Below are 72089 nucleotides of genomic sequence, written 5' to 3' on the forward strand. Positions count from 1 at the left end.
GTCACTTAAGGAAATGATGTTATCATAGGCAGCTGGAGCATGCCTGCTGCACACTGGCCCGGGAGGTTTTTTGTCTCCCCATCTCATTCTCCAGTGCTCCCCTCTCACCAGCTAGTGAGTGGTGAGGGTAAGAGGCTAGGAGTAGGAGATCCCTTGCCCCCTCCAGGGACCTGGAGCCCTAATTTGTATACCCCAGGACATTGTACCACTCTGCCCCGTGGCGCAGAGTGGTAAGCTGCAGTATTGCAGTCCAAGCTCTGCTCATGACCTGAGTTCGATCCCAGCGGAAGCTGGGTTCAGGCAGCTGGCTCAAGGTTGACTCAGCCTTCCATCCTTCTGAGGTCAGTAAAAGTACCCAGTTTCCTGGGGTAAACGTAGATGACTGGGGAAGGCAATTGCAAACCACCCCAAAAAAGTCTGCAAGAAAATATCGGATGCGATGTCCCCCCATGGGTCAGTAATGACTTCGTGCTTGCACAGGGGACTACCTTTACCTTTGTTTATTGAATGTCGCAGCTGTTGGTCATATTGATATACACTGTGTAATCTGCATAGAGTGTCAGTGAGAAAGGTGGAGTATAAGAAACATAAATAAAATAAAAACATTGTATTGACCCAAATTGGTAGATGACTATTGCAAATATTTTCATACCCCTCAAAATACTTCTTAAACCCATTTCCTTGCATGATGAAAGGGGTGATACTGGAAAAGCACGGAAATATTTGGAGGGGGGCAGAGTTTTCAAACGCCTAATGCATTCAGGTGCATTAGAGCAATGACCTTCTTTATAAAAGACTCTTAATTCTGCAAGCATTTCTAAAGCCAACCTTTTATGTACATCAGTACACAGCAAGGGGTTTCTTAAAGAGCTCTTTTTATGGCCATTAGCATGTGCATCAGCTCACAACAACAGGGCCGAAAAACATGTGTGCACACTGCCCTTTCAAGATGAAAAAAATGGCATTAAACCAACAGCCGATTAAGGGAACAATGGCTATGAACAGAAGTGGGGGCGGGGGTGGGATACGAAACAAACATGGACACCCTTCCACACGGCAGTTGAAAATCACGAAAATTCAGCACAGCCCTAAACCGTGCGGCCTGCCCAGCTCTGACCCTTCTGCACCACAGGTTCGGGGCATTTTCCATCACTAAGGCTCCGCTCCAGCAGCCATGAAGGAATACCTTGAAATTGAATTATCATTAGTGCAGAATCAGTGCAGGTATTTTATGTGCCTAATGAAAAGAAAAATCAATGGCCAGCTATTGTGACTGTTTCTCCCTGCTAAATCTTTATTGATTAGAAGGGAAAGGCAACTCTAAAAGTACAGTTTCATTTCCTCCATTATTTAAGTGCTGTTCCTCTAAGAAAAGAAGCAACTGCTGTCTGGACAGGGTCATGGCTTCTAGGGGGTTGCTCCTATGGTTGCCAACCTCCAGGTGGCGGCTGGAGATCTCCTGGAATTACAGCTGATCTCTAGGCCACAAAGATCAGTTCCTCTGGAGACAATGGCGAGTTTGGGGGGGGGGCTGTATGGCATTATATCACGATGAGCTTCCTCCCCAAACCCCATCTTCTCCAGGCTCCACCCTTCCAAATCTCCAGAACTTTCCCAACCTGGAGCTGCAACCGCAGTTGTTCCCCCTACCCAAGTCTTGAATCAGTGCCTTTAAAACTTCCCTGACATGCAGAAATTCAAGTTTTGCTAGGATAGCAATTAGTCTTCACTTTTCTTCCATGTCAAGAAATGCTTGCTTAAATTAGCTCCTTTTCAAGCACAAAATCTGAACACATGTACTCTTTTACTGTATGTTAATAGGGAGAGAGAGAAAGACAAAACACGGGGCTGCTGTTTTCAGCAACAGCCAGGAGTCTGCTTTGAGGTGCAACTGATAATGCAACTCCAGACAATGCATCCACCTGGACTGAATCAAGACCTAGGCTTCCAGTCGCATTGCCAATGCAGATTTCTCCACTCCCACTCCCACTCCCCCTCTGCATACCCCACCCTTTACAATCACACCTGCTATTGTCATTCACCGTCTATTGTCATTCAGCTTCTGAAATCACTCCATTCTCCAAGATATAAGGACAGATGGACTCACATTCTAGGTGTATCTGAAGAAGTAACTAACTCACAAAAGCTCATACCCTACCACAAATTTTGTTAGTCTTATAGGTAAGTGCTAGTGGACTCTTGTTCTTTTCTACTGCTACAGACAGACTAACAAGGCTACCTGTCTTGATTACACCCTGCAATTTATCTCACATCTAAGATGTCATATTTTTCCTTTGCTGATTCCAGAGGCGTAGCCATGTTGGTCTGCTACTAGCCTGTCCAGTTGACCTCCCATCCTGCAGAGTGGCAGGAGAAAAATGGGGGGAACAGATATCACACCGATACTGCAAGCCATTTCTGGTGCAAACTTGAAACTAACATCAACGCAACACTCTTACCTGCCTTTCCCCTAAAAACATTAAAGGCTGAACTCACACGGTTTTAATGTTTAAAAATTATTTGTATTAACTCTTGGCACCCATACTAGTGACTCATAGGGCCAAGCTACAAGTGACGAATGACACTTGAACAGCAAGTGAACAGACTCACGTGTGTTCCTCCCTGTTCACTTGGGATCCACCTGATCACTACGTTCAAGTGTCATTCGTCACTTGTAGCTTGGCCCAGAGTAAGAATAGCCTCACGTTATCTTCAGAGACTGCAAACAATAAAATAAAATTGGTTAGTCTTAAAGGTGCTACTGGACTCTTTTTTATTTTGCTACTACAGACTAACACGGCTAACTCCTCTGGATCTGCAAACCTACAAACTCTCAGAATTTGTATTTTAGCCAATATATCTGAACTCCTCTAAGGGCCAAGCTACACATGACGAATGACACTTGAACGGCAAGTGGATTGAGTGGAGGGCAAGTGAACAGGGAGAAATACACTTGCCGTTCAAGTGTCATTCGTCATGTGTAGCTTGGCCCATAGTCTCTCGTGTGGAAGTTAGCAATACGGTCTTAGGGCTGAACTAGGTGAGGCAATTTTTTGAGTGTCAGGTCTGGCTTCCCCGTTTTCTTGACCTGAAACAACCCCCTCGTGGAGCTGCACCAAGTCTTGGTGGGCTAAAAGTGCAATTCCTTCCTCAGTGGGGCAAGTAGAGCTACCTGGGGCCATTTCAGGCGAGGAAAAGAGCCTGGGGAGAGACAGCATCTCCTTCTCTCCTCATATCATTACGTGTTAGTTCTTAGCAATGTGACATGTGTGACAGCCAGTTTGGTGTAGTGGTTAAAAGCAGCGGGACTCTAACCTGGAGAACTGCATTTGATTCCCCACTCCTCTGCTTGAAGCCAGCTGAGTGACCTTGGGTCAGTCACAGCTCTTTCGGAGCTCTCTCATCCCCACCTACCTCCCCGGGTGATTGTTGCAGGGATAATAATAACATACTTTGTAAACCACTCTGAGTGGTTGTGTTGTTGTCATCGTCATTGTCATCGTGTGGCTAAGGGACCCAACTCTTTAAAAAAAACCATTCTCTAATTTCATCCTTCAAATCCTAGAGTTTTGTGCCAATGCTAGGTTCAAAACTCCTATTGCTTGACTGTGCTTGTCTGGCAACACTATCTGCTACGAAAATAAAAAGGAGTTTTGTGGTTCCTTCGAGGCTAATCAATTGACCGCTTTTTAACTGGCCTGGCTGCTATTCTTTTACTCAACGTCTGCATTCTTTGCATCGGCATTATTTGCTAGAGAGGATGCTGAAAAAAATGCCTCTGCCTGAGCTAAAGTTTTTCCCCGGGCTGAGCATCTAAAGTCGAGGAATAGAAGTGATTGAAGATTAAGTTCTAGGGCTAATTGATAAATTAAAAATTAACAAGCCACCAGCTCTGGAGAGGTAGTAGAGGGAGAGTTGTTAAAGAACACAAAATAACACTTTGGCTTTGAAACAAAACTCTGCAACATCATTCAGACCGGTCATTTTTCCAGAAGATTTGGAACATAACGCCGCTTTTTAAAGAGAGATCCTGAGCCGATCTGAACAATCACGAGCCTTTTGTCTCTTATCAACCTGGTGAGAAGCAGCATTTCAGGTCATTTCAGGCTGGAGTTGGAGAGGACATGCTCCATAGCTGGAAATAGTGTTCCAATGCGCAAAAGAATAAATGGACACAAAACATAAAAAATGGCAATATCCAGAAACCAGTAGGAGAACACTTCAATGTACCAGGATACTCCATCAAGGACTTAAAGATCACCATAGTTCAACAGAAACGTTTCAAAAGCAGAATCCAATGGGAAGATGCTGAATTGGAATTCATATGTAAATTTGACTCAATCAGACTTGGATTGAATAGAGACTCTGGATGGTTATCTCATTATCACAAGTAACTGCCTTTCTGGCACTCCATCCAGATTCAGCTATGGAGGGGAGGGGTCACACCCAGCCTGAATTGTGCACTCCACCTCTTTCATGACTTTTGCAACTGATTTGCATCCACTCCTCTCTCCCCTCACCACCTATATATCTCTGGCCAGTTTCTTCATACCCTCCATGCATCTGACAAAAAGAACTGTGGTTCTTGAAAGCTTATGCTATAATAAAGTTGGTTAGTCTTAAAAGTGCTACTGGACTCTTTACTATATTTTGGCATGCCAGAGGCGGTGGAGGGCTGTGAGAGAATCCGTCCCTTCTGGAGCAATCTCCATCGGCTTTGTCTTTCAAAACTACACTTCCCCGCTAACATTGCATCACCCAACACTTGACGAACACACGCCCAGGCATCTTGTCTAGAGAGACTCACAGTATGTAAGCTGTTGAGTTATCAAGACCTTTTCTTCAGACTGAATGCTAAAACGAAGCAAAAAAGGAGGAGAACAGGAGAAAAAACAGATCTCAGATCATATTCTTATGAGCTTGTTTCCTCAATTTCCTCTGCAAAATGTTGAATAAGCATGCCGGTTTAAAATGGAACCTGGCCTTCTTGAAGGAAATAGTAAAGAAGAAGCAGAAGAAGAAGCAAAAGAAGCAAAAGCAGAAGAAGCAGAAGCAGAAGAAGAAGAAGCAAAAGAAGCAGAAGCAGCAGAAGAAGAAGCAAAAGAAGCAGAAGAAGAAGAAGAAGAAGCAAAAGAAGCAGAAGAAGGAGGAGGAGGAGGAGAAGCAAAAGAAGCAGAAGCAGAAGCTGAAGAAGCAAAAGAAGCAGAAGCAGAAGAAGCAACAGAAGCAGAAGCAGAAGAAGCAGAAGAAGAAGCAGAAGTCGTCGTCCTCCCACTGCAAATACAAAAAACAGAATTTGGGCAAATGTCTCTTGGGGAAACTCTAGATGGTAGATTAAACATGCAAAGCCTATTTCCTCCCCTCCCCATCCACACATTCACGTCCCCCCACATGTGAGGGTTCAGGTTGTATGTAAACAAGTCCTCTGACAACAAAGTCATTGAAAATGTTTTCTAGCCGTATGGCCGACTTTGCAAAATTCTCTTATCTTAGCAAGGCTGCGGAATGTTTCACACATTCCACCTTCTGTGGGACCAACGTAACACCCCGATACAGCAGGAATTGTCTTTCGCTCTAAAAGATTGAGATATTGAGAAAGTATCCTCCACTAATTAGGAGGGAATGAAAAAAAATTCAGCTTTAAGAAAGCCAGCCAGCTGGCAGTATCCCTTTGCCCTAGAAAAAGCTCTTCCAACACATGGTAATATATTGCTACAGGCAAAGCAGTTGCATTATAATACTTAATTATCACTTCTGACAAGATGCATCAAGCACAGATTTTAATTTCACATAAGACAATGAGATGGCCTATTTCGTCTCCCTTTCATGGGCCGTAATGAAAAGGCCACCACCATAATTGCTGACCGAGGCCGTTCTCAGCTTTTAAGTTTGTAAAAGGATAGGGGACAACAACACATGTCCTCCAATCCAGAAGCAGCAAGAACAGGAAGGAAATATTCTGCCAACATTAAGAGGTGCGTCAGCTAGTAAACTGTCTGAGTTAATGTACTATCTAGCCAAGACAAAACAGGAGTCCAGTGGCGCCTTAAAGATGAACAATTTATTCCAGCATACCCTGCCATGAGTCAGGAATAATTTCATCAACTGCATCTGTTGTTAATATTATTATATGTCATTTATAGTCCGCCTTTCTCACTGAGACTCAAGGCGGATTAGATAGTGTAAGATTAGCACAGTCAGTATCAAGGACATTTCAATAAACAATGTCATAGGGCAAATAAATGCAAGTTCACAAAGACATCACATTAGCAGAAATCCAATACAGAGATGAAGAAATGCTGAAGCAGAGCATAAGCAATTCTAGGACTGAAATTAGACAACATCAAACTATCTAGTACGGTCATGTATAAAGCAACAGATAGTGCATAAGGCAACATAGTGGTGAAGTCTATGGTCCCTAACTCATTAGTGAAGCATGATAATATAAATGCATCAGTCCTAACGGATGTACACTTCATGTATCTGATGAAGTGAGCTCTGACTCGCAAAAAACTTATTCTGGGAGTACATTTCACTAGTCTTTAAAAATGTATCTGGGCTCTTGCTTTATTTTGCTGCTCCTAGATATTTGGCATTAGACTGTACCAACCAGTTGCCCATTTAAGGACACTTCCCAAATTAGGCACCTTCCATTTTGATTGCACCCACCCACTTCTATAGAGGGCCAGTAAAATAAATATTGTTGAAGAAGCACATGCTGTCAAGTTGCAACCAACCCACGGTGACCCCGTCCACAGGGCATTCCAGGCAAGGAAACAGCAGAGGTGGCTTGCCTTGCCTGCCTCCACACAGTGACTTCAGACTTCCTTGGGGGTCTCCAAACCAAGCATTAATCATGGCTTATCCTGCTTAGCTTCCAACATTAGTCTAAAGCTAGAGGGACTCCACCGGGAAGGACAGCCAAATTACAAAAGAAACTCCGGTGTAAAGGAACTCAATGGTCCTACAAAAGTACTATTATAATTTTTAAATTTTATATTATTTAAAGTGCAAGTGCTAATATAGTGCAAAACTCAACATACAGTATACATTATGTCAACATTCAGTAGTAACCATCTAAGGATCATTGAACATTTGTCAAAGTCCAACTGGTGATTATTACATTGATCAATATTTCAATATTCCATTTTTACAAAAAGAAGTATCAACGGTGACCTCCAAGTCCAAAACTGCTGAAGCTGAAAGTGTCTTCAAGCTGTCAGCCTACGGGTTTTAGCGAGCATCTTTCCAATTCCCATTTCATGTTTTAACTTCCTCACAGGCAACAATATCTATTGGATGATCACAGAATTCACATCAGCTCATCATCAAGTTGTACACAGATGGAACAATGCACTATATTAGCACTTGCACTTTAAAAAATATAAAATTTAAAAATTTTAATAGTACTTTTGTAGAGCCCCGTGGTGCAGAGTGGTAAGTGGCAGTACTACAGCTCAAGTTCTGCTCACGACCTGAGTTCGATCCTGACAGAAGCCGGGTTCAGGTAGCCAGCTCAAGGTTGACTCAGCCTTCCATCCTTCCAAGGTCGGTAAAATGAGTACCCAGTTTCCTGGGGGTAAAGTGTAGATGACTGGGGAAGGCAATGGCAAGCCACCCCATTAAAAGTCTGCCAAGAAAACGTTGTGATGTGACGTCCCCCTATGGGTCAGTAATGACTCGGTGCTTGCACAGGGGGCTACCTTTAACTTTACCTAGGACCATTGAGTTCCTTTACACCTGAGTTTCTTTTGTAATTTGGCTAGCTTCCAACATTGACAAGATCAGACTAAGGGCCAAGCTACAAGTGACGAATGACACTTGAACGACAAGTGTATTTCTCCCTGTTCACTTGCCCTCCACTCAATCCACTTGCCGTTCAAGTGTCATTCATCACTTGTAGCTTGGCCCTAAGCCTGCACAAAAATTCCACCTGCTTTAGGAGTTTTATGCTTTGAGGGGGACCTGTAGATCCATTGCAGAGAATTAAGTCTGTGTACAGAAGTTTTGATCATGAGAACTCTCCATTTGAAGAACCTCTTAGGTATCAGGCAACTCTGATACAAATGGAATTGCCCATTGCATCATTAGACTTCAGATCCAACCCAAAGACTTTTTAATTAAACACCAGTTACTTTTTAACAGACCTGAACAAAACCTACTTTCATTTAGCTCGACTTTTCATCTCTCAGCAAAGCCAAATACTCGGGAGTAAAAATGGCCAGGTGACAATAGAACCAAGCATTGATCACTCCTAACTTGCCTTATTAATCATTTATATACTTTTTTAAGAAGAGAAGTTCAGGAGATATTGATTTGCCACGAAGGACCACCTGTAACACCTCCCCTCCCCCAAGGTGCATGGCTTCTTCCCCAGAGAAAAAAATTTACATTTGGCTTTATTGAACAAATGAAGACGTCTATAAATCAACACTTAGTTATAGGAATGCTTGCAGCAGTGAGAAGGAATCTTCGGGAAGAGCAAATATGGGAGGGGGAAAGATCTTTGTGCTGTCACAGGGATAAGATGAATTAGAGCTCAGTCCATGCTAATGATAACTGGTTAATGGGTGCCAGTGGTTGGTTAACCTACTTCTTTCTCAGGGCACCCACATAGCATCTAAATCATCTCCCCCACATATCCTAGGTTTGGATAAGATCAATGACCCCAGATGAGGCTGCCCACAATGGGAACTGGAAAGGGATAGCATGTTAAAAACACAGGAAATATAATTAGCCAGAAATACATGTTTTCCAACCTTGGCCCAAGTTCTATGCCAAAGTCATAATTTTAATTACTAGAAAATCTCAGTCTTATTAAGCAGTTTTACTGAGGGCCAAGCTACACGTGACGAATGACACTTGAACAGCAAGTGTATTTCTCCCTGTTCACTTGCCCTCCACTCAATCCACTTGCCGTTCAAGTGTCATTCGTCATGTGTAGCTTGGCCCTGAGAACCGGCTTTTGACTTACTGTGTAAGGTATGCGGTCAAGCCCTGGACTAGGGTCTCTGAAAGACTCAAGGTGGTATATAAAACCCCCTTTTTTAAAAAAAAAATTAAAATTAAAATCCAGCATGGTTGAAATCCTGTATCCTGTAAAGTTCAATAATATAGCCGACATAAAAAAGTCATAACGTTCGCAAATTTTCATGACTCAGGAAAAACTAGGACCCAAATTATGTAGCTGTAGGGAGGGACTAAGAACTATGCAAGGGCTTGACCCCCCCCCCCCAAAAAACAACAAATAGAAATTTCACTTGGCCATCCCAGCTGCTTCCAATAGGTCAGCTGGTATTGCCTGCACACTTTCAAATATTTATTCGCAAGCATAATATAAGATACATGTAGAAAAGAGCAAGAGTCCAATAGCACCTATAAGATGAACAAAATATGTGGTAGGGTATGAGCTTTTGTGAGTCGCAGCTCACTTCTTCAGAATAACATGGCTACCCATCTTGATCTATAAGATACATGATTCATTTTGGTTTGAAATGAAAGCCAAGATTCTCCAGAACTCGCTTCTAATGCACATTTTCTGGACTCTTGCAGAATTACGACACACCCTCTCTCTGGATTCTGTACCCCAAGCAGGCAAATGTCTAAACCTAGACCATTCAGAGTTTTGTTTATATTGGCAACTGTGGTTATTAGTCCATGCTGAAGATAAGCATTCAGCCACATGATGCAGATTTTTTCTTCTTCTCCCAGGTCCAAAGTTATGCAGCAAACTACCATGGGAGAGTTGAGATTCAAACCTGGGTTTCTCCAACACAAACCACTCCACACCCCGTCCCTCCCGCATCGGGAGAGCGGCGCTGCCGGGCTGCTGCACCCAGTGCGAGAGCGTCAGGGAGAATCTCCCCCCTATGAGCAGCTGATTCCGGGGTTTAAATACCCCTTTCAGTGTCACTGCACAGGCGTTTAAACGGGCATTTAAACTCCTTGACCCAAAGCTTCCCAAAGCTATACAAATAACTTCGGATATCTTTTATACAGGTTTTCCGAAACGGACCCATCATGCTAGGGCCGCTTTGGAAATCCCAATTCTTTGCGAATCGGGTCCGATTCAGGTATTTTTACCAAATCGGAAACCCGAATCGCACATCCCTAGTGGGATTTCAATACAGTCCACTACCTTCAAGGTTGCTGTCTATATACAACTCCTTTAAGAACCATTCCAACTAAAGAGCCATTGATCAGAAAGGAATCAAAGCTTGCTATCCCTTGGTCCCAGGGTCTTTAAAAGTTTTGGCCAAAGTCAATTTAGAAGCAACAGACCCCATTCTCTGTTTTCTTTAAAAAGGGGGAAATGCTTAGAATGAACAGGAAACATAGCATTTTCTAAACTATTGATCACCTCCAGGTTAAAGGTTCTTGGTTATAACACAACTCATTTATCTCCTCAGAGACTAGGAAACAAGGCACTGAAAATTAGTTAAAATCAACTCCACTGTAATTGGGGAACTAAAGTCACATTTGACTTGCAAAGACTCAATCGAAGGAAATAAATATTTGAAGTGTCCTAAGAGGGAGGCACTCAGGCGTGGGGCGGGGGGGGAGATATAAAACAGCTTGAAGGAGCAATAAGTCCACTGCCGTTGTATTGACAACGCAATTTGCAGCAAGGAGCTCAGATTGCTGCAAACTGGCATCTGTCTTTCCCTACATTCCCTTGGCACCAAATACAGTCTGCAGGAACATGTTGTCATTTCCATAGAGTGAACAGAAGTTTCCATTTGCACAGGTAGGTTTGCTACTAGCATTTAGAACAAATGCGCTAGCGCTGCTTGTTCCAGACAGCTAATTTAAGTTTCTTCATGCGGGAATGTCTTTTTAAAAACAGTTTTGAAGTCTCAGGACCAATTTTCTGGCTCCTGCCAGTTACCAAAACGCAAAGATAGCATCTACATAGCCCTTTGAGAGTACTGGGAGCACATAACTCTACTTTCTCAGTCATAACAACAGCACTGTACGGTAGCTCAATATTTCCTTCTGCCCTTTGTAGGTGGCTACTATACTGCTGGCCCTAACCTGGATAACCCAGGTGAGCCTGATCTCGTCAAATCTCAGAAGCTAAACAGTGTCGGCCTCGGTTAGTAATTGGATGGGAGACCTCCAAGGAAGACCAGGGTTGTAGCAGCAGGCAATGGCAAACCACCTCTGTAGTCTCTTGCCATGAAAACCCCACCAGCGGGTGCCATTAAGTCATCTCTGAATTGAGGGCACTCTCCACCACACTATATTGCTGAAGACCAGCTGGCCCAAGATCAGCTAGGAAGCTTATGGCAGATTTGAAACAGGAAAAACATGACTTAAGACCGTCTCAATCCCTGTGCTACATATAATATCTAATTCTGATCCAGGCCATAAAGCATGGATCAAAAAAATCAAATGGACATGTTGTATTTCTCTGTAAGCCTGGGGGAAGCACCAAGTTTGTGAGAAAATATGTTAAATTAAAATATCAATGGTTAGAGGGGGAAAAACCAAAATCTTCAAGAAAAGTGTGCCACTAAGGGCCAAGCTACACATGACGAATGACACTTGAACAGCAAGTGTATTTCTCCCTGTTCACTTGCCCTCCACTCAATCCACTTGCCGTTCAAGTGTCATTCGTCATGTGTAGCTTGGCCCTAAGATCTCACAAGACTGCACTGGGATATCTTAGTAGCTATTTTGGGGGTTGCTAAACAACCTCTAACAAACAGTGTTGAGAAATACAAGCTTCAGTATCAATGGCAGCGAGGGGGGGGGCTAAAAAAACCAAGAGGAAAGAAAAGTAAAAGTGGGATGGAGAGGGGAACAAAAAAGGTAAAAATGGGAGGGGGGACATAAAAAGTGGGGGAGGTATGTAAGGAGGGGGCAAAGGCAGCTATGGGGAGAAACAGGAAAAAGGGAGAGAAGAAAAGCTGTTACCAGGGGGAGGGCAAAAAAGGAAAAGCAAGAGGGAACAGGGAAATGAAATCCCCTCTGTAAATCCTCATGGGTGCTCTACTTAATTAAAACTAAATACATTAAAGTGTTTTTTTTTCTTCTGAGCTGCATTGCTGTGTACTGTTGTTCAATTTATTAGTTAAATTACAATCAAGAGGAACATGGGATCTTGATTTTTTAAAGCAGGCTTATTGCAGATGTTATAGCAACAATTATTCCACCTTGGGTCTGCAAGCATTAGCCGTCTAGAAGGAGCAGAAGCCTTAAAAACAATGGCCCTTACAATTCAACAACCTAGTCCTCAAAGTTTTGAGCAAGTACAGGTATGCCTGCTCTTTCCAAGCATGTATCCGAGATCAGGTTTCCTTATCAGGACTCAGTATTTTGGGTCCTTTTCTCATCAATAACTACGTGAATTCTTTACCGAAATCCAAATTCATTCCTTAGTAATAGACAAACACTTTCAAAATTTGGTGCTGGATTAGCATCAACTAGAATCTATTCTGGCTCACTGGTACAGCCTCTGCTTTGCATCCCTGGTTTAATCTTTAGGATCTTAAAAAGATGATTCTATGACTCAATATGAATGTATGCAGATCGGGAGAGGGAGTGCATGAAGGAATGGACCAGTGCTATGCTCCATGGGCCTTTCTTAATGCACAGGGTAATGCCGATTGCCACTTTGGGCTCAGGAAGGAATTCTTCTCCAGGCCTGATTGGCCAGGGATTCTGGAGTTTTTTTGCCTTCCTCGGGGCATAGAGCAGGGGTCACCGGGGGAGGTGAGGGGAGGAGATAGTTGTAAATTTCCTGTTTTGTGAAGGGAGCAGGACTAGATGACCCTTACAGCCCCTTACAGCTCTATGTTTCCATAGGTAGTAGGTGATGTCATCTACCTCAGAACCTGAAGAGCCAATCAGAGCATACAGTACTGACCTTGCTAGACCAACAGTCTGACTCAGGGCCAAGCTACAAATGACGAATGACACAGGTTGGACACTTGTCAGCTTCCCTCAAGTTTTGATGGGAAATGTAGGCATCCTGGTCTTTCAGCTTGGCTCTCTGACTGCTGTCCAATGGACTTTTCAACTATCACTTGTCCAACATTCCACCAAGCTGCCTACATTTCCCATCAGAACTTGAGGGAAGCTGACAAGTGTCCAACCTGTGAAATTTGGCCCTCTGTATAAGGCAGATTTATGTGTCTTAATTCAAAGTCTCTCATGAAAACCAGTTTGGTGTCGTGGTTAAGAGCGGCAGGACTCTGATCTGGAGAGCCAGGTTTGATTCCCCACTCCTCCACTCGAAGCCAGCTGGGTGATCTTGGGCTAGTCACAGCTCTCTGGAGCTCTCTCAGCCCCACTCACCTCCCAGGGTGATTGTTGATGTGGGGATGATAATAACATACTTTGTAAACAGCTCTGAGTGGGCATTAAGTTGTGCTGAAGGGAGGTATATAATAATAATAATAATGACAACAACAACAACAACAACATTCGATTTATATACTGCCCTTCAGGACAACTTAGTGCCCACTCAGAGCAGTTTACAAAGTATGTTATTATTATCCCCACAACAAAACACCCTGTGAGGTGGGTGGGGCTGAGAGAGCTCCAGAGAGCCATGTGGCCAGCCCAAGGTCACCCAGCTGGCTTCAAGTGGAGGAGTGGGGAATCAAACCCGGCTCTCCAGATTAGAGTCCCGCGCTCCTAACCACTACACCAAACTGGCTCTAAAAGGATATAAATCAAGTGTTGTTGTTGCTGTTGCTGCTGCTGCTTCAACCACAGGGGCTGGAAACACTTTAAATATTACCCATCACAACATCCACCAGGAAAACAAGATCAGGAAATCATCTTTTTTAAAACAAAAATTAAGGACTGCAAATTTACTCTTTTAGTCTGAGCAACTTGCTTCAAGATTGCACATCATTTAAATCTATATCCAATGTATATAACAAAGAAAGAAAATATCTGTTTTCCTAAATGTTTTATTTAAACAGTTGAAAGTAGTATAACAACCACTATACAGAAAGCACACACAAACCCTTGAGTTGGGGTTGAGAGATAAAACAGATCAAGATATCATAATTGGCCCACGCTCCCCTTGCATTAATTCCTAGGTCTTTATTGTATTTTAAAAGAGGGGATGATATATTAGAGATAAATACTATAATAAAATAAGTGATGCACCAAACAAAGGAGAAAGAGCTTATCAAAGAATTCCCATGGAATTAAATTTGTTGCTGTTGTTCTAGAGTGATGGGTTCTAAACCCACTGTCAGGAGCACAGGTTTCACCTGTGCAAGGGGTGTGTGGTTAAAAACCAAATGTACGCACTGAAGCAAGAAACGCACAAAATAAACGGATGGGAAGGGTGCTGGGATTGTTTTAAGTACTTTGGAATAAGACAGTCTCTCACAGCTATTTCAAGGCCATTCGCAGAAGTCAATAAAGAAACGTTCCAAAGCTGCCTTTCCCGTTTCGTCTGAAATGGTTGCCCACGATAGACACAAACATTTCCTGAGACATCAAGTCATCATCCGCCTCCGTGATGCCCAGGTTACTCAACCTTTTCTTGCACAACTGCTTCTTTTTCAGAGATGCGGCCGAAAGTTCGTTCGCAATTTCGCAATTGCCCTCTACATGCTTGGAGGTGTCTACTCTTCCGTAGGGATCTAATTCTTCACTTGCCCGTTCATGTAATTCTTCCCCCGCCATGCTGACGGCTTCACCAGAGGACTGGACATCCTTGGTCTTTCCTAAGTTGGAAACAAATAACGTTAAATGCATACGGATCTAAGCTGCCTGGCCCACATTTCATCGATCCAAGACTAGCAACAGCTCTGCCAAGCCCAGATATGTGAAGCAGGACAATTACTTTTTACTAAGGCTGATTAAACACACACAAGAGACAAGTACATTGGTGACAACTAGCCAGAAGGCACAACCATCACTTTCTTTTAGCTCCCATGAAGATAGTTTCAGGTGGGTAACCATGTTGGTCTGCAGTTGAAGAGCAAGATCTGGGCTCAACAGTACCTTAAAAACTAGATTTCCAGGGCAAAGGGAGATTTGACTCTCAAAAGCTTATATCTTGGAAATCTTGTTGATCTTTAGTGGTTCCTGGTCCCAAGGAAGCCCGTCCAGCCATGACGAGATCCAGGGCTTTAATAATAATATAATAACATTCGATTTATATACCGCCCTTCAGGACAACTTAATGCCCACTCAGAGCGGTTTACAAAGGTCCTGGCTCCTACCTGGTGGAACGCTCTGTCTACTGAGACCAGGTCCCGGAGGGATTTATTGTCTTTCCACCGGGCGTGCAAGACAGAGTTGTTCCGCCAGGCTCATGGCTAAGGTTGGGCATCCGCTGGCCGGGGGGGGCGGGGAGGAAATTTAAACACCTCCCCCTGTGAAAAACTGTCCACCACAATATGCATGCAAAATATTATAAGTATTCCTGATGCTGCCGCCACACAATAAAAAATGTCGCTGTTTTAAATGGTGTTTTAATATTTAATACTTATACAGTTGTAATGTTTTAAATTGTTTTTAAATGTTGTTAGCCGCCCTGAGCCCACTTCTGGGGAGGGCGGGATATAAATATGAAATAATAAAATAATAAATAAATTTAAGGTGCTGCTGGACCCAGATCTTGCTCTTCTGGCTACCAGATGCCAAGAGCCAACAAAGGCCCTGCTTCCTTGTTGCATTGTAATGGATGGCCCTTGGCTAAGCCAGTGTGGTGTAATGGTTATTGAACCATGGGACTATAACCGGGGAGGACTATAACCAGGGAGACCCAAGTACTGTCTGTTGATATAGATATGCTCCTTCTGGATAATTTCCATGTTGTTTAATATATCCTGTCAAACCACTTATGTTTTGTTTCAGCAAGGGCCATCTCTGTATTCCTCGATCTGAATTTATGCTTCTGCATATCCTAGTGTATCGTGTTTTTTTTAATGTTCCACATGTTGATCTTATTGACTTACACTGTATAATCCACCTTGAGTCTCAGTGAGAAAGGTGGACTATAAATAATGTAAATAAATCAATTAGTTCATTCACTGGGTGACGGTGGCCCGGGCACTCTTTCTCAGCCCAACCTACCTCACAGGTTTGTGGTGAAGGTAAACTGGGGAAGGAGAACCATGTACACATAGACCCTGAGGTCTTTGAAGAAAGAGTGAGTAAAAGTATGCTGAGATATAAAGACACCTCCGAACTACACGGACCAAATAGCCCACCGAAGCAACCCCCGTGTTGTAAGACAGTCCAGTATGTCTGCCATCGTTATCCTTTGACATAAACGTTCCGTATAGATCAACCGCCCATCACTATCATGACATGGTAGGTCAAACATACAAGACAGGGAACAGATCTCTTCTCTCACACGGGCATATTTCCAAGAGTTTTTAAAAGCAAATTCTAGCCCTATTGCACATACTTCCAGAAGGTTTCAGGTGACATTCTACTCGACTTCCCACAACGCGTATCTTGTTGATTCATACCTTCTGAAGTGCCGTCTGTTGCATCAGACGAGGCCGTAGGTTTCACCAAGACGACTCCATATCCTTCATTATTATGAATTACATTGTTCACTAAGGTGATCTTGGGAATTTCATAATGCTCCTCCAGGAAGTCCTAAAATCCAAGATTAAAAAAAAAAATCAGACAACCACCCCACAAACATGCGAAGCCGCCTATATAGAATGTGGCCATTGGTTCATCTAGCTCAGTATTGTATATTCTGATTGGTTGATTGTATATTCAGGATTGGTTGAAGAAACTTTATTCAGAGATCCATACAGTTCAGGTATGCACTCAAAGGTAGCAGTTGGCAGAAGTGATTATTCAAACATGAGTACTACTAATTATAGGACCGTTCTCCTGCCCTTTCGGCCCATTGACATTCTGGTGCGAAAACCCCCTAAAGTTATATGAGAACAGGTTAGTTTAGTCTAGACAAGGTACACAGTGAAATCATCCCATCCTGTGAGAAGGATACATTCAACACGGACGAAATGCAGCTGCAGCTCATATCCAAGGACGTTCAAAAGTGAAAGCACATATTTTCCCCTAGATAACAAAGAGGCCACTTGCTCTTCTGCAATTAATATTAGCAGTTAAGACACTCTCAGGTGATTCATACAGAATACATAGAATACAACATATAACTGCGACAATCAGTATAAAATGCATAATGCAAAAATGGCATAGATGCTGGCATCCATGACACCCTTCTAGGTCTCAGGTAGAGGAAAGTGTCTCTTACCTGCTACCTCATCCTTTTAACATGAGACGGACATATTTTAAAGTTGGGAATTTCTCTGTGCAAAAATGTGCTTCAACGGTGAGCTACAGCCCCTCCTCCAACCCTGACTCAACATCCCTTTGGTTGTCCTTGTTCCCAGTTTTACATAAAACATCTGCTGGTGATCCCAAGGAGGTTTGCCTTGCCTCAACCAGGGCCAAAAATTTTTCAGCCCTGGCACCAACTTGGTGGAACTCTCTGGGAAAACCTGGACTCAGTTGGATTTGCTATCCTTCTGCCAGGCCTGCAAGACAGAGATGTTCCACCAGGCATATGGTGGCTGAGGCAGGCAGGCCATCAGACCAGCCTCTGGCCATGGGGGGGGGCATGTGTCCCCCTGATAACATCTAGCCCTTTACAAATCAGCATACAAGTCAAGCATACAAGTCCATCAAGGACTTAAACGTCACCATAGTTCAACAGAAACCTTTCAAAACCAAAATCCAAAAGGGAAGCTGTTGAATTGGAATTCATATGTAAATTTGACTCAGTCAGACTTGGCTTGAATAGAGACTATGAATGGTTATCTCATTACCAGAAGTAATTGCCTTTCTGGCATTCTATTCAGATTCAGCTATGGAGGGGAGGGGTCACACCCAGCCTGGATTGAGCACTCCACCTCTCTCATGTCTTTTGCAACTGATTTGCATCTACTCCGCCCTCCCCTCTCCACCTATATATATCTGGCCAGTTTCTTCATACCCTCCATGCATTTGACGAAGAGAACTGTGGTTCTCAAAAGCTGATGCTACAGAAATGCTGATTCTGTGAACCTAGGCAGATCATGAGAGGGAGGACAGGAAGGGTTACATCAGTGCTTAGTTCTCCTGTACCCTTCTTATATGCCCAGGATAATGCCAATCACCACTGGGGCCAGGAAGCAGTTTTCTCCAGGCCAGTTTGGCTAGGGATCCTAGAAGGTGTTTTGCCATCTTGTAGGCAGGGAGCAGGGGTCACTGGGGTGGGGAGATAGTTGTGAATTTCCTGCATTGTGCTGGGGGTTGGACTAGATGACCCTAGAGGTACCTTCCAACCCTATGATTCTATGATACACCTCTAGAGACTGTGGCCATCCTTCCAGGGCAGTACCTAACACATCTCTGGCTTGATTCTCCATGTCAATAGAGGCACCGGCGAGGTCATTTCCTACTGCTTCAGCACACAAGTCATGCATTTCCTGACAACGGACTCAAGTAAAGGGCTGGGGAAATCTCGACTGTTTGGGGATGGAGATGAAAGGATAATCCAAACTCTGCAAGTGTCATGACAATGTTAGTTTGAAGTTGGGCTGTGGATTTTAACCCAGGCAGTATTCGACCCATGAGATCCTGCGCAATAAACCAGGACAGCCTGGTTCAAATCCCTCCTTAACCATGAAGTTCACTGAGTGGCGAGTTGACCGATCCTGTTCACTGCGAGGATAAAAGTCCAGCCCCACCCTTTCCACCACAGACCTTAGAAGACAACCAGAGAGAAATCTAGCAACACAGCTACCTCCCATTTGAGGGAACCAACCAAACACCCCTCCTATTTATTGGGTACCACTTAAAGCTTATCTCTCAATATTCAGTCCAAAGCCCAACGTCTTTATTTGGGATGCTTAGTGTTGCAGCTAGAACTCACTTTTATGAGGATTCCCTCTTTGCAATGGTGTATGCCGTTCACCATCAAAGTACACGTGCTCCCTGGATAAATTTCTACACCAGCACCCTAAAATTAAGAAAGGGAAAGACAGTTGATAATAAGCACTTTCCAACATAGGTCAGGATGGGAAAAGAAAGTATTGGGTCCAATGACCCCCTTCCAAGGAGGAGCCTTCCAAAGATCGGGGAAGGATCCTTCCATCCGAGGTGTCATGTCTGTAGCCCCTACATCCATGTCATTATTCTAGGAGATGCTAATTGCTAATACTGTGTTACTGTGCTTTGATTTCATATTGAAAATGCTATGTGCATCACTTTCATTTCTCCCTCTCCCAGCCTGAAAACACAGCTGGGTAATCTATTTCTTTGAAGCTCGCCAAAATGAATTTACGGTGTCTGAAATGTTACCGTTTCTCTCTGTCTTGTCTAGCTGATGTATAAATTCCAGCAAAAGTTTCCTAGACTTCTTCCCGCTCAAAACTGGTGGGTTAGGGAGGAGGGAAATGTTTGAGTATTTAGACCTGTACTTTCCTCAAGCCTCTATTCCTCTCAGGGAAGCTGTACTGCTTAGAAGCTTTCTCGTTTCTAAGTAAGCTGTGGATCTGTATATGGAAATGGTCTGATTTCTGAATCAAAAGTCATTTAACCAGGAACCTGTGTCTTGATGCAATGGCCCAGAGATCTGTCTGCTGTATCCTGTCATCCATAGCCCGACACGAGGAAGCATTTTCACTTAGCAGAAAGGGGTTGCTGGAAGAACCAGCCCTGGTGAAGGCCACTTCCCATTTGCTTCTTCCCAACTGTTCATAATATGACAACAGAGGGAGAATCAGCTCACTTACAAGTAGCAAAAATGTTTACTGGGCTAACAGAAGTCCTTTGAATCCATGTCCCATTTTGCAACTGGTTACCAAGGACATGGACAGTAAACAAGTTCCCCATGTTGTCCTTTACCCCCTCCTAACAGGAAACATTTTAAAAAACTGTAATAAAGTGCGCACTGGCTTAACATACTCCCTTTTAGATGCAACTCATACACAGTACCAGGACCATCTGTCGAAAAACACCAGGCTATTAGGGATACCAGCGTTTACCTTAGCACCGTATAAATCCGAATTTTTCATTAAAAGCTCAGCCGATGTTCGGACAGCAACTCCCATTGTCTCACACTGCAAGACACAGTTCTCGAGTGTGGTCTTCCCTTGGTGAATACCTGGAAAAGAGTACAACATTCTGGACTGGTTGACACCATTGAGATTCAGATGTCACCACAATAACTCCAGTGAACATCAACAAAGAATTCTTAGATGTTTCAACTACTCACATCTTTCCAAGATCCGGGTCCGATAGCACCTTAAAGACCAACTGGATTTCTGAGGTATGAGCTTCCGAGAGTCAAAGCTCTCTTTGATATAAGGAGTAGAAAAGGGAAGGGGTCTTTATAATCCAGGCAGACACTCGGGCCCGCCAAGATCTTGTATTTTTTCAGTGGGCCTGTAAGACGGAGATGTTCCGCCAGGCATATGGTTGAGGCCAGCACTGGATCCATCTAATTAGCTTCCCTGCCGGTCTCCTGCCAGTGTGTGTGGGGGGGAGCATATGGTCCATCTGCCCCCCATGCTTGAGGAGTTAGAGGTTCACCAACCCACACCTCCACCCTTTTCTTCCCTTGTGTATGGTGGGCAGGGAAAGGGGGAAGGGTGCACCACTTGGAATGTTGAAATCCATGTTGGTACTGAGATATATTTTACTGGTTTTATTTGTTGTAATTTATCTATAATTGTAACCCGCCCTGAGCCTGCTTGCGAGGAGGGAGGGCTAGAAATCCAATCAATCAATCAATCAGATGGTGGGAGGGGAATAAGATCCCTTCTTTTTTCCACTCTTTCTGATGAAGAGAGCTTTGACTCTCGAAAGCTTGTAACCTGGAAATCTAGTTGACCTTTATGGGTGCTTTCGGACCCAGAACTTGCTTTTTGACTGTGGACAAACACAGCTACCCACCTGAAAACATCTTTCCGAGTATTTCAAATATCAAACAAGCATGCATATCACATGATCCTTCAATAATTGATTCAGCTGGGTGGACAAACTGCTTTCCGTTGACAAAAGGGATCATGTTCGATCCGTTCCTGGGTGGTGTGAAAGTTCGGCAGGAGAGAACGAGCCACTGTATGTTCGAGTCACAACTGGATGTTACAGTAAATCAGTAATGAGTATTCTTGTATCAACGAAGCATTGCCAATGGAGAAGTCAATTCAACCCTTTCGGAGAGGACAGTCATATTTGGTGTAGTGGTTAACCGAGTTTGATTCCCCACTCCCCCACTTGAAGCCGGCTGGGTGACCTTGGGTCAGCCACAGGTCTCTCAGAGCCCTCTCAGCCCCTCAGAGGGTGTTTTGTTGTGGGGATAATAATAACATACTTTGTAAACCACTCTGAGTGGGTGTTAAGTCATCCTGAAGGGCGATATATAAATCGAATGTTGTTGCTGTTGCTGCTGCTTCTTACAGGGGGCTGGATCCCAAGGATTCATTCCACTAACAACGGAGCTTCCCGTTGATCAGAAGAGCTTCCCGTTGACCGGAAGAGCTTCTCGTTGACCGGAAGCAGAGGATCTGCTGGGAATCTGACCAAAGGTCACTCTTACCGGGAGTTGCTTACTTTCCGTTTTGCTCCAGAACTTCATGTGCCGCATATCCTTGTACACAAATACAAAGTTGGCACAAGCTTGTGGAGTGAAATACCACCAATCCTTACACTGGGATCTGCAAACAGCTTACAAGAAATATCAGCTGTAGCCCGAATGCTACTTAAACAGGCCTAAATAGGTTACACAACAATACACTCCGTAGCGTTTAAGCATGGATCCTACCAACTTTTCCACCAGTACAGGAGGGGAAAAAACAACGTCATCTTATTCCCCTCCTCCCCGTAGCCCTGCGTGGTTTTTTGTCCATGAAGATCACATGATTCTCCGGCATCGCCTTTCCAGGGTTCTAAAACATCCCTCCTCTCTCTTGCATCAGCAGAAAACCTGGTAGGGTCAAACTCTTCGCTCCTTAAAAGCAATTTCTTTGCTAGAAACTTTTATAGACGTTTCTTACTCCCAATGGCCAATGACCGTTTTGATAAAAGGGGGAAAGTTCTCAGCTCAGGACAGCCGCAAAGGGCACCATTTGATATAACAGGCTTTCCAGCATTGTCACCAAGTTCAGACCTCCTTCGGCGCGAAGACGTGACTTGGCGGTTCATCATCTGCACAAGCCATCTCCATGGAGGACAAAAGGAAGCAGGGCATTTTCAGTGGTGCCCCCCCTTGTGTTCGCCTTGCCTTCATTTCAGCACCAAGAAGTCTCTCTCAATCCATGGACCGTAAAAATAAGTTTGGCTGGAGATTTGCAAAGTAGCTCCATTTGCTTGTGGAGGCTTTGATGCTCGAAACAAATCCATTCTTTATGGCTGATACTCATTTATTTTGATGGCATTTTATTATGCTGCACATCACTAGTGGAGCAGTGCAGAAAATGAGACTGATAGGTTTCATGAATAAATCAAAACCCAAAAGTGAAAAGAAAACTGATTTAACAGCATCTGTGTTTTATGATGAATCCAAGTTCACTCGGTATGTAACTATGGGGCATAATTCTCAAATCTGTGACTGGCGACCAGTTTTTTTAACTTTGCACAAAGTCGGAGGGACTGACAGCACTGGTCCTGCTTACCCACTCTGTTCCCCGAAAGGCAAAGGGCTCTTCCATAATGTGAACAGCAAAAGAGGCCTTGGCCAAACCTTTGCTTTAAGCATTTCAGCTGCATGCTCCCATGTCGCTTGGCTCATGCATGGCAACAGTGTAAGGAGAAGGCGCTGGCCGCTTCTGCCACAGAAGATGGGGTGAAAGTGCCCTTTGCCTGTTAAGGAGCCCTTGGGAGAAAATGCCTGAAGGACACAATGGTGCGCATGGCAGGGAAAGTCCTTGGGGTAATAGAATAATGCTGGGGATTAAATGAGAAGCCTTCACAGCTGTTTTGTTTATTACTGTTTGGTTTCTTAATGTTTGGCTAATTGAGGTTTGTATTGCAATAGAGTGTTTGTTTGTTAGCCACCTTGGGTGTTGCCTGAACAAAAAGGTAAGATATAAATAAATAAAAATAAAAATAAATAATGGGCCAGATTCCCACCCCACTCCAAACCTCCAATTGTTCCTTCCTTTCTTCTGGAAAGGAAATTTAGAAAAAATAACGAAGTTACTCCTTTAAAAGAATCATTTTAAGAGACCTGCAATTAAAGTAACTTCTCTCTGACAATGGCCCAAGACCCTCGATTTAAAAAAAAATGGTGCGTGAATATATTTTCACATACAAGGTGCTGAAATAGTCCTGCTAACCCATCTAATGTTTGTTATTCAAATCCACCTCTCAACGGTGAAGTGTTAATTATCACCTGCTCCAGAAGAAAAAAGGGCACAGCTGAGAAGAATGTTGTCAAATTCAAGGAAAGGAAGGAGGGAGAAGAGGAGGAGGACGGTCCTCCATTAGGCAAGAGAACAAACTTTTGAGACCGAATCCCAGAAAAGTATGTGCTCGGCCACCTTGGGAGCCCAGAAAACTGGGCAAGTAGCAGCAGTAACTCTTAGGACCAAAAACTGTGTGTGCTTCTGAACGTGTGGAGGCCCCACAGAATCTATCCAGGGGTCTGTGGTGGCTTTCGGCAGCCCTGTAGGGTCACACCATGTGAGCCTCTCTTTGCTGAGAAACAATAGCCTCATCTTTCTAGAAAGTAAGTTTTAAGTATAGCCATTGCAGCCTCGTCATAAGGGCCATAAGGGTCATAATTTCTCTTATAATTTCCCACCACGTCACTGGGAGTAATGTGAACATCATGGCGGACGTGCAGAAGTTAATAACTGCTTGCCCAAATATGGGCCATCAGCCATGTGTTGTGGTCCGTTGTATGTTGGGCATCCCCGCACCCCAGTTCTGCAATCCTGGCAGACTGCAAGGACAGGACTTTGGTTGACCGCCAATGGGTCACCATACTTGGCAGGGGGCAGCCCTGTCCCAAGGCAAACTGACCATTCCAGGAAGCATATTTTTAGCACAGTTTCAGGTGGGTAGCCATGTTGGTCTGTAGTAGAACAGCAAGATTCAGGTCCAGTAGCACCTTAAAGACCAACCAGATTTCCAGAGTATGGAGCTTTCATGAGTCAGAACTCCCTTAGTCACAGCATAGTTACTGGTGACAGCTCTAAGCTGTCTAAGTGTCAATGTGATCTCCTGAGCAAGCCATGCTGAAACAAACATTCAAGTAATAACAACAACAACAACAACAACAATAATAATAGAAACAACAACAACAACAACAACAACAACATTTATATACTGCCCTTCAGGACAACTTAACGCCACACTGAGAGCAGTTTACAAAGTGTGTCGTTATTATCCTCACAACAAAACACCCTGTGAGGTGAGTGGGGCTGAGAGAGCTCTGAGAGAGCTGTGACTGACCCAAGGTCATCCAGCTGGCTTCAAACAGAGGAGTGGGGAATCAAACCCAGCTCTCCAGATTAGAGTCCCACGCTCTTAACCACTACACCTAACTGGCTCTCAAGTAGGACTGGTACGGGAGATCCTCCCCAATAGATAGTGTCCCTTACTGGAAATCCTGCTTGGCTTCTTCACCTTGGGTTCCCACAAGCCATCTCATGTAATTGGGTGCCATTTGACTCAGTAATTCAGAAGTTCAGCTTCAAGTACTTACTTAAGATGCCTTCTACCGCATCATGCTGGATGAGCTTCAAGCTGGAGATCTTCACGTCGGCTCCCGTGCATTCGACAAAAGCGTCTCCTTTCCCTCGCTTTTCTATCACCACATCATCTGGGAGGCCATAACCTTTAAAAGAAGTTTAAGGGGAAAAAAACTAATTTGGGTGGGTTGCTACAGCTTGGGAGTTAAGACAGCCCCCTGCCCGAGCTCTGTTAATTTAATATCACCCTATCCGGTGGCCTCCAGAATTCTTAGCTAAGCCTGGCTCTAGGGCAGCTACTGATTATTCCCTGTTATCAGGAGTCATTAATCTCTCAGCTGTGCCAGAGAAAACACCTTTGCCAAGGATGGTACCACTGTCTGAATTTAGAGGCAATTAACCCCAACAAATGTTTTATTCTTTTCCTGTTGCTGTTCTTGGCAAATACATTTTCCCTGAAAAATGGTTCTGAAGCCCCAAATGCATCGGGGACATTGAACATTTGTTTCCTAAATCTTCCACGCGTCTTCTAAAATTCTCCAAGTAACAATAATGCTGGGCTTATCTAATTTATGTCATCATTATAAGGGTTTCAGAAATAAGGCGCGTAAAGGAATTTGGACACTCAATAAATGCATTTTCCAAATGTTCTAAGCTCTTGACATAAACTACCTCAGCAATCTTCTAACAACCCATGTTTAGGATTCCAAGATCCAATTCGGATTGCCATATTTTTAATAATAATATTAATAATAACAACAACAACAACATTCAATTTATATACCGCTCTCCAGGACAACTTAATGCCACACTCAGAGTGGTTTACAAAGTGTGCTATTATTATCCTCACGTGAATCACCCTGTGAGGTGGGTGGGGCTGAGAGAGCTCTGAGAGAGCTGGGACTAACCCAAGGTCACCCAGCTGGCTTCAAGCAGAGGAGTGGGGAATCAAACCTGGCTCTCCAGATTACAGTCCTGCTATTCTTAACCACTACACTAAACTGACCACAATATATCATCCCACATACGTACGGAGCAGCTTATGATAAGCTCTTCTTCCCAGTTCTAATCTCCCCTTTAAAACCACCCCATGTTTAAGTTAATCACATACCAACTTATATTTCACCGTGCCAAGAATGTCACTTCACTGTGGCCGAGTCACCAGTCACGGTCCATCTTTCTTGCCAATTGCTGCATTAAACGTTCTTTAAAAGGTAAATAGCTGTTCTCGTTTCTGTGGCATTTGGCTCAATCTCCCCCCCCATATCCATTTTAACAACCCCAAAAGTGCTACCATACTAACTAAGCTATCCCGCAATTGTTTACATCAAACCACTTAGAGAAATTTACAAGGGTGTAAAGCCTTTATGGCTTGTCTCAGGGAAGGTGATAATGCAGATACCGTCAAGACAAACAAGAGCTGAGCTTTTCTGGCGTAACAATGAGCACCCATCAATCTTGGCCAGAGAGAGGGATCCAGTGAGAAACTTCTCCTGAAAAATTAGTTAAGAGGAAAGCATTCCTAAAAACAAGACCAGTTTTGCACGACAAATACACATACAGGGTCACTGCACATAGAAAGGAGGGAGCAGAATTCAGAGCACTGGACCAACCTACCCCACTCTACACACATTTGTCCGTCAGGCAGAGCCTATGCGCAGTTGGAAGCACTGCTTTTCTATGGCTGCATCATCACATTGCTGGACATTGTGCCACCCATTGCACTTCAGCGATTACCTGCAATTGGGTTTTTCTGTGTAGACACCTGGTTTCCTCTGTCCTATTTTATCTTCACAACAACCCTGTAAGGCAAGGCAAAGAGAAAGTGCGACTGGCCCGTGGTCAGCCAGCAAGCTTTACACAATCGAGTGAGCATTTGAACTTGGATCTCCCAAATCAGTCCGGCACTCTAACCACTATACCACAACGGCAGCCAGAACTGAACACAAAGTTGATATCCTTCCTCTGCCACTGGTATTCAGAGGTACTCTGCCTCCAAACATGGAGGTTCCACTAATCGCCACTGACACATTCATAGTGGGGTACATCTCGTATCATAAGCTACTTTGCTAATTTAAAGCAAAGAACAGGATAGAAGCTTTTAAACAAACTTTAAAAAACTAAACTAGCACCCATCACCACATCTGGTGGCAGCAAGATCTGTAAATTAATTTAATTGCACATTATATTAGGAACAGAACTTTTCTTTTTGCGTAAGCTTATGCCACAACACATCTATCAGCCACGTGACAACTCCTCCCTGCAGCCAAGCTGCGCAGCTGCAGGTGGCCTAGTTAACAACCCGGATCAAGCTTGTCAATATGACATTTCGCTCCTCGACAAGGAGTCCCTCCGTCCTAATCATTCTCTTCATACACCCCCTCCTGTATCATTAACACTCTTCCAGCATCGTTAATACCCTGCATCGTTAAAATGTCACCCAATGCTTTTTATTATTGGCTTCATCTTTCACTACTTTCTAAAGAAAAGAAACGTCTTTCAAAACGACAAGCGATAACACTTCCCAGCACTTGTTCAAACACCGAGCTGACTCTGAATGGACGAGATGCACTTTTTTTGTTCCTTAAAAAGCATGCGGCTCTGTCTCGTCTAGCCCCCTTTCATTTGCTTGCGAACGGCCGCCTGACCTCCACGAGGGGATGCGATTTGTCATAAATACCACCCCGAGTTCCCAAACCATCTCATTCTCGACTCCGACAGATAAAGAACTTGATTGAGACCTCTGTCTCCTGCACACCGGTGCGCATTATCTCTAGAAATCGAATGTTCAAGAAGGGAAGGCGAGAAGAACTCCCTCCCCTCCAAAACCCTACACACATATACACACACAGAAGAAAAGAGAGGAGGAAGCGGAAATCGAACTGAAACAGCAGGAAATTAAACCCTCTGCTTTCTCACCATTAAGGAGTTTCGAAGAGATAGAGATCGAGGTTACTGCACTTGCCGGCTCCGAACATCTATGCCCGCCCTGCTGTGACACACAACCTGTTATATTAACAGGTGTAAACGAAGACCTGAAGTTTTGAGTAAAAACTCCACAGGCATCGTACGGCCTGCATGGTCCACTGTAATACACTGCAAAAACCTTGCTAAAGGCAAGTGGGCCTGAGTCTTGCTGGGGCTCGGATGGAAGACCTCGTGGGTCCCCTACTTACACCAGCTTTGGAACCAGCAACGCACAAGCAGGAAATAAATGGACTTAGCACAGTTCTGCTTGCACAAGATCTTGTGCAACACCTGGCACTTTCTTCCTTGCACATCTGGTTGCACAATACCTCGTGTAAGCAGAAACGCAAGCGGGGATACTACATGTCTGACTTAGCACAAGCAGGTACCGTGGTCTTTTTCTTGTGCTTCTGCTTGCACAAGAGCTCTAGCGGAAAGTTTGCGCAGGATCCAACCCTTCACACTGGTGGAAAACATACATATATAAATAAATAAACAAGCATTTCCAGGAGAGCACCACATTGCTGGTCATTAAAAGGTTTGCGGCAGCTTTTGAGAAATGGCAACAGCATCTTGTTGTGCAGTTAATGGATAATTTCAGGAGTGTCACCATGTTATTGGGCATGGCAAAGGCTAACAGAACTAATTCCAGCTATGGATAACTAACAGGTACGCTCCGATGAATCCAACTCATGGAAGCTTATGCCGGAATAAATTTTGTTATTGAAAATATTTGTCATCTTGCCTTATCTCCTTAGACTCAAGAGAGCTAACAAAGCAACAGCATAAGAAGAATATAAAAGTCCATAAACAAACACAACACACAAGTCCTTAAGGTGCCGCTGGACTCCTGTTTAATTTCGCTATGTAAAGAAATGGGCTGCGGAGATAAGTTTCATACCCTTTAGCCGCTGCCTAAGAAATATTAGTACATTTGTAATTTCATTGTCTGCCTCCCTCTAAAAGTTTATTCTTAAGGGGCTAATTTTCACCTCCTTCTGTCCCATCTCCCTTCTGTGCAGATTGTGCATAAATACATGGTGTTTTCTTATACAGAGTCCAGCAAAGTCAATATTGTCTATTCTAAATGGCAGCTGTTCTCCCAGATCTCAGACTCTGGTATTATTTTTGAATTGTAAACCCACCTTGAGAACAAAGGCAAGAAGGCAGCATACAAACGTAAATGCCAACGGTACATTCCTGAAAGTAGGGCAGTTCTGTTACAGAAGCTTTAAAATTTAAGAATTCAAGCCGTAAGACATTGATCTCAATGGAGAGAGAGTGGGGCTGATGAACAGAATTGCGGAACTTTGAGTGATTCCACACACGTTGGATAATGCACTTCCAATCCTCTTTATAGATCATTCGGAATGGATTTTTTCGTGTGCAGAACAAAAAATCCACCTCAAACGATTGATAAAGTGCATTGAAAGTGCATTATCCAACGTGTGCGGAATCATTCTTTACCAAAAAAAAACCTCCAAAAGAAACCCTTTTGGTTCCTGTAGTTGAAGACACCAATTCAGAAGCCGGCCTGTAATAGTGCCACAATTTAGCAGCCTTTCCCTGGGATTAATTCCTGCCTGGATTAATGATATTCCCAAACTCACCTCTCTGTTTTATTACCACTGGCAACATTAAACAGGAGGGGAGGAAAATTAACTAGCCCTTTCTGATCGGAAACGTTCCTGCTCTCCTGGCTTTCCGCAAACCGGGCAAAACTGAATTATTCAAAAGAGCTTTTTGACTCCGATAGGAGGGCTGTAATATAAGGAAGCTGACTCAAAGAGACGCATAAATAAAGAGAGAGGGAGCGACTATAGACTTCTACTATTGCTGTAAGTATGATAGACTGCAGACTTTACTCCTATCGCTGTAAATATTGAGGCACCATAGACTTTACTACTGTTGCTATAAGTGCAACCCTACTGGGTAGATTCTACGTTGTTTAATATGTCAGTTTTAGAATTACTTATGCTCTGTTGCAGCATTTCTTCAACTCTGTATTGGATTTCTGCTGGCTGTTGCAAATTTGCATGTATATATCCTATTACGCATGTATTGAAATGTCTTTGAAACTGACTATACTGACCCACACTGCGTCATCCATCTTGAGTTTCAGTGAGAAAGGTGGACTATAAATAACGTAAATCAACCCAAAAAGGCTCTTACCTTCCAGTTCAATGGAGTCTGCAATGTACAGTGTTCCCTCGACTAAATAATGACCAGGGCAAACGATAATCCTGTCCCCTTCGTAGCAAGCATTCATGGCAGACAGCGGATCACTGTGGAACTGGGGAGAGAACAGATACCGAAGAAATCAGGTGCAGAATGGGGGAAGAAGATGAATGGAGAGGGGCCGTGGCTCAGTGGCAGGGCACCTGGCGTTGCATACCAAAGGTCTCAGGTTCAATCCTTGGCAACTCCAGCTAAGAGAATCCTGCAGATGGCGATGAGAAAGAACTGAGACCTTAGGCAGTGGCTGCCAGTCAAAGTAGACTATATTGACAGTGACCGATTGATCGTCTCACCCAGTAGAGGTAGCTTCATGTGTTCAAGGTGTTTTTCAGATTACATTAAAATATTTAAAAATGAACACATGAAATGGTATAGACTTCAGCACTATGTTGCCTAATGTCCAATCTGTTTCTTTAAGTAGCGGCTCCTACGTACTACCTGTTGCTTTAAGTATGACCCTCCAGGATAGTTCTATGTTGTCTAATGTCAGATTCACAATTGCTTGTGCTCCCTTTCAGCATTTCTTCAACTCTGTATTGGATTTTTGCTAATGTTATGTCTTTGTAAACTTGTATTTATTTACCCCATGGCATCGTTTATTGCAATGTCCTTGACAGGGACTGTACTAAGCTCACACTATGTGACAGTTTGGTTTAGTGGCTAAGAGCAGCAGGACTCTAATCTGGAGAGCCAGGTTTGATTCTCCACTCCTCCTCTTGAAACCAGCTGGGTGACCTTGGGTCAGTCACAGCTCTCTCAGAGCTCTTTCAGCCCCACCCACCTCACAGGGTGATTGTCATGGGGATAATAAAACACTTTGTAAACCGCTCTGAGGCATTAAGTTGTCTTGAAGGGCGATATATAAATCAAATGTTATTATTGTTGTATGTTATCTGCCTTGAGTCTCAGTGAGAGAGGCAGACTATAAATGACATCAATGAAATATATTGTCAGATCATTAGACCATCCTACCAAGTTATTATCTAGTCCAGCCGGGGCCAGGCAGAGAGTATACTCAACAGGTGCTGTTGAGTATACTCTGTTGGGAATCAAACCCTGTTCTCCAGATTAGAGTCCCACGCTCTTAACCACTACACCAAACTGGCTATGGACCAGGCATCTATATATTACATTTCCATCTTGCCCTTCTTCAAAAGGAGCTCAAGGCAAGGGTACACAATTCTCCCCTCCTTCCCTTTATCCTCACAACCATCCAGTGTGATAAAGTTAGGTGGAGAAAGAGAGAGGGACTGGCCCAGAATGAATCAATCAGGATTTGTATCTGTATCTCCCTAGTCCAGTATTCTAACTGCTATGCTATATGGGCTCAGGAATCTGCCAGAGAACTGAAACTGGGACCTCTAGGAAGCTACAGCTGCCTTCCCTTGTAGTTTTCCAAACAGGCAACAGCAATGTTTCACAACAGGTACAGCTGTGGACGCAGTACTTCAACATGATTATGCTTCTTGTGGGCCATCCCCACAGAGCCTTGCCATTTCTGATTATTGCACAAAGCCTTGCTGCATGTTAGCCAGTGTCCATTCCTGTTTTACTTGCCCAAATGGCAAGAGTGTGTGGGAGGGGAAAGTTTTTCTAGCCGGAAGACCATTGGGCAGAAGATGGCCACTGTGAAATGAAATGTTTTGCTTTCCGTTAGTATACCTGTATTTCTATTTCTTCGTTACAAGACGCTGGAGAAAGCTTGTCCCTGAGCAGACACGCCAAGAGGCTGGACATCATGGTAGCAGATACGACATGGGTGATCGTGGTGCCGGATGGCCGGATTCCCTTGGCTTGAAGACCAGAGTGCTTTTGATATCCAAACACGTACCTTCAGCAAGATCAACACAACCCATCAATTTCAATCTGCCTTCACAAAGCACAATTCCTTCAATGGTGCCACTTACAGCTTGCTCAAAGCCAACCAGGGTTACCCCCAACATTGACCTTAAGTCAGGGCCTTTCACATCCAAGGGTGTCCCTTTCTCACTCAACCTCACTATTTTATTTTTGCCATTTTTTTTAAAATCGGCCTCTCCTCTCCCTAGTAAAAGAATTGAGGTGGAGGGTCAGCTTAGCCTAGCGGTTACTTCGCTCCTTCTTGCAGAATTGAGGTGGATAACAACCTTCTTACATCGTCATTCTTATTTCTTAAAACATTTTTCATCTCACTCTCCCACCCTGGATAGGACCCCCCCCAAGGCAATGCACCGCAAAAAAAAGTGAATTAAAACCAGCATAAAAGTGCTACAATAAAAACAATCAGCATAAAAGCCAGTCAGAGATAATAGTCCGCAACCAAACATTAAGAACTCCAGATGTCTGGAGGATTTTCACCAGCTGGTTAACGTCTGGCAATGAGGGGGCGTTAATCAGGCAGGCATTCTCCAACGACAAGGTCACACTGCACAGGAAATCTACTTTTTATGGCTGCCCAATGAACCTTTGAAAGTCAATAGAGAACCTTTACAGGTGGCTTTTGGGTCCAGGTAAGACTACAGAAAAGAAGGCCATCCCTTCTAGCCCGAGCCTGTTTAAGGGCCAAGCTACACATGACGAATGACACTTGAACGGCAAGTGGATTGAGTGGAGGGCAAGTGAACAGGGAGAAATACACTTGCCATTCAAGTGTCATTTGTCATGTGTAGCTTGGCCCTGAGTCTTCAAAAGGTCAAACGAACAGCACTTTGAAGCGGGCACAGAAGCGAACTGGGCAGACAGCATCGTTGGTCTAAAACAGAAGAGACGTTCTTTCAGAACTTTACCTCAAGAGAGGATTTTCAATTATCTTCAGCTTTTGTTTCAAGTGTTCTATCCTGTCGTAGAGCTTCACCCCTTCCACCACAGAGACATTTTCTGCTTCACAGTCGGAGTCGCTGCCGGAGATGCTGTTCCGGACGTCTAGGAACATGCGATAAAGCTCCTCACACTGGGACAGGAGGCTGTGGTAGTCTGCAACGAGCGCCGAAGGGACACGGTCTTCCAAGATGTCGTAGTACCTAAAATTCAGAGTCGCAAAGCTGTTGGCTGAGCAGTTCCCGTCTCCAAAGAGGTCTGAACTCTATTTCACGGCATCCTGAATTAAGAACATTTGCACCGTTTGTTCAATGGCTATCAGTGGCTTCTGAATTCTGCAAGACGAAAATATTTTGGCATATTGTACCGCTACAACAGAGATCAGCACAGTAGTAGCAAGTGCCAGGAGAGGGAAGCATCATCAACGGCCAAAAGTTCATGGTTATTTATAGACAGAATGGCTAGGTATTATGCCCAAGGGAAGTTGGGGAAGCTACAAAATGACCTCAGTGAACCGTGCCATATTCCATTTCTGAAAGCCACTGTGATATAGTAGTTAGAGGCTCAGGAATAGTCTGGGAGATCTGGGTTTGAAAGCCCACCCAACCTAAGGTGATTTTAAGCCTCTCTCTCTCACACACACACTCACACACACACACACACACAGTCTGCTTGATCTGCTCACAGGACTATTGCGAAAATAAAATAGGGGAAGGAAGAATCAAGTATACTGCACTGAACTTCATGGTGAAAGGATGGAATAAAAACACGACACAGACAGATAGCTCTTGGACCAAGAACAAGAGGCTGCAAGCATCTAAATGTATTCTAGGGAAGCATGAATTCCTTGAATTAAAAATACGCCTCAAAAAACTGCAACAACCAGTTCTGCAGTGCCATCTAGCGGTCAACTGAGGCCATGCCTCAAACAGAATTAACAGTATCCCAACGCCATCTATGAAGTGTCCACAGCCAAAGAACAGGAAAAAATTAAATCTGTCATTTTAATACAGAGGGCCAGCACGGTGTAGTGGTTTGAGTGTCTGACTCTGACCATTATACCGCACTGGCCATTGCCTACTCTATACCCTTCCTTCTTTCCCTAGTTTTTGGACTCGCTCTTCATTAGCATCCATTATCCCAGTTCTCAGACCTCACCTGGAGGAGTTTTTAAACCCCAGCCACACTGACAGCTTTCCCTATCCTCACAGAACCAAACTGTTAGAACTGAACATGTCCATATGGCACACCAGCTTAGCACCGCAGCCACATCAGGGGCTTAACTGCCATAAATACAACGTAACACTTGGAGTTTGGAGCAGAAGTTATTCAGGAGTAGTCAACAACACTATGGCTCAACATTTTAAGAGGCACTTACAGCCGGAGGCGAGGTTCGACACATCTAACAAAGTAATCGAAGTCATCATCGTCCTCTTCGTCCCAGCTCCTCCAAATGTGCTTGTAGAAAAACCTTCAAAACAAGAGCGGAAGTTAAGTAGCTCATTTACCACCTGCTCAGGGAGGCCAAGATTTATAGCAGGATAAAAGACAAAACATACGCTCTCCTTTCAATCTTCCGTATTAGACCACAGACCTCCTTTGAACTTTGCATTCTCGCCTTCCCATCCTTATTGATTTATGGTAATTATTACAACAGCCCTGTCCGGTAGACCAGTAGATCATCCTCTATATTGCAGATGGGGGAACAGAGATTTTTTTAAAAACCAAATGTAAGCAAGAAGGCTCATAACCCAGTGGCTGAGCACAAGATCTGCATGGTTAAAGTGTTGGGCCAAGAGCTAGGAAAGCCAAGTTCAAATCTCCATTCCGCCCTGAATGCTTGTGACTTTTGGCCAGTCACACTCTCAGCCTAGCCTACCTCCTAGGGTTGTCGTGAGGATAAAAAGGAGAAGGCAGTTGTATGCTTCTTTGATCCCCCTTTGGGGGATCAATGAAGCAAATAACAATAAGTAAATAATGCAGGACACCCCCAAGCGGGCGCCTCCAGTAAGAACATCTCAGGCGGGACGACTGGAAACAACCTCCACTTACATCCTTGGAGAGCCATTGCCGGTCATCACAAGAAAGAATGCCAGAAAAGATTGACCCACCTGACGTGTTCGATAGCAAGGGCCGTCTGGTCAAACTCTCCCGATTCATCAAACACAACCCACAGCTCCTGCAACGGCAGTTGATGCTCCTTCAGGGATAGCAACTCCTGCACGCACTCCGAAGTGAAAGTGTCCCCTCTGGTCTCACACAAGAAAGAATCACTGAGGCGCACCACAGCCTTCAGAGTGGAGCACTCCACGTCAACAACCTGGGGAGAGAAGCAGCCGCCGATTTCTTTTCTGCATGGAGTCATCTTTGGGTAGAATTACAGCTGTTTGAAAAAGCCTGGGCGTGCCTTGTTTCTAAGAGCTTGCTGTAGGTTTCCAGCGGGGTTAAAACAACACTAGATTCAAGCACTAAAATTCAGGGGCACTCGATGCAACTGGCAATAGATTCAGGAGGGGGGGGGGAGGAAGCACTTAAACATACACACTGGCTTGTGGGACTCACTGCTACAAGATGTGGAGATGCCCACTGGCTTAGAGAGCAAGAGAGTGGACAAATTCTGGGAATGCTGATAGCTAAACACAACCTCCAGGTGGTAGCAGAAGTAAAGGACTTGTCTTCTCACTGTTTGTGGACTTCTCAGAAACAGGGCTCATTTCGAGAGGGAACACGCAGGAACGCAGTTCCGGCAGGTCCCCAAAGAGGTCACATGTCAGGTGGCCCTGCCCACCTGACTCTTGGCCATTTTGGGCCCGTTTCAGCCTGGATTGGGGCCGAAATGGCCCGGATCGGGCCTCTGACGGGTGGTGGATCACTCTCCCACTCAGCAGTGGCCCGATCCTGATCATTTTGGGCCCCTTTTCGGCCATTTTCAGCCCCTTTTTGCCATTTTGGGCCCAATTTAGGCCCTGAATGGCCAGGATTGGGTCCAAAAGAGCCAGGATAGGCGATGTCAGGGGATGTGGCATATGCAAATCAGTTGTGCTAATGACACACTTCTGGTGATGTCGAGGGGAGTGGCATATGCTAATGAGTCATGCTAATGAGTTCCTCCAGCTCTTTTTCTACCAAATGACTCCTGCTCAGAAACATCCAACTAGTTACTCCTGGAACCATCTGGACTAGATAAACTATTGGTCCGATATAGGAGGACTCTACACCTTCTTATGCATAGCAGAGCCCAACTCAGAGAACCTGTAAACAGCATTTGTAATACCAGCATTATTAAAATTTATCTCCTCTTGCACTGGGGAATACAATATCAGTTTTGGCTATAACACTGCTTTTGGAAACCAGGCAGGCAGGATGAGATCCTGACATGTCTCGACAGAAAGACCACCAATCCAGGAACTTCTTGCCGTCAAGGAACCGAACCATTCAGGTGTAGACTCACAAATGTAATCGAAACCCAAACAATCACATTTTACAGAGTTCAGCAATCAGCAGTTCATATGACTCCTGAGAGCCAGTTCGGTGTAGTGGTTAAGAGCAGCAGGACTCTAATCCGGAGAGCCAGGTTTGATTCTCCACTCCTCCGCTTGAAGCCAGCTGGGTGACCTTGGGTCAGTCACAGCTCTCTCGGAGCTCTTTCAACTCCGTCCACTTTACACGGCGATTGTCATGAGGATAATAATAGCACACTTTGTAAACCGCTTTGATTGGGCATTAAGTTGTCCTGAAGGGCAGCATAAAAATCGAATTTTGTTATTATTGTTATTATCATCATTTTGATTCGGTTACTGAGTCCAGTAAATATAACTGCAGAATAGCTATAGTAACCACACAGGGAGAGAGCCCCATGGCGCAGAGTGGTAAGCTGCAGTACTGCAGCCCAAGCTCTGCTCACGACCTGAGTTCAATCCTGGCGGAAGCCGAGTTAAAATTGCCAACTCAAGGTTGACTCAGCCATCCTTCCAAGGTCAGTAAAATGAGTACCCAGTTTCCTGGGGGTAAAGTGTAGATGACTGGGGAAGGCAATGGCAAACCACCCCATAACAAAAAGTCTTCCAAGAAAATGTGATGCAACGTCTCCCCATGGGTCAGTAATGACTTGGTGCTAGCACAGGGGACTACCTTTACCACACAGGGACACAGTGTAATAAAAAGCAAAATACAACTTGCTAATAAAGCACCACACTGTAAACAAATAAAGAGTACTCTTAAATACATAATAAATCCATTCCAGCAAAAGCGAACTCTGAAATGCAACTAACATAACAATGTGCAATTCCGAGTAACATGTATCGGCACAGGTTATAACACAAATTACAGAGACATATGTTGTACATACACATCTGAAGTCATCACAGGACCAGCTGCAGTGTGAAGAAGTTTCAGTGCTGGTTTAAATGTAAAGCAAGAGACTTTATTCTATGGGAATGAGTTGTTCAACTTAACAGCAGAGGTTTTCTTACAATAAAAAACAGTAATTTCACCATTTCTGATGCTGCATCCATCTGAAGGAAGTTATCAAAACAAGATGGATTCCTGTAATGTCTTCAGAAGTATATCTGCAACATATGTCTATGTAATTTGCGTTATAGCACGCGCTATAGTAAGTGTTTCTTGTAATCACACACTATGTCTTCTGAGTTGGTTTTTGGAGTTTGCTTTTGATGGAACGAGTTTATATACTTTGAGTATTTGTTTACAGTGGTGTGCTTTATTAGCAATTTGCAATTTTTACTCTAGAACAGCTGCCAGCGGCAGGGAAACGGGCATTTAAACACGAAGCTTCCCGAAGCATTACAATTGCATTCGGGAAGCTTTGCTTCGGGATTTCCGGATCGGGTCTGATTCGGGTATTTTACCCAAATCAGATTCCCGAAGCACACACCCCTACTGCCAACATTGCTGAATTGAACAGTTACACGTTTGCAAGGGTTTCGATGTTTTCAGCCTACAAGGCCGCATCAATTCAGACAATCTAGTATAGTGGTCAGAGCGTCGGACAAGTATTTGGGAGACCCAGTTTTGAATCCCCATTCTGCTATGGAAGTTCACTGGGTGACCTTAGGAAAGCCACACATTCTCAACCTGACCTACCTCTCAGGTTGTTGAGAGGAGAAAGTGGTGAAGAAGAGAATGACGTAAGCCACTTTGGTTCCCCATCGGGAAGAAAGGTGGTGAGAAGGTAAAACAAAATAAGTAAAATTCAAGCAAAGAAAATGATACATTCTGAAATAAGAAGCGCTCAGCCGAGAGGACACTTGAAACCACTTGGGACTGATCTTCACAGCATCACAGAGAAAAATCACTGGAGGAATGCTGGATTGCACAGGGGAAAGCAGCCATGAGGAAGGGGTCGTGTGTTCTCTCCTACTCATTACTGTTCTGCGACAAATTGCACCCATTACACTTTGAGGTTCCTCGCCACTTGAGGTTCCTTGCCAGCCCACCCCAGGTTCTGCCACTCCATGTCTACCCCAGCCCTAGCTTATCTAAAATGAAACCGCTCGTTCGGTGAGATTTAGCACAGACTCAACCACCTAGCAAACCCGATTGCTCAATGGAGTTAAGCACAGAGCCAACCGTCTAGAGAACCCAGGGGCATTTACCTCCAGGAGAACTTCAAACACATTGGTGCGCCAGACGGCCTGCCACCCAGATGGCTCAAGGACCTTTTCCAAGTACTCTGCTGTGAATTCTTTCACCTCTGAGGCTTTACAGTCAGCTAAAAAGGAAAAAAACGCAAACACAAACTGAAACACATTTCACACAGTTAAACAGCGAAGCCTGCCAGTTTCCACAAGGAAAGTAAATGAGAAAGCATTTGCTTACAGTTAGCACCTTCTGTGTCTCCAACAGTACTATTTATTTACACTATTTATACTTCTCCAGGCTTCCCCACTACGTCCTCTCTGTTGCTTTAAGTATAACCGTACTGGGTAGTTCTGTGTTGTCTAATATCAGTCCTCAAATTGCTTATGCTCTGTTTCAGCATTTCTCCAACCCTGTATTGGATTTCTTGCTACTGTTATGTCTTTGTAAACTTGCATTTATTCACCCTATGGCATTGTTTATTGAAATGTCCTTGCTATTGACTGTGCTAATCTCACTCTATGTAATCTGCCTTGAGTCTCAGTGAGAAAGGCGGACTATAAATGAATAAATAAATAAATCACTGAGATGCAAGGAGGATTACACAATGTAATTCAATACGATCAACAGCAAAGGCATTCAACGAGCAATGCAAATCAACAGCTGCCCCTACACACGCATTCTCGGTGGTGGCCCCCGCTTTAATGAATGGTCTACCTGAGAAGGTTAGGAAAGCTCTCACTCTCCTGGCCTTCCACAAACAATGCAAAACTGAATTATCCAACAGGGCTTTTTACTCAGAAAGGAGAACTGTACTATAAGGAAGTGGTCTCAAAGAGATCCATCAGTAAAGGGATAGGAAGGGACCGCAGACTTTACTTCTATTGCTGTAAATATTGAGGGATCATAGACTCCACTACTACTTCTGTAACTGTGATCCTACTGGGTAGCTACATGTTGTTTAATATGTCAGTCATAGAATTATGCTCCGTTTCAGCATTTCTTCAGCTCTGTACATAAGAACATAAGAGAAGTCATGTTGGATCAGGCCAATGGCCCATCTAGTCCAACACTCTTGTGTCACACAGTGGCCAAAAAACCAGGTGTCCTCAGGAGGTCTGCCAGTGGGGGACACTAGAAGCCCTCCCACTGATTGTCCCCCCCACAAACACCAAGAATACAGAGCCTCACTGCCCTAGACAGAGAGTTCCATCTATTCCTTGTGGCTAATAGCCACTGATGGACCTCTGCTCCATATGTTTATGCAATCCCCTCTTGAAGCTGTCTGTGCTTGAAGCTACCACCACCTCCTGTGGCAGTGAATTCCATGTGTTAATCACTCTTTGGGTGAAGAAGTATTTCCTTTTATCCATTCTAACCCGACTGCTCAGCAATTTCATTGAGTACCCACGAGTTCTTGTATCATGAGAAAGGGAGAAAAAATACTTCTTTCTCTACCTTCTCTATCCCATGCATAATCTTGTAAACCTCGATCATGTCACCTCTCATCATTTCTCCAAGCTAAAGAGCCCCAAGTGCTTTAATCTGATTTGGATTTCTGCTGGTTTCTAAATCTTTGCAAACTTATATGTATATACCCATCACACGTTTTTTGGAATGTCTTTGATATTGACTATCCTGGACTCATACTGCGTAATCTGCCTTGAGTCTCAGTGAGAAAGGCGAGCTATAAATAATAAATAAATGCAAATATGCAGAAATCTGATACAGAGCTGGGACAATGCTAAAACAGATCATAAGCAGTTCTACACTTGGCTTATTAAACAACACAGAAACTATCCAGCAGCATACTTAGAGGAAATGGAAGCACCAGGAGTACAACAGACAACCCCCTACAGATTATCACCAGCTGCCTGCTCACCTATGGCGAGCACAAACGGCCTCCAGGAGAGCGGGAAGGAAACTTTGCAGAAATTGGTTGCCGTTTACTTTTAGGTCATAGAAGTTATGCATGGGTGGACAGACTACAAAAACATGTAACATGAAGCTAGTAACTTCAGAGGCTTTCTTTGTAAGGCTGGGTCAAGAACTCCGGAACGTAATCCTGTGCAAAGTTACTTCTTAAATCGACTCAGATACTTTGCTTTGTAAGCGAGCCAGTTCACACAGCCATCAAGCAGGAGGACTCATCACATGATGATACATGCATGTAGAAACCAACCCACACAAAGGGCAAGAAGCAGGGCTTATGGATCACTTTACTCACATGTAAACCAGCATACACGTTGTGCCTCTGAGCAGCCCCAGGAATTTGTATCTATTCTAATCCATAACCCATGTGGATGGACAAATAAATCTGGAAGGAGACCAATCTCACCCAACATGTAGTCTTGGTAGGCTTTGAATCGCTCATAGAAGAGGAGGTTGTTTGTCTGGAAGGTGTCAGGGAAAAGCGCATTCCCCTCAGGCACCAGTCTTTGCAAGACCGTCCCCGGCTTGTCACGATCCCCGTAATCGCTGAAGCTGCCCCCTCCACTGTCGTCGCTTTCATTGCCTTCATCTGGGGTCGAGGAGAGATGGAAGAAGTAACCCTCCCCTATTTATTTTCTTTCATGCAACAAGATCTATCACGCTCATGAGATCAACTAACTACCAAGAAATAGCTTGTTTGCAAACGCCAAATTTCTCAAAAAGACCGTTAGCACAGAAATAACAATATGAAGATAATTAACATTAAATCTAACATTTAATAAAAGATAGACCCATAAACATTTTGATATCTCAACAGAGCTGGTTATTTCTTTCCATTTGGTTGGTTTCTATGTCGTTTTTTTCCCCAAAAAAATTCTCTTCCCCCCACCCACTTCTACTTTGAGGGTATTTTCCTACTTTTCAGTTCGTTTAAAAAAAACACCTTAAAACCATAGGAGACTGAAATTAGCCCAACCTTGCTAATTCCTGGTCAGATGAGTTACTTGGATCAGGTGTCTGGCAAAGTTTACAATCTAGGACAGCAACTGTTAATGCAAAGGCAGAATTATGCCGGATTAACAGGAGATTCTAAAGGCAAATTTTCCAACAGTAGTAATCTGAAGCAAACCGAGACTTCTGTAGCACCTTAAAGACTAAGGAGCCTATGGCGGCAAAAGCTTTCATGAATAAAAGTTCAAATAAAGGCAAGTCTTATCCCAGACAAGTAGCCATTCTAGACTGTGGCAAACCAGAAACAAATGTGGCACTTTACAGATGGACATTTACCCTGTCAAAAGCTGTGTGAACCCACTCCAGTGCATCTGATGCAAGAGAGTTCTGATTCATGGAAGCTTATGTATATATGTATGTTTGTATGTATGTAGGTGTCATTTATAGTCTGCCTTTGGTAAATATCATTGGTCAGTGAAGTTCCCCTGGATACCTCCTTTGAAGGGCTTAGAGATCCTGAACCCAGAGTGGCAACCCCTATATCATTATTGGGGGGATCACTATAGGGTTGCCAACCTCCAGGTGGTGGCTGGAGAGCTCCAAGAATTCCAACTGATCTCCAGACCAAAGAGATCAGTTCCCTTGGAGAAAGTGGCTGCTTTGGAGCGTGTCCCTCCCCTTCCCTCTCCAGGATCCCCCCCCCCAAATCTCCAGCAATTTCCCGACCTGGAGCCGGCAACCAGGGGATCAGGGAGTGCAAACTGGATACAACGGAGATTTGGGCAGGAAAGGGGGACGTTCTTTCTCACCTAGGCTCAGGGCTTCTGCAGCTTCCTGGGGTTCAGAGTCCCCGATCACCCGCGCAGGCTCGGGGGGCTCCCCTTCCCGTCCATCGCCTCCTTCGTCCTCCTGCAACACCTCTGGGCGGCTCTCCTCCGAGGGGGCTTCTGTTGCCTCTTCGACTTCGCCCTCTCCCCGCAGCGGCACCGTTAACTCGGCCTCCGACTCCATGACAGCGCCCCGTCCAGCCGCCCCCAGCCGCCGCCTCACCCGTCCAGCCCTCCGTTGTCAATTTCAAACCTTCCCGGGCGAGGCAACATCGCTTCCTTTACGCCCCGCGAGGGAGCGCCCTGATTGGTCGCCGGTGGGGACTCAGAACGTGGAGGGAGCCAATCGGCAGGCGAGCGGGGGCGGGGGGAGTTCTGGAACGTTGAGAGACCGGCCGGATGAATGAATTGGGGCGGGGCTGGGATTGAATGAAGGAGAAAGAGTTGAATTTGTTGGAGGGTAGGAAGGAAATGGCTCAGTTCTGGGCAAGGTTATTTCGAAATAAGTCTCACTTTGTTCAGTGGCGTTGCTTTAGAATTAGGTGTGCATAGGGTTGCTTTGCAGCCAGCTGGGCGCTTTTTCAGGAGAAAAGAGCAAGAGTCCAGTAGCACCTATAAGACTAACAAAATTTGTATCTGAAGATGAGAGTTGTGGCTCTCAAAAGCTCATACTACAAATTTTGTTAGTCTCTTAGGTGCTACTGGACTCTTGTTCTTTTCTACTGCTACAGACAGACTAACATGGTTACTCATCAAGATGTTCAGGGTATAAGCTGTTTGAGAGTCTCAGCTTTCTTTGAGACCAACAATATTTTCAGGGTATAAGCTTTGTTTTTATGAGTCAAAGTTCCCTTCTTCAGATACGGGGAAGGAGCTTATACTCTGGGGAGAAAAAGCTTATACTGTGAAAATCTTGTTCGTCTCTAAAGCGCCACTGGACTCCAATCCTACTGTTCTATAGACCAACACTGCTATCTACCTGAAAATATAGAAATAAGATCGTTTGGTGGCAGCTGCTATGTAATGCCGAAACAAAAGAAGAAACCTTCCACACTGATGCATTTATTTATTGTGCTATTTTATTTACTTATTTCTGAAAATGTTTATATCCCGCCTCTCCACCTGGCTCAAAGCAGCTTACAATAACAGTTAAAAATGCAATTCCATTCAAAACCAAATTAAAATAAATGTATAAATAAAATTTGTGAATAAATAACATTTATTGCAGCGGAAGCTTTCTTGAGATGTGTCAGATGCAGCAAAATATTGAGCGCTGACAACTCTAGAGCGTTGCCAGCACGGATTAAAAAGGAAAGCATTTTGCAGCCTATTCCAGAGGCAGGGCTTGGATCAGGAGAACAAAAAGGGAACTGCTGAGGGCAGCGTTCAGGGAACAATGATTTGATTCCCACAGAACTGGAGATGAGCCACAGTCCAGTATTGGAAAGCCTTGCAACATCAATAGTGCAAGTAGTAGATCCCAAACAACAAGATTACCAGACTTCAGAGGGCCCAACTCAGCGAAAGAGCATCTCCTTTGCATGCAGATGGTCCCAGATTTAGTATCTGGCATCTTCTATTTAAAAAACCATCAAGTAGTAGGTGACCCAGATCGCCCAGGCAAGCTCGATCTCATCAGATCTCAGAAGCCAAGGTTGCAGAGGCAGGCAACAGCAAACCACCTCTGTTAGTCTCTTGCCATGAAAACCCTGCCAGGTGTCGCCGTAAGTCAGCTATATGACTTAAGGGTAGGATTTCATTCACAGTAGGTGACAAGAAAGGCCTGTCGCGGATTAGGTCTTCTTAACTACCCATTGCACTTTTCCTGGGTCGGGTCAACAGACATGGTCTCAGGTTGGACACTTGTCAGCTTACCTCAAGTTTTGATGGGAAATGTAGGCACCCTGGTCTTGCAGCTTGACTCTCCATTACGGCCGCAAGATCAGGATGCCTACGTTTCCCATCAAAACTTGAGGGAAGCTGGCAAGTGTCCAACCTGTGTCAGGCGTCACTTGTAGCTTGGCTCTGAGTCTACTCTTTTAGATTCTTAGATTGTTTTTTTCTAGATGTTTTTAAACATTCGTGTTTTTAATCCTTGTTAGTATCAGGGCCGGATTGCCTCCTTTGTTCAGAAAGATGTGGTTACTGAGAGCGGGACCACAAGTGACGCCTGACACAGGTTGGACACTTGTCAGCTTCCCTCAAGTTTTGATGGGAAATGTAGGCATCCTGGTCTTGCAGCTGTAATGGAGAGCCAAGCTGTAAAACCAGGACGCCTACATTTCCCATCAAAACTTGAGGGAAGCTGACAAGCGTCCGACCTGTGTCAGGCGTCACTTGTAGCTTGGCTCTGAGAGTTCTGGCTTTCCAGATGCACATTGGCATGATTTGGATCGAACCACAGCCTGGGGGGAGATGGGCCTTCAGCTGTACCCCTCTTGCACCATCTTCTGGACCAGAAAAGGCCCTGGGAAACATTATGTGCCCCGCTGGGGAATTTTAACATAAACTTACCAATATGCAATAAGTCTCCCCAGTAGGGCAAATATTATCTCCTAAGGGCTGTTTCTGTTTGGGATAATGGCAGGGGAATGCCTGAGCCCTTCTCCTCCACAGCCCCAATCCAAATCAGGCCACATGCATCTAGAAATGAACACATGAGATGTCCCTTACTTTCTATATTTCTTTCCACAGAGGAGCATTAACAATGTGGGTGCACCCCTCTAATCTGAAGCCCACCACCTCAAAGCTGTATCTCCTCTTCCATACTTCATTCTGCTGCATGGCTAGACCAGACCTTGGATAGGTTTCCAAAACAGTGGCTGTAAAGAAAGATTCCAGACAGGGAGCCCTGATAGTCTGCTGCAGCAAAACAAGGCAGGAGTCAGTGGCACCTTAAAGATGAGCAATGCGTGAGCTTTGATGAGTCATTAAAAAACAAATTCAGATTCGCACAGGACCTCCTGCTAGAATAAGTGTTCTTAGTTTTTAAGGTGCCCCTGGACCTCTCTTTTGTTTTGGAAAGAAAGAGACTGATAAATGATTTGGAATGTGGTTTAATTGTTTTTGCCACAAGGGGGCAATGTAACATTTCCAATGATCCTGAAAAACGGGTCTCTCCAGTACAAGTAACTAATGTCTCCCATCCTTACATCTCTTCAATGCAGGGAGTGACTGCGCAAAATCCTCGTCTCAACAGTTTGACAAATGTATGCACGTCAGTGTTATATCATATCACTATACCATTAGGCTGCTTTATGCTAAATTTCCCTACTCTTTAGGACTAACGGAAAAGAGAAATGTTGAATGAAACAAATGCAACAGAGGGGCAAACTGTGAGACTGTGGGCCAAGCTACAAGTGACGAAGAACAGCAAGTGTATTTCTCCCTGTTCACTTGCCCTCCACTCAATCCACTTGCTGTTCAAGTGTCATTCGTCGTGTGTAGCTTGGCCCTTTCTCCCTGTTCACTTGCCCTCCACTCAATCCACTTGCCGTTCAAGTGTCATTCATCACTTGTAGCTTGGCCCTGTGTTGGGCTTGTTGAGGTAGACTGGAAGGAAGGAAGGAAGGGAAAGCAATCTCTCTCATTTTGCAAACATCTACAAAGTTACTAGACAATTAGATTTTTTAAAAACATTATCCAGGTTGTATTGTCGAAGGCTTTCACGGCCGGAGAACGATGGTTGTTGTGGGTTTTCCGGGCTGTATTGCCGTGGACTTGGCTGTGGGCCAAGACCACGGCAATACAGCCCGGAAAACCCACAACAACCATCATTATCCAGGTTGGTTGAAGTGTTTTCATGGTAACAAAAGATACCAATACTTATAATAACCATATATAAACTTCTAAGAGTTAAGAAGCAGCAGAAATCTTGACAATTTAAAAACAGCAGCAAACAGTGAAATCAGGATAAAAGATCGTGCAGTAATAATATCCCCAGCTATCTTAAAATATTTTACACCTGTTATTTATCTAGCTAAACATACTCATGACGATGTCCTGAAATTCTAGCTCAGTACACAAGACTAGCTGCCTGAATAGCCCTGGCTAGTTCGGTCTTGCCAGAGTTTGGACGCTAAGCAAGGTCAGCCATGGTTAGAACTTGGATGGGAGATAGCCAAGGAAGATGGCGGTTGCTATGCAGAGGAAAGCAACAGCAAACCACCTCTGTTCATCTCTTGCTTTGCAAACCTCTGGGTTCGTTTCAACTTGACATCATGCAGTTATTAGCATCACACAAGACAGCACTATGTGTCCACTGAATATGTGGGGAGGGAGAGGAGGAGCAAGTGCAGCGGGCCACACACGCACACCTCTTTGCAACCATATGGTTGTCTTCAGGGGCAACCACATGGAGGACGAGGCCATTCAAACTCTCCTTCCTCATGATCAGGAAAGCAGTGTCATGAGCATGGGGTGGTGGCATATGAATAGCCTCTTTCTCCGCATAGTTGCACCCTGCAGACAACCAGGTAATTATGCAGAGGTAGAGAATGAGTCTGTTCCTCTCATGCCACCTGGCTTTCATGTGTACCAACCGATCTTAACAAATACATCCCTGCCAATTTTGTAAGTTCTACCCAGCACGTTTTCCTGGAGAAGGGTCTAACTCGCCATAGGTGACCAGAACTGTCACCTACAATCAGAGAATGCGATGATCCAGGGTGACCCAGGAGATGCCAGACACTGCTACATCTTTAAGAAGAAGTGTGTAACGGTCCCACCATGTGACACGCAGATGGAATCTACGGAGTGTTATGAATGATGCTGATGTCATGTTTTTCCCTAGATGGATTTTCCCTATAATCACAGCATCGAACAAAAGATGTCCTTCGTTGAAGATGTTATTTCAGGCAGCCTGTTTATATGGTCAGATTCCTGTTCGGCAATATGTTTTTCAATGAAGAGCTTTTATCGAAGCCTCTGCCAATAAACCTCAGCCCCCTCTGCAATTCTCAGAACAGAACGGATGTCTCATCAAGCAGACTCAGAAAGGCTCCGCATTGAAATGATTGAACCTCAATTTTTTTCCAAAGGTGGATGTAATAGAGATCTGCTTTCGACTTTTCAATCATCTGGGCCTTGTTCTTTTAAGGGCTTGTTTTATATGAAAAAATCTCTTTTTTGTTGTTGTTATTTGAAGTCAACCAACATGATTTAAGCATGTTACATAAAGCAAATACAATTCGGCAGCAATTGCTACAGAGTACATCCGCCGAGCTCATTTAAATGGCTATCGAAATGGTTTCTAAAAGACCAATTTGACTCCGTAATAGCCATGATTAAAGCTGGGGTGGCAGGGCCTGTTTTATTGGCTACATGCCCTGCAAATGCAAAAATCCCAACTTTTTTTGTTTATGTAAGTGCCCTCTCGCTCGAATCAGAGTTTGTTGTAGACATGCAGCTAGATAGATTTTTGTGAGGTGGTTGGAGTTGTATAGGGACCTGTTTGCATGCATTTGCATTTATGGTTTTCACGGAGCTAGGCTGTTTCTTAAAAATAAATACATAAGAAAAAAGTTAAAAATAGGAAATAAAGAGGAAATCTTTCCCTTTCTCTTTTTCCTTCCTTCCTGTTCTCTCCTTTTTCCTTCCTTTCTCCTCCTTCTGGGGAAACCCAACAGGTTGGGGAAATGGTGCAGGGGGAAAGGTTGCGACAGCTTTAAAGTTGTATTGTCGAAGGCTTTCACGGCCAGAGAACGATGGTTGTTGGGGGTTTTCCGGGCTGTATTGCCGTGGTCTTGGCATTGTAGTTCCTGACGTTTCGCCAGCAGCTGTGGCTGGCATCTTCAGAGGTGTAGCACCAAAAGCTTTAAAGTTGTATTGACAGCAGGAGATGCTGCTTTTAGGAATAAATTCCATGCGAGGTGCATTGCTTTAGAAAAGAAATAGATGTCCTTTATTGTTAAAGGACATATGTGGCAGGAAAGGAAGAATGAGCATTCTGGGTATCTATCTAAGCTAAGATATTGAAAGCACATCTGGCCCTCATGGAGGTTAAGAAGAGAAAGTTTTAACAGAAAAGGGAGGAAGAGACAGACGCAGAACAGACAAGAGGAAGGCTATAGAGCAAACTCATTTACCTCCTTTTCAAGCTCTACTGCCTCCCTCTGGAATATCTGTGTGCTTGATACAAAGAGATATTATACACTCCTTCTCTTCCAAGTTGAAGACTCTTCTTTATATGCACCGTAGTCCTTACTCAAGCAGGCACCACACATGCAGGAATTAAGGAAAACCCTCAACTCAGATGGGATTGCTGGCTGGAGGGCGGGGGCCCAATCTAAGTACTGTGTAAAAGAAGCAAATTTAAAGTTCCATATTCCCAAATTAGGGAGAGCGCCTCTATGGCATGGGTGGGTAGAATAAACAGGCTTGAATATAAGGTGCTAAAATCTCCAGAAAATAAGAGAGAAAAGAATAAAAAGAAAACCATAGTCAAGAAGACCAAACTACTTCACACAAGCCCAAGAGCCTGGACTGTGGCTCTGTCAGTGGGTGGTAGGGAACCTGCTTTGCTTGCGCAGGGCTCCAGGTTCAATTCTTGGCATCTCCAGTAGGATTTCTGGTTGCAAATGCTAGGGAAAACCAAACTCTGCTCAAGGCCCTGGAAAGGTACAGCCAATCAGAGCAGACAATACTGAAGTAGACAGACCAATAGCCTGACTTTTTATAAGACAGATTTGAGGAGGTGCTGATTTTGCTTTTCTTTGAAGAGTTTTTCTTTATTATTTTCTGAAGAGTTTTACCATGAACTGTACAAGGCTGCTGTTCAAGAAACACAAGCCCCCTTTGGGCCACAAAGCAAACAGCCTGTGGATTCGTTTTCGAGACCTGTGAGCTCTAATCCAGCCAGTGCAGAGGTGGCTACTAGTAATGCTTTGCGTTCGAGTTGAAAAATAACAAAGCTTTCCATCTCCCTGCTGGACCGAATAGCTCAACTACTGATGGAGGGGGGGGGACTGTCACACCTCCCAGCATGCCAAGAACTGTTTTTGGAAGACAAAACAAAACACCCACAGAACAGGCAACTACGATCAGCTGTTGAGCAAGTGTACTTTTTATTAGTTGACATTAATCTCTGAAGTATCCGTAGAAGTTTAGTAATAGATGGGTATTAGATGGACAGATGGAGGGTATTTTTGTGAACTGAACATAAGGCGTGCCTTCTGCAAACCATATACCTCCCTCTCAAAGCCAAGCTACATGTAGCAGATCTGGAATAAGATCACCTAATATATACAATGATCTTTAATAGTTTGGACTATACATGGAGGATAAATCTACCTAGGGCTAACGTGGAGAAGGCTAATTCATGGAGGACAAAACTACCTAGAGCTAACATGAAGGAGGCTAATTCATGGAGGACAAATCTACCAAGAGCTAACATGAAGGAGCCTAATTCGTGGAGGACAAATCTACCTAGGGCTAACATGGAGGAGCCTAATTCGTGGAGGACAAATCTACCTAGGGCTAACGTGGAGGAGACTGATTCATGGAGGACAAATCTACCTAGGGCTAACATGGAGGAGACTGATTCGTGGAGGACAAATCTACCTAGGGCTAACATGGAGGAGACTGATTCGTGGAGGACAAATCTACCTAGGGCTAACGTGGAGGAGACTGATTCGTGGAGGACAAATCTACCTAGGGCTAACGTGGAGGAGACTGATTCGTGGAGGACAAATCTACCTAGGTCTAACGTGGAGGAGACTGATTCGTGGAGGACAAATCTACCTAGGGCTAACATGGAGGAGCATAATTCGTGGAGGACAAATCTACCTAGGCTAACGTGGAGGAGGCTAATTCGTGGAGGACAAATCTACCTAGGGCTAACGTGGAGGAGCCTGATTCGTGGAGGACAAATCTACCTAGGCTAACGTGGAGGAGGCTAATTCGTGGAGGACAAATCTACCTAGGCTAACGTGGAGGAGGCTAATTCGTGGAGGACAAATCTACCTAGGCTAACGTGGAGGAGGCTAATTCGTGGAGGACAAATCTACCTAGGGCTAATGTGGAGGAGATTGATTCGTGGAGGACAAATCTACTTAGAGCTAACGTGGAGGAGGCTAATTCGTGGAGGACAAATCTACCTAGGCTAACGTGGAGGAGGCTAATTCGTGGAGGACAAATCTACCTAGGGCTAACATGGAGGAGCCTGATTCGTGGAGGACAAATCTACCTAGGCTAACGTGGAGGAGGCTAATTCGTGGAGGACAAATCTACCTAGGCTAACGTGGAGGAGGCTAATTCGTGGAGGACAAATCTACCTAGGGCTAATGTGGAGGAGATTGATTCGTGGAGGACAAATCTACTTAGAGCTAACGTGGAGGAGGCTAATTCATGGAGGACAAATCTACCTAGGGCTAACGTGGAGGCGGCTAATTCATGGAAGACAAATCTACCTAGGGCTAACAGCCATGGTGGCCAGTTCAAACCTCCACATGCTTGGAAGCAGCATGCTGAGGGGTCGGGAGAGGCATATATTTATGGCTTGTGGGGTTCCTGGTATCAATTGGTTGGCCAACAAACAGGATGGGTTCTCTGTTGGAACAGCCCTTCAAGGACATTTTCCTGAATGAAAAGCAATCTTCCAAGCATACATATTCATGACATTTTTTTTAACTTCTTAAAGCTGCCTGTTTGTCTATTTATTTTCACTTATTGTTCCGGCTTCAGAGTCAGGGATTTTTAGTTCCTCTTTGTCTAATGTGTACATTCCAAAGAAGATCCTTTCAATCAAATGCTGCACAAGCGAGTGTCAAAGCAACGCAACCTAATGTTAAGAACAGAGAGTACACAAAACCATCCCCACATCCAAAGCACACAGTTCAGCCACTTGTAGCACTGCTGACATTCTCCGTGGGAGTGATTGGTGTCTGGGAATCTGCTCCTTGTTTTCAAGCAAATGTTTGAAGAGGACATCTATTGAATAATTCCATGTGTCAGCCTTTCCTCTCTCTGAGCAGCACTGAGTCACACGGAAAGATGTTATCAAGAGCTCGTGTGCCAGATCGTAGAAGGAACAGCACTCACTTGAACACAACTGAGGAAGACGCCCATCAAAATGTAGGTTGTGAGCAGCGGTGTTCAGCCGCTCGCTGGCGGGTTCACAATGTGTCTGCAAATTGCGATCAGCCATCCCTGTGCCATCCTGGCTTATTACACACGCACTGTTTAGGGTTTGCAACAGCAACAAAAAAAGTTGATTGTGCTCACATGTCCTTACGTTGCTTTCTTGCAGACTAATGTTCTTACTACATAGGGAATGTATATGTTTTCTCTACAGAGTCCTCCTTAAGGTGGCTTACAAGTAAAAACAATACCATAAAATCATAAAACTATGTACATTATCAATATGCAAACAAGACAAGCCATTTAAAAACAGCATAAAAACACCACTGGGCACCCTAAAAAGATATCCATAAAACAGACCTCAGACCATAAGCGGACCATATAACATCTAAAAAGATAAAAAACCCTTCTGGGTAAAAAAATGTTCTGGTCTGGCTCCTATAAGCTTTTCCCAGCCACCTCCTCCCACCTTTGTCTTTGATTCACTACATTCTTTAAGTACATAAAACATTTTCATTTCACAGTTACAGTGCAATCCTAAGCAGAGTTACTCCAGTCTAAACCCATTGATTTCAATGGACTTAGACTGGAGAAACTCTTCTTAAGATTACTCTGTTAGTGGCTTTCAGAAGGGAAGTATCTCCCCCCGTCACTTATGGCTGCCTGCCTCGGTATTCATTAATACATTTGCCGATGCTCCTTACTGTATGTTGGCAAAACAAATTGTAAAATAGAGAATGCTTGAACATCTATCACGCATCAAAAATAAGGTTGTTGAGCAGGGCCAGATCGATGGGGAGGTAGGGGGGGTAGTCTGCCCCCGTGCCGCCAAATAGGGGGCGCCGGGCGCAGCTGCCAGCCACTGGGACCACGCAGGCGGCAGCACAGGGGGCTGGGAGGCCACCCGCGCCATTCTCCTGCCCTGGAAGACGGGGCAGCTGGCCGCCCCCTGTCCTGCAGGGCAGGTGATTGGCGCGGTTAGCTTCCCAGCCACCCGCGCTGCCTCCACCAACTCCACGGCACACCAGGGCAGCTGGTGAGCCGTGCAGGCAGCACGCTTCTTCCTGCGTGATGACGTCACTGAAGTGACGTCATCACGCAGCACCAGGAGCACGTGCGTGCACTGCACACGTGCGCAAGGAGCCGGACATGGGTTGCCCTGGGCACCGGAAACGCTAGATCCGGCCCTGTTGTTGAGGCTCCTTTGGTTAACCATTTCTTGGAAGTGGGACATATGGAAACGGATCTGAAATACACCGTCTTGTACATTTCAAAAGAAAAACTTCCGGAGGCTATAAATGTGGATTTGTTGAGGAGGGAAACCTTCTGGGTATACAAATTAAAAACCCTAGCCCCGAGAGGATTGAATATTAACACTGACTATACATGCTTCCTTTAATGGTGGGCTTTCCTGGCTAGCTATCACTTTAAGATTAGACTTAATTGCCAGCGGTGTGGGATTAGTACAAATGATGGTGTGAGGCGTTGAGGTCACGCAGCCTTCTTTAGGAGCAGCAACTGATGTTAGTGGGAGTATACTTGAATGGAAGTAAGTATAACACAGACTCTGTTGGGTTTGGTTGTAATGGACATGTATACGTTCTCAATATGTATATTGATTTTTTTACATAAGGTTTATGAATTTTGGAATCAATGTCAATTGGAAAACTATCTTTGATAAAGATTTGGAAACTGGACCCTCTAAACGAACCGGTCAGCCCGTTAGATGGTCTACTCTGCCTGCACTATCTGGACCTGTACTCAGGGCTTTTTTTCTGGGAAAAGAGGTGGTGGAACTCAGTGGGTTGCCCGCGGAGAAAATGGGCACATGGCTGGTGGCCCCGCCCCCTGATCTCCAGACAGAGGGGAGTTTAGATTGCCCTCCGCTCCAGCAGCGCGGAGGGCAATCTAAACTCCCCTCTGTCTGGAGATCAGAGGGTGGGGCCACCAGCCATGTGACCATTTTCAAGAGGTTCCAGAACTCCGTTCCCCTGCGTTCCCGCTGAAAAAAAGCCCTGCCTGTACTCAACGTCTAAACCTGTGGACTTTTTTGAACCTTGTATAATAATTTCTAATTGTGTCTGTACTGAAGGAAGATTAATTGTTCACGGGCTGTACTATCATCATGATTATGCACTAGCACTTTATGTATAGGCCTATGTGAAGACTGTGTGTACTGAGAAACACTGAATAACTATCTGCTTCTGGCAATAACAGTATAAGTGGTTTGTAAGTGGTTGATAAGTCTTTATTTCGTTAGCACGTCACGTTTCGTTGCTTTTGTTATCGGTATTCATTAATGGCAAAACTGGACAAATTGTCCAAATCGGGAACAATTTGCGCACATGCGCTCTTGTGCTGCCTTCTGGAAATCGTGGGAGAATCGACACGGCCTCACGTCTCTTCAGTGACATGAGTGGGCCCCTGACATTCTCTCCTGGCTTCCATTTCACAAGGAGGGGTGAACCAGAAAAGTTCTAAACTGTCCCCAATAACTCGGGTAACTGAATACCCTCCCGTAAACATTTCTAGAAGCAAACTTCTCTTGCCCATTCAAAACAGTGTATACCTCACCCTTTCCAGCTGAGATCCAGCAATGGAGATCCACACAGAGAGGCACATTGATTCTGATGCCACTGTATGCAACCAGCACATGTTGTGATACTCATTAGATCCCATTGAACTGGCTGGGTGAGAGCCAAGCTACAAGTGACGAATTACACTTGCCTGGCAAGTGAACAGATTCATGTGTATTCCTCCCTGTTCGCTTGCCATTCACTTGCGCTCCACTTGATCAAGTGGAGCGCAAGTGAATGGCAAGTGAACAGGGAGGAATACATGTGAGTCTGTTCATTTGCCAGGCAAGTGTGATACGTCACTTGTAGCTTGGCTCTGAGCCTGCTGAAGACACATTGCTTGCCCGAGCCTCAAGCTCTTATGCACTGCTCGTTGCCGGTGAGCAGATCAGGCCATCGTGTTCATAAAGTTCTATGAGTTCCAAGAATGGATGTTTTTGTGTCACCAAGTGCATAGCATCTTTAATGAGAGTCCTTTTGTTAACCTGCAGGCTGCTTCTCTGCAGATGCCTGAAGCCCATCAACTGCACAAATTAATTGATTTAAACAAGGACAATAATTAAACTCTCGCCAAAGTCTGTCATTTCCATCTGAGTCCTGGAATAATAAACTCCAGGAAGATTTTCTCCGGACCACATTTCCAACCCATCCCCCTCCTCCAATCACTGTAAGGGGGTAAAAAGCGTTCCTGGCTCTCATATCACACAGCAGGGATCCCCAGTTTTGTTGAGCCTACAGGTATTGGGGAGTGAGGAGCCCCATGGCACAGAGTGGTAAGCTGCAGTACTGCAGCCCAAGCTCTGCTCATGACCTGAGTTTGATCCCGGCGGAAGCTGGGTTCAGGTATCCGGCTCAAGGTTGACTCAGAGCCAAGCTACAAGTGACGAATGACACAGGTTGGACACTTGTCAGCTTCCCTCAAGTCTTGATGGGAAATGTAGGCATTCTGGTTTTACAGCTTGGCTCTCCATTACAGCTGCAAGACCAGGATGCCTACATTTCCCATCAAAACTTGAGGGAAGCTGACAAGTGTCCAACCTGTGTCAGGCGTCACTTGTAGCTTGGGTCTCAGCCTTCCATTCTTCCGAGGTTGGTAAAATGAGTACCCAGGTTCCTGGGGGTAAAGCGTATATGACTTGGGAAGGCAATGGCAAACTACCCCATAAAAAGTCTGCCAAGAATACGTGATGATGCAACGTCCCCCCATGGGTCAGTAATGACTCGGTGCTTGCACAGGAGACTACCTTTACCTTACCTACAGGTATTGGGGAGGGGGAGTTGAGAAAGAGCACAACTGCAAAAAGAAGGGGTTGCCAACTCCCAAGATGTAAGACAGTGTCTGTAGCCAAGCCGAAAGCATACCGCTGTGACATAACTGAAGACTTTTAACCCTCTGCTAATCAGTAAGCCAAAGCTCTGTGGGTTTTGTTTTGGGTTTTTTTGCTCCATTCAGTACCGTCTAAATGTGATGCTGAAAACTCAAGCAGCAAATGGAAACCTAGAAATACACTGGTATGGCCAGCGCTGGGAGGCAGAATCAGTATTGATTTCAATATGAGCTTTTTGTGAGTCATAGCTTACTCAATATATCTGACGAAGTGAGTTGTGACTCACGAAAGCTCATACCGAAAAAAATGCTGTCAGTCTTTAAGATGACACTGGACTTTTGCTTTATGAAGGCTTCGAACAGAGATAGTCATGGTGAATTTATCATCTAGTGCAAAAAAAAAGAAGAAGCTGTGAATGTTTCAGGCTGTTGTAATGAAAGATACAAGGCCTGAATGCCAAAATTCAAAATTCGGTTTGGGATTTTGGGGATGATTGTCGTAACATCTTAGCCCTATTCACAAGTTACATACAGTGACCGCATGTATAATCCATGTAGAGTGCACACTTAGAATCACAGACTCAGGGCCAAGCTACACATGACGAATGACACTTGAATGGCAAGTGTATTTCTCCCTGTTCACTTGCCCTCCACTCAATCCACTTGCCGTTCAAGTGTCATTCGTCATGTGTAGCTTGGCCCTCTTAGGGTTGGAAGGAATCTCCAGGGTCATTTAGTCCAACCCAATGCAGGAAATTCACAACTACCTCCTCCCCACACACACACATCTAGTGTTCCCTGCTCCATGCTCAGAAGACAGCAAACCACTGTCAGGATCTCTAGCCAAACCGGTCTGGGGAAAATTGCTTCCTGACCCCAAAGTAGCAATCGGCATTACCCTGGGCATGTAAGAAGGGGCCATGAGAACTAAGCACTGTTGTAACCCTTCCTGCCCTCCTCTCTCATGATCTTCCTAGATTCACAGAATCAGCATCGCTTTATTTTTTCTTAATATATGTGTGGAGTAATTCTCATGTCATAATTCTCATGACACACTCAATGCACGCACAGCTGAACATGTGACATAAACCCTCAATTTCTCCAGGTATTGACCCTTCGTTTCATTTGCAAAGCGAACATGTGTTGGCTCTTTCTTACAAACAGATGTACACATGTAACTTGCAAAGTGTACATACAGGAGCAGGTGACTTGACTCTGTGGTTGTAAAGCGTCAGGTGACCAAATGGGGTTCCAGCCCTGGGAGATGTCAGCGTTATTCTCTGCACTACTGCGGAAGCCGCCGGAAGGAGGAGGAGCCAGCTTGCTCTCTTTTGCACTTCAGCACCACCTCTGGTCACAGGTTGCTATTGCAACTAAAGAGGGGCCAGGTGACCCAAGGGGACCAATAAGGTTCCAGACGGTCCTATAAATCTGCAGGTCCTATAAATCAGTCCGAGCAATTGATAGTTCACGTTCTCTCCAGTTGCCTGCCGTGCCCCACCCACAACAACTGTGTCTTCTCTGGAATGCCTCATCTGCAGCTACAGCTAAGAGACGAGGCATCAGAGCACAATTAATCAGACCTCATTATTTCAAGAAGAAAGCATCCCCTAAACGAAAGAGATCTGCTGGCTGTAGTGATTTTTAAGGGATAATAGTCCCCTGTTGGTGCAGCATCAACAAAACAAAATTAAATTTACTCATAACTGGAGGGGGGGGGGGTGCAGCTGCATCTCACAGTCGACATTGATTCGATCAATGGGCCCCTTTGTTTTGCTTTAGAATGTTCAATTTTTAAAAGATACAAACGTCTTTTTGCTGATAGCAAAAGGGTTTCAGGACAATCAAAGAACAGCTGCATTATCATGAGGATGCAAAAGATAACAAGCTCCGTGCTGAAAACTGTACATAGTGTGTGTGTGTGTGTGTGTGTGTGGTAAATTATCATCCTGCCAATAAATGGTATGCCCTGACTTGGATAGCCCAGCAAGCCTGATCTCATCAGATCTCAGAAGCTAAGCAGGGTCCGCCTCAGTTTGTAATTGGATGGGAGACCTCCAGCAAAGACCAGAGTTGCAGAGGCAGGCAATGGCAGAAGCACCTCTGTTAGTCTCTTGCCATGAAAACCACACCAGGGGTCGCCATAAGTCAGCTATGACTTGAGGGCACTCGCCACCATGAATAAATGGTATAATGTAGTAGCTAAAAGAAGGCTCTATGATCAGACACATCCTTGGTTCAAATCTTACCTTTGCCGCAAACTCACTAGAGGCCTTAGGATAATAACAACAACAACAATATTGAATTTATAAACTGCCCTTCAGGCTAACTGAATGCCACACTCAGAGTGGTTTACAAAGTGTGTTATTGTTATCCTCAATAAAATCAACCTGTGAGGTGGGTGGAGCTGAGAGAGCTCTGAAAGAGCTGTGGTTTACCCAAGGTCACGCAGCTGGCTTCAAGCAGAGGAATGGAGAATCAAACTCAGTTCTCCAGATTAGAGTCCTGCCACTTAACCATTACACCAAACTGGCTTTCTCTTTACCCCATATCCCTAAGCTGCAATATGGGGGTGGGGGGTGGGAACAATGATACTAGCCTACCCAGGGCTTTTTTTCTGGAAAAAGAGGTGGCAGAACTCCGTGGGTTGCCCTCAAAGAAAATGGTCACATGGCTGGTGGCCCCACCCCCTGATCTCCAGACAGAGGGGAGTTTAGATTGCCCTCCGTGCCACTCCAGTGGCGTGGAGGGCAATCTCAACTCCCCTCTGTCTGGAGACCAGGGGGCAGAGCCACCAGCCATGTGACCATTTTCAAGATGTTCCGGACCTCCATTCCACCGCGTTCCAGCTGAAAAAAAGCCCTGAGCCTACCTTACAGGGCTGTTATAAGATTTTGAGATAATGGGCTTTCCACTGCTGAAAAAGGAAGGAAGGGAGTTCCCTTTGACCACCAAAATAAAATGTGCCGGGGTTCATGGAACTTGCCAAAAGACCTGTGGAATGGAGGCTGGAGTAAGGAAAGGAATTAGGTGAGGCTGAGTGAAAAAAACTGGCTGGATCCAATGAATAGGAAGTGCATTCTCAAAGATGTTCCTAATACAGTTCCAACAGGTGAGCCCTGGCCTCCAGCTGAGAGAGATTCGTTACTCCAGAGTAAATTAGCTACCCCACTTCGGAGGGTGGACTTTATGGCATCACATCTCCATAGAGCTTCCTCCCTTCCCAAAGCTCCACCCTCCCCAGGCTCCACCCCCCAATCTCCAGGAATTTCCCAACCCAGAGATAGCAACCTCACCAAAGAATTTTGGGTGAACGCTAGAGCAATGTTCTCTACATGAGAACTCCGCCCTCTACTCCACCCTCCCCTCTCCACCTATATATCTGACCAGTTTCTTCTTGCCCTCCATGCATCTGACGAAGAGAACTGTGATTCTCAAAAGCTTATGCTACAATAAAGTTGGTTAGTCTTAAAGGTGCTACTGGATTTTGCTACTACAGACTAACACGGCTAACTCCTCTGCATCTATGACCCTACATGAGTGCATCACTTCTGGGTTGTGTTCAAGTGACAACATGATATCGCCAGCTAGGTCACCTCCGCAAGGGAAGTCTCCTGCCATCTTGGCAACCCTACACAGCACTCATTTTTTGATTGTTTGCACCACCAATCCATGCCAGCCATTTTGTGATGGTGCCCATTCACTGTTCTCTACATTCCAACAGTGCCCACAGGCTCAACAAGATTGCAGACCCCTGGGGTTGGATCCAGACTAAATGTCATGTGTGCCCGCACCCAGGCCATTGATGTATTCTCTGATCTCTGATGTATTGATCTGATGTATTGCACACACCCATGCCATTGATGTATTGATCTGATCTGTTCACTGTATTGATCTACTGTATGATTTCATGCCATGCTCATATAGTTGTGCTCTGTAAGGTAGCCACATAGTCATGCCATTCTTGGCCTGCCTGAAAACGAAAGTACTAATGCTGATTTCACAGGGAAAGTAACCAGCCTGTTATCTCTGAAAATATGTGGCGCTGGCCTTGCAGCTGGAACCAGAAATATAAGCATTTCCCAGGGGAGAAAGAAAGACTTTGACTTCTTTGTAATCTTCCGCCGTTTCTATCCAGACTAAGCTATTGTGTTCTCATGAAACTTCTTAGGTTTTCGCACCTAAATACAAACTGTTCCAAGGGAGGGGGGAATCCCTATATCAATAGTGCCTTTGCCTGTATAATCATTCCAGCCAACTTTCCCTTCTATGGATGTACCCAGGCCTTCTTTTCAGCTGGAACATGGTGGAATGGAGTTTTGGAACCTCTTGAAAATGGCCACATGGCTGGTGGCCCCGCCTCCTGGTCTCCAGACAGAGAAGAGTTTAGATTGCCCTCCGCGCCGCTGGAGTGGTGCCGTGGGCAATCTAAATTCCCCTCTGTCTGGAGATCAGGGGGCGGGGCCACCAGCCATGTGAACATTTTCTCCGTGGGCAACCCACTGAGTTCCACCACTTCTTTTCACAGAAAAAAAGCTCTGGATGTACCCATGAACTTAGTGGATCTCTAAATAAAGACGTTTCAACCAATGCGCTGGAGTACTTGCTGTGAGGGGTTTGGGACTGCTGTCCCTAGAGCTGACACTAAATTGGCAACTTCCACCAGTCTCCCTTGTTGCTGCAGACCCTCTACATGTACCTCACCAGGGTCCCCTATCCGACAGGAGCAGCATTTCACGGAATGGCAGGGGGAGGCAGGAATCTAGATTCAACCCATGAGATATACATGGGGGATCCAATCACATAATATGTAGCTGCCTATTTGATACAGAAAGGCAAGACACAAATGAAAGAACAAATATTTGGGCTTTTCTTCCATTTAAAAAATGCCATTATTCTAGAGCCATAGAGAATCCAAACCCTGCGGAAAACCTGTAGAGACAATGATTTGACAACAAGCTTTTCAGTGTTTCTAAAAGTACCCTTGTAGATAATTTACAAAAAAAATGATCTCATAACATTGTAGCATTCTCAAGGGCATTTTTTTCCAGCCCATCTATTAATATTTACAAAATATGGCTATATTCTACCACACCATTGTTAAAATGATTTTTTTTTAATGAGGTCATAATTCTTCCATTTAACAGCATGTGATGAACAAGAACGCTATGTGCCTGGCCTAGAGTTTATTGCTATTTTTATTCTTTGCAGGGCAGCAAAACAAGAGGACATCAAGAAACTCTTCATCTTCCAAAGTACCCAAAGCCGTTTCCTCTTCAAGAAGCTAGCTACCGAGTTGGATCAAAGCACCTTCCGCTGGTGGAAAGAATCTTCTGTTCACAGAAGGAGCCCTTCCAAGACCGAAAGCATGCTTTGGGAGTAAAATTGGTTTAACAAGAACCAATCTCCTTGTCTAATTGTATGCCTTGTTATTCTATTATTTAATAATAGTAACAATCCATCATTTCAGCCAAAAATGGCTTCCAAAGTGGCTCACAGGAATTTTTTAAAAGAACCGATGGAAATGACATTAATATCCAATAAAAATGTTCCTAAGGGAGGAGGCTATCAGCTGAATTAGACCCAGGAACAACAGACAGCTGCCTCCTGCCTTCCTTTTGATGGCTTCCTCAATGGCTGTCAAAAGCTGAGAGGGAGAGAGACAGACACAGAGAGAGAAAAGAGACTTATTCAGCTCACTGTAAAGAATCATCTGTGAAAATCCATATTACAGAGCAATTCACAAGAAAAACAGATCTGGCATCACAAAAAGTTCATTCTGGGCTCTGGGTTGAATGTATGCTAGGGCAAAAGAGAAGAGGGAAGAATCATATCTTTCTTTAATTCAAGAACAGAAGGTTCACTATCAATCCCTCTTAAAGTGCACAGTGCAATTTACATGACAGCCTGGTGCTGATCAATCAGTTTCCTAGGCAACGGGTGATGGACTTCCAGCAGACCTTCTGATGACACGGAAATGACCATTTTCTGATCTGGATGTGACGTCTTCACGAACCAAATGAACCGGTTTGCAAACCGGGGGCAGGTTCATGAAAGTTCATGGTTCGTGAAATTTGACGAACCACAAACCACATGGTTCATTTTTTTTCCGGTTCGTGCCCATCTCTAGTACCAAGACCTCTCTTTCATAGCAGTCATTCACTTGCTACACCAACTCCAAGGCTGTTGAGGGGAGAAACATGTGTATTGCCTTGAGCTCCTTGGAAGAAGAACTGGTGATTGTTTGGTGTAGTGGTTAAGAGCATGGGACTCTAATCTGGAGAGCCGGGTTTGATTCCCCTCTCCTCTGCTTGAAGCCAGCTGGGTGACCTAGGGTCAGTCACTTAAGAGCAGCAGGACTCTAATCTGGAGAGCCAGTTTGATTCCCCACTCCTCTGCTTGAACCCAACTGGGTGACCTTGGGCTAGTCATGGCTCTTTGGAGCTCTCTCAGCCCCACCCACTTCACAGGGTGTTTTGTTGTGGGGATAATAATGGCATACTTTGTAAACCACTCTGATTGGGCATTCAGTTGTCCTGAAGGGCAGTATATAAACCGAATATTATTATATTATTATTTTAAAACAAAAATAGCAGCCCCATGAGAAAATCTGGCTTCCTGTATAGTAACAGTTACCCTCCAAGGTGGTGGAGGTAGAATTATTTAACTTCATTTATACCATGCCGTAGCCAAAGCAGCTCAGGTTGTTCTCCTCTCCTTCATTTTATCCTCACAACAGCCTTGTGAGGTAGGCAAGGGAGAGAGTCTCTCTACACAAGACATCTTACATGGGGAGGCTCAAGTGAAAGATCTCACACTTGTTCTCCCATTGTGGATACACATGCACCGCTAGAGAGACAGAGTAGACGTGAATATAAGACCACGCAGAAAGTAAGTTACTTGAGTGTCCCCGTGTAAGATGTCTTGTGTAGGGAGACTCTGAGAAAATGTGACTGGCCCAAGGTACTGACCTAAAATACGAACCAAAATTTATGACGAACTAGGCTGGTTCGTGGTTTGCAAACCAGCGGTTCATCAGATCCCATTTCTGACGAACTGCCATGAACCTTCGCTGGTTCGTTTGGTCCGCCAGCTTCCATGTCAGAGTGAGGATCTGAATCTGGGTCTCCGACTCCTCCAAGCTGTTTGGAGAAGTGGAACATGAGCTCTTAAACCCACACACCCACCCTTGTCCTTGGTCAAAGCAAACCTCTCAGAAAACCTAATGATCAATCAGGGACCAGTATAAATAATATATGGATAAAATACCGAGGAAAAGCAGAGGCAAACCAGTTTCAGGTTTGTTTGTTTGTTTGTTTGTTTGTTTGTTTGTTTGTTTGTTTGCTTGCTTGCTTGCTTGCTTGCTTGCTTGCTTGCTTGTTTGTTTGTTTGTTTGTTTGTTTGTTTGTTTGTTTGTTTGTTTGTTTGTTTGTTTGTTTGTTTGTTTGTTTGTTTGTTTGTTTGTTTGTTTGTTTGTTTGTTTGTTGGACTTCCATCCCACCCTCCCTGTAAGCAGGCTCAGGGCAGGTTACAACAATAAAACATAATTTACATTTTAAAACATCAATAAATCAGCAGAAATCCCATTGACACCACCCCCAGACATTTGATGATGATGATGATGATGATGATAACAATAACAACAACAATAGTAACATTTGAATTATATACCGCCATTCAGGATGACTTAACACCCACTTAGAGCAGTTTACAAAGTATGCCATTATTATCCCCACAACAACAATCACCCTGTGAGGTGGGTGGGGCTGAGAGAGCACTGAGAAGCTGTGACTGACCCAAGGTCACCCAGATGGCTTCAAGTGGAGGAGTGGGGAATCAAACCCGGTTCTCCAGATTAGAGTCCGGCGCTCTTAACCACTACACCAAACTGGGTCTCAGCGGCTTTGCAACCACCCCCTGCCAATAAAACACAAAGGGGTGGGTGAAAAGAGGGGAACAGGCCTTTTCAATCAGATGGTAACTCATATGGGGGGGCAGATGATCACATCCCCCCCCCCCGGCCAGGAGGCCAGTTGGGAGGCTTTCCGGGTGACTGCTGATCCGGCCTCAACCATATGCCTGAGCAAGAGTTGGGTCCAGTAGTACCTCAGAGACCAGCTAGTCATTCTAGGAGCAGTTTCCTTTAACAGACAATATTCCAACACATCTCTCAAAACAGCCTGGGGATGTGCAACTCCATCCTGTTTCTACTTTTCAGTTCACACTTTATTAGACACCTCCTGGAAGATCTTGTTTCATTTATACCAGGAAAGCAATGTTCTTGGGGAAACCGGTATCTCAGACACCGTTGCTGTTCAACTGCAGGCCATAAGAGCCACAGACCTGACAAGAACAAACAAAGCATTACTTGCTTTTCGGGCAATTACATGGCAAGGTGCATCCGCTCCAACTCTGTAGCTTTCCTTTTCTCTCATCCTTGTTACCTTGCTTGTAAGGCAGGGAGATTCTTTAACACCTTGTCATGTTTTTCCTTGTTGCATTGCAAGACTAGATAGCAGAACTGAGCCGATGTGGGATAATAAGCCAAGAACAACCATTTTTAACCACAAGATTATCACAGCAGCAGTCATTTCCATGCGGCTCCTTTGATCCCATTCATAGAATCATCAAACGTGAAATACCAATTGGAAGTTCATCAAATCTCACACACAAAAACATATGCACATGCCATCTCTTAAGATAGTATTCTTGGCACACTAACCCACATCCACCCAAGCTGCTATACAACAAAGTTTCCTGTATGCATGTCCCTTCTCTGCGAGCAAAGCACTGAGTCACACAACACAGTGCGAGTGAGAAAGAAAAAATATATATCTCGGGGCCAGCACATGCGCTGCCCAATAGGTGCTTCCCAGTTTCAGTGACTCCAAAGGCTGATTCCGCACACGTTGGATAATGCATTTCCAATCCTCTTTATAGATCATTTGGAACGGATTTTTTGTGTGCGGAACAAAAAATCCACCTCAAACGATTGATAAAGTGCATTATCCAACGTGTGCAGAATCAGCCTCAATACTTTGAGGTGTAAATGTTGGGAAACTGCAATCTTCTTCAAATGGAAGCATTTCATTGAGGAGGGGGGAACCTGGAATCCATTTGAATGGATAAACAGTTGTCCATTTGATGCACAGTAAATTAGTGCTCTAAAAGGGAACCCCAAAGCCTAAATAAAAGTAAAACCCGAGACAATGCCTTCGTCGCCAGACTGATCCTTTTCATTGTTAGCCATAAACATAAAAATCCATTTCCAACATAATCAAGTGTAGATAGGACGAGATAGATGAAGGGGTAGAGATAAGAGCAAGTCTGATTTTCAGTGACTGACATCACCAAGAGCAGGGAAGAGATTTAGAAAAAAAATTTATGGAGCCTCTTCAGAGACCTCTAGTTGTACAACAAAAACCATTACAACAAACTATTCACAAGCCCGATGCAGGTTCGAATCCCCACTCTGCTGGCTGACTTTGGGCAAGGCATACCCTCTCAACCTGACCTACTCCACAGGGCTGTTGTGAGGACAAAATGGAGGAAGAGAATGATGCAAGCCGCTTTGGGGAGAAAGGCAAGTTTTTAAACGAACCAAAGAAAATGAATAATAAATAAAAGGAAGGAGAATTCCAGGCGGACACCTGGGATCCAATACTTCTAAATAATGTAAAAGGGGAGAGAGTATGTCTGGAGTCAGGTTCTGTCTGAGCACGTAGGTGAGATCTGGTGAACATTTGAAACTGCCCAAACTGGAACTGTTGGACACTGTTGGAACTGTCTACCCCAATGAAAAAGAGGCTGAGCCGTATATGGGCAAGGAACTTCTGTTTACAGCACAGACGAGCTAATCACAGCGGGCTCTGCTAGCAGCTAAAGACTCAAAGATTCATTACTGGAGGTCCTTGATTAAAGTGTTGCCTGCCAGTCACTGGGGTGAAGGAAGGCTTCAATTCAATTCCACTTACCGGCACTGAATTAGGCTCAGTCCTGCCTCCTCTTCCGGCTCTTGATCTTTCATTGCTGCGATGGCCAGAGATTTGTTTATTTTCTTGAATGCCAAAACAGACAGGAAAGCTGGTGCCGGCATCAATATGGAAGGGACACAAGCCAACTGGAGGCAGCCACTCAGTGCCTGTCCCATCCAAACAATGAGCATAGCGATGGAGCCAGCTGCCAGGGGAAAAAGGACACTCATGATCTTCAAAGGCTATAGATGTTTCCTCCATGGAAACTGATTGTCCACAGATGGTGTCGGCATAGCTCTGTACAGATGCCCTTTTCAAGGACCCACTAGTGCACAGAGAAAGAGCAAAATGGGTAGCCATGTTAGTCTGTCTGTAGCAGTAGAAAAGAGCAAGAGTCTGGTAGCACCTATAAGGCTAACAAAATTTGTGGGAGGGTAGGAGCATTTGTGAGTCCCAGCTCACTTCTTCAGATACAGCTAGAATGTGAGTCCATCGGGGACTCTGAAGAAGTGAGCTGTGATGCACAAAAGCTCAGACCCTACAGCAAATTTTGTTAGTCTCGTAGGTGCTACCGGACTCTTGCTCTTTTCTACTGCTTAGAGAGAGACACACACACAGTTGAGGGGAGAAGCCAGATTTGTGTATGTACTAGAATGTGCATGTGAGAAAAGAAAGAGTAGGTGGGCTTTGGAGATGAAAAGAGAGGCAAAAATGGAGTGGTGAAGCAGCTGAGGAAGTGACAGTGGCATGGTATAGCCCAAACACATCAGATATCGGAAGATAAGCAAGATTGGTACTTGGATGGGGGACTCCCAAGGAAGACTCTGTGGAGGAAGGCAAAGGCAAACCACTTCTTGTCCTGAAAGCCCCTTGATGTGGTGGCCATAAGGTCAGTTGTGACTTAACAGCATGGATGTACGTGTGCGGAGGTTTGAGAGTCTGAGGGCCAAGCTACAAGTGACGAATGACACTTGAACGGCAAGTGTATTCCTCCCTGTTCACTTGCCCTCCACTCAATCCACTTGCCGTTCAAGTGTCATTTGTCACTTGTAACTTGGCCCTCACTTAGATATGGGAGACCCAGGTTCAAATCTTGCTAGGTGACCCCGGGCCACTCTTACACCGTTGGCCTCACCTACTTCACAAAGTGGTTGCAGAGAGGGTAAAATGGAGGAGGGAATGAAATGGTAAGTCACTTTGGATCCCCATTGGAGTGAAAAGGGAGGTTTGAATATCTAAAGAAATAAAGGCTGAGATTAAGGGCAAACAGAAAAGAAAGGCAGAAAGAGTGGTTTTCGAAGGTGAAAGACCGTGGGGTGAAGGTCTCTTACTGGGGAACTAAGAGCCAAGCTACAAGTGACTCCTGACACAGGTTGGACACTTGTCAGCTCGCCTCAAGTTTTGATGGGAAATGTAGGCATCCTGGTCTTGCAGCTGTAATGGAGAGCCAAGCTGTAAAACCAGGACGCCTACATTTCCCATCAAAACTTGAGGCGAGCTGACAAGTGTCCAACCTGTGTCATTCGTCACTTGTAGCTTGGCTCTAAGATGAGTTGATGGATCTCCTGCCCTGTCTTGGTCTCCATCTACGCGCAACTTTTCTGGTTTATAAACCATTTTAAAAAGGATGTTCCAAGTTTTTAGCTCTCCCTCACCCAACCCAAACCAAACTTGGGTCGTTTCCACACTACTCACCTTCATCCGGAACGCTGCAGAATGTCGCCAAAAAACCGCGGAAGATAGCGTCTTCTCGCGCGAGTTTTGCGTGACATTGCGCAAAACTTGCACAAGAAGGCGCTATCTTCCGCATATTTTTTCGCGACGTTCTGCAGCATTCCGGATGAAGGTGAGTAGTGTGGAAACGGCTCTAGTTTCACTAACCCTAGAATTTCTTGCAGAATGCATAAGAGGGCATGTGGCTATGGTTTAACACCCACAATCGTAATTCAGAAGGGCAAAGAAAATTAGATAAATTTGAACATTCGCCTTTCAGCCACTTCTGGCCAGAGAAGATGACTTCCCAACCTTGTTTTGACTGCATCTAGTTGACAGCTTGGGAATCCAGGTGAGTTTCAAACCAGAGAATTCCTTTCAGCAACTATCGACTCTGAAGTTCAGAAACAGCAAGGGAAAGTCTGGAGAGCTTCCAAACAAAGCTTTCTTGTGGCCCCTGGTGCTGCTTTCTTTCAAAGAAGTAAAACCAAAGTGGATCTTCTCAGCTCTGTTTACTAGGAAGAGTCACCGATGGACGCCCCTGGAGGAACATAAATGGTTTCTGAATCAACCTCTGAGCAACAAAATAAAAGAGACACAACAATGTTGCGTCTTGAATAAATATGAAGTGTGATAGCCACATATCAAACAATATAGTGTAACAAAGAGTGGAGGTTCAGAAAGATACTGAGCACTGCTTCTTTATTGTTGTTCAGCTATTCAGAAACAGGCTTGGCAATTCACCATGCTGTGATTCAGAGCTTTGCTTTTTTTTTTATTTTCCCACCATTGTCCTGCTGCGATGAAGCAGGCCTGTCCAAAGGGGATATGTTTATTATGTAAAGGTTACGCTTCCCACTCAGTGGGGGATCACGGGAGAGCACGTTTGCACCTGGCAACTCAGGAACGCTTCAAGGGTCTGCCGAAAGCTTGCAATTAACTGCTGATGAAGAGGTTCCCCTATATGATTAATTCCCCCATATAGTTATTTATATGCTCAGAGCCCTTTATCATTTTCAGCGCCCCTAAAATACAAGGACACAAGGTTAGATACCTATTGGAGGGGTTGAACCGAAGAGCGCTTTTATATCACTAGCAATCACATCTCTCAGGGCCAAGCTACACATGATGAAAGACACTTGAATGGCAAGTGGATTGAGTGGAGGGCAAGTGAACAGGGAGAAATACACTTGCTGTTCAAGTGTCATTTGTCACTTGTAGCTTGGCCCTAAGAAGGGCACCTGAGTACAAATAGAGTACCTGGCCCAGAAGGCGCTACTGGCCCTGGCAGAGGAAAGGCTGCATTGCTTAGTGGTTAAACACCTGCTTTGTATGTGGAAGGTCCCAGGTTCGATTCCCAGCATCCTCCGCTAAAAGGAACTGCTAGCAGGTGATGTGGAAGACCCCTATCTGAGAGCCACGGCCAGTTAGAACAGACAATATTGATAAACCAATCTTGATAGACCGATGGACCAACTCAGTCTGCTTGATGTATTCATACCTTCCAACATTTCATGGCTGATAAACACAGACACACTTGTAACATTCCTAGTTGAAGGCTCTTACGTGCCCACCATACAGTGCATTAATTTGGACACGTGAAGCTTCTTTATATTGAGTCAGATCCTCGGTCCATCAAAGCCAGTATTTCCTACACCATTTGGCAATGGCTCTCTCGGGTCTTCCAAATCTAACTCTCTAACCACTATACCATACTGCCCCCTGGTGTCTCAGTTCCAGGACTTTTCCTGCCTCGATGTCTGTGTGTGGCATCTCCCTACGCTTGAGCATCCTCATAGAAGACATCTCTTGTAGAGAAAGTTAATCGTGCCTCTAGAAGAAGAGAAGAAAAACCAAGTCACTTTGGGGAAGAGATGCAGATGAACAGCAGTGAAGTGGAAAGGGTAAAGTTACCCTCTTCTCTCCTGCCTTCCCAGTCCTGCCCTCACCTCCAAATTGCCTCCTCCAAAGCTGTTTTCCCAAGGAAGAAGAGCTGGTAAGGTTTCGGTGGGCACGCTTGTATGTCACGTGAAGTTCTGTCCTCTGTGCCATGACCTCATCTTAGCTGCATCTATACTGGTGCTGTTAATCATTTTGACTCCTTTCTTCCCTTTATAAACCCCCATCCAGGAAAAGAGAGAAAAGAAAAGAGATCTGGACACTCTGCTCTTCCTAGCCTGAGCACAAAATGCCGACTCAGAGCCCCAAAGCACATTATGTTTCACAGGCTATTGAAAGCAAACAAAAGAACCTCTATAGCCTTGAGTCGGAAAGACCTGCAATTCTCCCAGGTACTGTGGCGCAAAAGAATGTCCATCAGTAGAACTGCTCTTGGGTCAGTATTTCAGAATCAGGGCCATTGCATGAGAAAGGTTATACGACTTATAAGAAGTAAATGCAAGCAGGGCACTGTGAGCCAAAGTACCTCCATTTCTGCAGATTAAGCCTGGCAAACGCCCACCTGGCAGGAACCTTTGATTAGTCATCTTTTTGAAAAAGTTAATTGAGGCCACCTTTAAGTATAAGGTGCCTGGAATGAAATGACTACAAAGGACATTTAAGTGTTTGGCAACTGTCCTGATTTCCAGAACTGGTTCCTAGCTGGGCCAGGCCGATGTTTGGCCAGCCCAGCCCCCATCACTGGTGCCCAGGAAGCAAATTAGACCCCATTCAGAATAGACCCACGTGGTGGTCTCACCTCTGCAACATGCATTTAGGGTTGCCAGCATCCAGGCGGAGCCTGGAGACCTCCTCAAATGGCCACTGATCTCCAGACTATACCAATCAGTTCCCATGGAGGAAATAACAGCTTTAGAGAGCTGGCTGTATGGAATCACATCCACATGGGGTTTCTTCCCTTCCCAAATTCCACCCTCCCTAGGCACCACCCTAGGGATGCTAGATCACATGTCATGATGTGGGGATTTTATGATTTGCTAAAACAATACGGTTAAATCGTTGAGTTTTTGTGAATCCTGTCCTAGAGCAATGCCCCTACATCATGACATCACTTCTGGTTTTGCCGGAAGTGACATTGTGCCTGCCCCATTTCCCCCCAATTTTTCTCCCATCAGCCTTTGAAGCAACGGACAGGATTGCAAGGAGGTCTCACTCCATGGTGGGAAACACATGGAATTGAAATAGCAGGGGGCAGTACGGTGAGAGCCAGTGGTTAGAGAGTTGAGTTGGGAGACCCGAGTTCAAATTTTCCCTCTTCCACAAAGCTCACGGAGTTGGACTCGGCCAAATTTTTCAATCAATCTTATTTTATTCCCCTCCTTACCACAGCCCCTAGCACCATATGGCTTTTGTTTGTGTAGGTCCAAGGACAGACCTTTGTTGGCTAGTCCAAGGAGTCCTTTTCACCCTTTTGCACCAGGAGAAAAGCTGGTCGGATCCAACCCGCTCTCTCTCTCTCTCTGCCTAATCTGCCTTCCAGATTATGAAGATAAAACAAAAGACGGGAAAAGTGTGCATATTGCCTTGAATTCCTCAGAGGACGGGTGGCATAAAAAACATCATAAAGAAATAGATGCTGCCTTTGAAATCTCCACTTTTAACACCTTATGTCCCCAGTCCAAATAAAAACTAGGCATTCTTATGTCAACAGGAGAGGTCAATCACAACTAATTGATTTCGGTGATACATGAGCACGTGTTTTATTTTATATGCAAAACACACCAATCACCCCATTACATCAATCATAAACATTCACTTCTGTTCAACATTAAAATGTTTGATAGCAGTTAATTAACAGGCTGAACTGTCCTATTAAGTTGCAAAGGGCATGGCATTTATCCCGCCAGAAGACTGTAGATATAGTCCGTTTTGTAAGAAATGCATTCTGTACAAATCTTGCTTGGTGAATTTGTCTGTAATGCACTAAGAGTGAAATCCTAAACGGACCAGCATCCCTCTAAGTGCACTGAAATCAATGAGCCTGCAAGGGTGCGATTCTGCTTCGGCTTCCATTGTAACTTCGGTATCATATCCGATATTCCGTAGAACTATTCATTAATCCATAGCCAGCCCGATTTCTTTCGAACAATAAGCAGTTTTCATTTGGGTGGCTGTCTGTCAGTTCATCGCTACCGAGAGATGTTTTTTTTCTTCAGTTAAGCCTTTAAGATAATTCAGCAAAACATAAGAACATAAGGAGAGCCTGGCTGGATCAGGCCAGCGGTCCATTCGTGCCAGTGTCCTATCTCAGTGGCTAACCAGTTACTCTGCAGGGCCAACAATAGGGCATAGAGGGCTAGGCCTTCCCCCAGTAGAGGCACTGGTTTACTGCCTCTGAATGTGGAGATTCCCTTTAGTCAACATGGCTTGTAGACCTGTCCTTCATGTATCTGTCTAATCCCTGTTTAAAGCCACCGGAGAGTCTCTCTGCACAAGACAGCTTGGTACGTGTTCATCAAGTGCAGGGAGGTGCAATGTTAGCTGGGAAGGGTAGTTTAAAAAGACAGAGCCAAAGGAGATCACTCCTCAGAGAGCTTGTTAATTTCATCTTTGCCTCCATGAAGGTTTTGTCACTTTCACCAGTCCAGTCTAAATCTATGTGGGATCGCAACAGGAGGGCAGTGAGGAATGAAATGGGCTGGAGCAGCCGTCCAGAGCTGGGCTTGGACCTGGAGAGGTTATAATGGGCTAAAGTTTCCCTTCTGGCATTTCATAGCCCCTTCGCACAGCTCTAATGTATAGCAAAGCCTTTGCCCTGCCACTGACTCTGTCTTTTTAAGCTATTCTTATCGGCTAACATTGCATCTCCCGACACATGTTCTTCATGTGTTAGATGTCTCGTGTAGAGAGACTCTGCCTATGGCCATAACTATATGAACATATATAATGGCTCTGTGTGGATCTTTATATTGTATAAAGCATGTCTAAATACATCATATAAAGATCTAAATAAATTCTCAATATAGCTACTAGGGAGTCAGTCCCACTGAGCTCACTGGGACTTACTTCTGAGTAGATGCATTTCAGATTGCAGTGTTAAGTTTTTCTGCCTGGAATGGAGTCTAAAAGCACGTTCAACCATGCAAACCGAAAGACCAAAATTAAACAAAACACCATCTCTGATTGAACAGGAAAGCTCTTAAAACTAAAAACAGACAAGCAGGACATGAGGTTCAGCGTGCAGGCATAATTATGTCAATTGCACAGTACCCGTGACGCTGTAGATACGGGGTCACATCACCATGGAGACTCAGATATTACATTTCAATAAGGCAAATTTCCTAATGCTTCCATAGATGGCTTTGAACACATGCAGCAGAACAAAGGAAACATTTACACAGAAAATTAAAAGCTACAACATAACATACTATTGCTGAGCTTACGCCACACTCTCAGCACTGATGGACTCATTTGAATTACAGCAGTCCAATCCTATTGAAATCAATAGGCTTAGGCTGGAGTAAGTTTGCACAGAACTGAGGAATATGGATTTGAAGAAAGGGATT

At 44.6% G+C, this 72089-nt stretch overlaps 1 protein-coding gene across 1 annotated transcript; it reads right to left on the bottom strand.

Annotated features, from left to right (window-relative positions):
* Positions 1–13976: 13976 nt before the first annotated feature.
* SHCBP1 (SHC binding and spindle associated 1) lies at positions 13977–42167 on the bottom strand. The gene is made up of 13 exons (XM_055000619.1): positions 41939–42167; positions 40585–40767; positions 38264–38379; positions 34760–34968; positions 34027–34119; positions 32618–32851; positions 31515–31683; positions 29787–29907; positions 24662–24793; positions 19995–20113; positions 18881–18967; positions 16455–16587; positions 13977–14696 (listed from the first exon to the last, which is right to left on the bottom strand). Exons 1-13 carry the CDS (start codon positions 42138–42140, stop codon positions 14383–14385), a joined length of 2112 nt encoding a protein of 703 aa, XP_054856594.1. The 5' UTR covers positions 42141–42167; the 3' UTR covers positions 13977–14382.
* Between the last annotated feature and the right edge of the window lie 29922 nt (positions 42168–72089).

Source organism: Eublepharis macularius, chromosome 16 (genome assembly GCF_028583425.1).
Source record: "Eublepharis macularius isolate TG4126 chromosome 16, MPM_Emac_v1.0, whole genome shotgun sequence".
NCBI lineage: Eukaryota > Metazoa > Chordata > Lepidosauria > Squamata > Eublepharidae > Eublepharis > Eublepharis macularius.

Bases quoted from the DNA above. Each gene is read 5' to 3' on its own strand.
- SHCBP1 (XM_055000619.1), bottom strand. From the start codon at position 42,140: ATGGAGTCGGAGGCCGAGTTAACGGTGCCGCTGCGGGGAGAGGGCGAA. The intron at 38,380-40,584 runs GTGAGATTGGTC...TTTCCTTTTTAG, and splicing joins CTACCAAGACTACATGTTGG to CTGACTGTAAAGCCTCAGAG. The intron at 32,852-34,026 runs GTAAGTGCCTCT...TCTGAATTTTAG, and splicing joins GTCGAACCTCGCCTCCGGCT to GTACTACGACATCTTGGAAG.